The following is a 72,089-nucleotide window of genomic DNA, read 5'->3' as shown; positions in this document are numbered from 1 at the left end:
TGAAATAGGCCTATAGCCTTCTGTATTCATATTTTAATGCAGTCATTTCGATGTTCATATGAAGCATGATTTTAGTCGCTTGTTTGTATCAGTTACAAAGACATGAGCAACTTTTTTCTGAAGTTATCAGCGGTCACAGAGAGACGATAACTCATGTGATTCTATGTATAGCGGAGATCTTCTGTGTATAAGGTGACGCGGGAGGGCAAAAAAAAAAGCATCTTGTCTTGCGACGGCCACACTTAGCTGTTTTACGAGTGATCTGAGGCATGTAGATGACGAGCATTATCAAGTGCCACATTAATAACGACGGTTATGGGAAAGAGCTCAGAGATTTATCGATGCTCCTACCAAGGTTCTAGCTAGTAACGCCCTTCACACTGTGTCCTGTATTAAAGTCCATTAGAAGTCATTTTGCAAGCCAATAACTGGAAGTCTATGGATATCTGCTAGCATGCAATTCAACGTCGCAATTAGGATATGTCTAAAAAAATATATACTTGAATCAGTTCTAGAACCCAACATTGTGAGGTGTTGGGTCTGCTCACCAACCAAGAATTCACAAAATAGGACAAACACTAAATTGAGACTGCATGCAGAATTCTGCAAAACCATCCCCAGGGTACAACGTAAAACACCAAATAATTCACCCAGAGCAGAATTAGGATGATACTCACTAACTATCCGAATCCAGAAAGGAGCCTTCCAATTCTACAACCACCTAATAGGAAGCGATTCCCAAACTTTCATAACAAAGCCATCACCTACAGAGAGATTAACCTAGTGAAGAGTCCCCTATGCAAGCTGGTCCTGGGGCTCTGTTCACAAACACAAATAGGCCCTACAGAGACCCAGGACAGCAACACAATTAGACCAAACCAAATCATGAGAAAACAAAAAGATAATTACTTGACACATTGGAAAGAATTAACAAAAAAACAGAGCAAACTAGAATGCTTTTTGGCCCTAAACTGAGAGTACACAGTGGCAGAATACCTGACCACCTCGACTGACCCAAAATTAAGGAAAGCCTTGACTATGTACAGACTCAGTGAGAATAGCCTTGCTATTGAGAAAGGCCGCCGTAGGCAGACCTGGCTCTCAAGAGAAGACACGCTATGTGCACACTGCCCACAAAATGAGGTGGAAACTGAGCTGCACTTCCTAACCTCCTGCCCAATGTATGACCATATTAGAGACACATATTTCCCTCAGATTACACAAACCCACAAAGAATTTGAAAAAAAATACAATTTTGAGAAACTTCCATATCTACTGGGTGAAATACCACAGTGTGCCATCACAGCAGCAAGATTTGTGACCTGTTGCCACAAGAAAAGGGCAACCAGTGAACAACAAACACCATTGTAAATACAACCCATATTTATGTCTATTTATTTTCCCTTTTGTACTTTAACTATTTGCACATCATTACAACACTGTATATAGACATAATATGACATTTGAAATATCTTTATTCTTTTTGTTTACTGTTAATCTTTTATTGTTTATTTCACTTTGGTTTATTATCTATTTCACTTGCTTTGGCAATGTAAACATATGTTTCCCATGCCAATAAATCCCTTTAATTGGAGAGAGAGAGAGAGAGAGAGAGAGAGAGAGAGAGAGAGAGAGAGAAGTGGGGGGGGTTGTCTCTTCCCACAGCCACAATAGGGGTGGAGGCAATTGTTGTGTTCTCTGTTGCCATGGAAGATCCATGGACCATTTTAAACACCATTATGGAACATTTTCCTTTCTTATATTGCCATCTAGTGGACGATTGGAGATAGTGGACATATTTATCATAACATTAGGGAAAGGGAAAAGGGGATACCTAGTCAGTTGCACAACTGAATGCATTCAACTGAAAAGTGTCTAATGCATTTAACCCAACCCGATGGAGTCATAATTTCATTATGGAACTTATTTTCCCTAGTTGGTGGTGTGTAATAGTGGTATATAGATGGTGGTGTGTAATAGTGGTATATAGGTGGTGGTGTGTAATAGTGGTATATAGATGGTAGTTGGTGGTGTGTAATAGTGGTATATAGATGGTGGTATGTAATAGTGGTATATAGATGGTGGTATGTAATAGTGGTATATAGATGGTAGTTGGTGGTGTGTAATAGTGGTATATAGGTGGTGGTGTGTAATAGTGGTATATAGATGGTGTGTAATAGTGGTATATAGATGGTGGTGTGTAATAGTGGTATATAGATGGTGGTGTGTAATAGTGGTATATAGATGGTGGTGTGTAATAGTGGTATATAGATGGTGGTATGTAATAGTGGTATATAGATGGTGGTGTGTAATAGTGGTATATAGATGGTGGTGTGTAATAGTGGTATATAGATGGTGGTGTGTAATAGTGGTATATAGATGGTGGTGTGTAATAGTGGTATATAGTTGGTGGTGTGTAATAGTGGTATATAGATGGTGGTGTGTAATAGTGGTATATAGATGGTGGTGTGTAATAGTGGTATATAGATGGTGGTGTGTAATAGTGGTATATAGATGGTGGTGTGTAATAGTGGTGTATAGGTGGTGGTGTGTAATAGTGGTATATAGATGGTGGTGTGTAATAGTGGTATATAGATGGTGGTATGTAATAGTGGTATATAGATGGTGGTGTGTAATAGTGGTATATAGATGGTGGTGTGTAATAGTGGTATATAGATGGTAGTGTGTAATAGTGGTATATAGATGGTGGTGTGTAATAGTGGTATATAGTTGGTGGTGTGTAATAGTGGTGTATAGATGGTAGTTGGTGGTGTATAATAGTGGTATATAGATGGTGGTGTATATATGGTGGTGTGTAATAGTGGTATATAGATGGTAGTATGTAATAGTGGTATATAGATGGTGGTGTGTAATAGTGGTATATAGATGGTGGTGTGTAATAGTGGTATATAGATGGTGGTGTGTAATAGTGGTATATAGATGGTAGTATGTAATAGTGGTATATAGATGTTAGGTGGTGGTATGTAATAGTGGTATATAGATGGTAGTGTATATATGGTGGTGTGTAATAGTGGTATATAGATGGTAGTATGTAATAGTGGTATATAGATGTTAGGTGGTGGTATGTAATAGTGGTATATAGACGGTGGTATGTAATAGTGGTATATAGATGGTGGTGTGTAATAGTGGTATATAGATGGTGGTGTGTAATAGTGGTGTATAGATGGTGGTGTGTAATAGTGGTATATAGATGGTGGTGTGTAATAGTGGTATATAGATGGTGGTGTGTAATAGTAGTATATAGATGGTGGTATGTAATAGTGGTATATAGATGGTGGTGTGTAATAGTGGTATATAGTTGGTGGTGTGTAATAGTGGTATATAGATGGAGGGTTAGTTGGTGGTGTGTAATAGTGGTGTATAGATGGTGGTGTGTAATAGTGGTATATAGATGGTGGTGTGTAATAGTGGTATATAGATGGTGGTGTGTAATAGTGGTATATAGATGGTGGTGTGTAATAGTGGTATATAGATGGTGGTATGTAATAGTGGTATATAGATGGTGGTGTGTAATAGTGGTATATAGGTGGTGGTGTGTATTAGTGGTATATAGATGGTGGTGTGTAATAGTGATATATAGATGGTGGTGTGTAATAGTGGTATATAGATGGTGGTGTGTAATAGTGGTATATAGATGGTGGTGTGTAATAGTGGTATATAGATGGTGGTATGTAATAGTGGTATATAGATGGTAGTGTGTAATAGTGGTATATAGATGGTGGTGTGTAATAGTGGTATATAGATGGTGGTGTGTAGTAGTGGTATATAGATGGTGGTGTGTAATAGTGGTATATAGACGGTGGTGTGTAATAGTGGTATATAGATGGTGGTATGTAATAGTGGTATATAGATGGTGGTGTGTAGTAGTGGTGTATAGATGGTGGTGTGTAGTAGTGGTATATAGATGGTGTTGTGTAATAGTGGTATATAGATGGTGGTGTGTAATAGTGGTATATAGATGGTGGTGTAGTGGTATATAGACGGTGGTGTGTAATAGTGGTATATAGATGGTGGTATGTAATAGTGGTATATAGATGGTGGTGTGTAATAGTGGTATATAGTTGGTGGTGTGTAATAGTGGTATATAGATGGAGGGTTAGTTGGTGGTGTGTAATAGTGGTGTATAGATGGTGGTATGTAATAGTGGTATATAGATGGTGTTGTGTAATAGTGGTATATAGATGGTGGTGTGTAATAGTGGTATATAGATGGTGGTGTGTAATAGTGGTATATTGATGGTGGTGTGTAATAGTGGTATATAGATGGTGGTATGTAATAGTGGTATATAGATGGTGGTGTGTAATAGTGGTATATAGTTGGTGGTGTGTAATAGTGGTATATAGATGGAGGGTTAGTTGGTGGTGTGTAATAGTGGTGTATAGATGGTGGTGTGTAATAGTGGTATATAGATGGTGGTGTGTAATAGTGGTATATAGGTGGTGTGTAATAGTGGTATATAGATGGTGGTGTGTAATAGTGGTATATAGGTGGTGGTGTGTAATAGTGGTATATAGATGGTGGTGTGTAATAGTGGTATATAGTTGGTGGTGTGTAATAGTGGTATATAGATGGTTGTGTGTAATAGTGGTATATAGATGGTGGTGTGTAATAGTGGTATATAGATGGTGGTGTGTAATAGTGGTATATAGATGGTGGTATGTAATAGTGGTATATAGGTGGTGGTGTGTAATAGTGGTATATAGATGGTGGTGTGTAGTAGTAGTATATAGATGGTGGTGTGTAGTAGTGGTGTATAGATGGTGGTGTGTAATAGTGGTATATAGATGTTAGGTGGTGGTATGTAATAGTGGTATATAGATGGTGGTGTGTAATAGTGGTATATAGATGGTGGTATGTAATAGTGGTATATAGGTGGTGGTGTGTAATAGTGGTATATAGATGGTGGTGTGTAATAGTGGTATATAGATGGTGGTGTGTAATAGTGGTATATAGATGGTGGTGTGTAATAGTGGTATATAGATGGTGTGTAATAGTGGTATATAGATGGAGGGTTAGGTGGTGGTGTGTAATAGTGGTATATAGATGGTAGTTGGTGGTGTGTAATAGTGGTATATAGATGGTGGTGTGTAATAGTGGTATATAGATGGTGGTGTGTAATAGTGGTATATAGATGGTGGTATGTAATAGTGGTATATAGGTGGAGGGTTAGGTGGTGGTGTGTAATAGTGGTATATAGATGGTGGTATATAATAGTGGTATATAGATGGTGGTGTGTAATAGTGGTATATAGATGGTGGTATGTAATAGTGGTATATAGATGGTGGTATGTAATAGTGGTATATAGGTGGTGGTGTGTAATAGTGGCATATAGATGGTGGTGTGCAATAGTGGTATATAGATGGTGGTGTGTAATAGTGGTATATAGATGGTGGTATGTAATAGTGGTATATAGATGTTAGGTGGTGGTATGTAATAGTGGTATATAGATGGTAGTGTGTAATAGTGGTATATAGATGTTAGGTGGTGGTATGTAATAGTGGTATATAGATGGTGGTATGTAATAGTGGTATATAGATGGTGGTGTGTAATAGTGGTATATAGATGGTGGTGTGTAATAGTGGTGTATAGATGGTGGTGTGTAATAGTGGTATATAGATGGTGGTGTGTAATAGTGGTATATAGATGGTGGTATGTAATAGTGGTATATAGATGGTGGTATGTAATAGTGGTATATAGGTGGTGGTGTGTAATAGTGGTATATAGATGGTGGTATGTAATAGTGGTATATAGATGGTAGTTGGTGGTGTGTAATAGTGGTATATAGATGGTGGTATGTAATAGTGGTATATAGATGGTGGTGTGTAATAGTGGTATATAGATGGTGGTATGTAATAGTGGTATATAGATGGTAGTTGGTGGTGTGTAATAGTGGTATATAGATGGTGGTATGTAATAGTGGTATATAGATGGTGGTGTGTAATAGTGGTATATAGATGGTAGTTGGTGGTGTGTAATAGTGGTATATAGATGGTGGTATGTAATAGTGGTATATAGATGGTGGTGTGTAATAGTGGTATATAGATGGTGGTGTGTAATAGTGGTATATAGGTGGTGGTGTCTAATAGTGGTATATAGATGGTGGTGTGTAATAGTGGTATATAGATGGTGGTGTGTAATAGTGGTATATAGGTGGTGGTGTGTAATAGTGGTATATAGATGTTAGGTGGTGGTATGTAATAGTGGTATATAGATGGTAGTGTGTAATAGTGGTATATAGATGTTAGGTGGTGGTATGTAATAGTGGTATATAGATGGTGGTGTGTAATAGTGGTATATAGTTGGTGGTGTGTAATAGTGGTATATAGATGGTGGTGTGTAATAGTGGTATATAGATGGTGGTATGTAATAGTGGTATATAGGTAGTGGTGTGTAATAGTGGTATATAGATGGTGGTGTGTAGTAGTGGTATATAGATGGTGGTGTGTAGTAGTGGTGTATAGATGGTGGTGTGTAATAGTGGTATATAGATGTTAGGTTGTGGTATGTAATAGTGGTATATCAATGGTGGTGTGTAATAGTGGTATATAGATGGTGGTATGTAATAGTGGTATATAGGTGGTGGTGTGTAATAGTGGTATATAGATGGTGGTGTGTAATAGTGGTATATAGATGGTGGTGTGTAATAGTGGTATATAGATGGTGGTATGTAATAGTGGTATATAGATGTTAGGTGGTGGTATGTAATAGTGGTATATAGATGGTAGTGTGTAATAGTGGTATATAGATGTTAGGTGGTGGTATGTAATAGTGGTATATAGGTGGTGGTGTGTAATAGTGGTATATAGATGGTGGTGTGTAATAGTGGTATATAGATGGTGGTGTGTAATAGTGGTGTATAGATGGTGGTGTGTAATAGTGGTATATAGATGGTGGTGTGTAATAGTGGTATATAGATGGTGGTATGTAATAGTGGTATATAGATGGTGGTATGTAATAGTGGTATATAGGTGGTGGTGTGTATTAGTGGTATATAGATGGTGGTGTGTAATAGTGGTATATAGATGGTGGTGTGTAATAGTGGTATATAGATGGTGGTGTGTAATAGTGGTATATAGATGGTGGTGTGTAATAGTGGTATATAGATGGTGGTGTGTAGTAGTGGTATATAGATGGTGGTGTGTAATAGTGGTATATAGACGGTGGTGTGTAATAGTGGTATATAGATGGTGGTATGTAATAGTGGTATATAGATGGTGGTGTGTAGTAGTGGTATAGATGGTGGTGTGTAGTAGTGGTATATAGATGGTGTTGTGTAATAGTGGTATATAGATGGTGGTGTGTAATAGTGGTATATAGATGGTGGTGTGTAATAGTGGTATATAGACGGTGGTGTGTAATAGTGGTATATAGATGGTGGTATGTAATAGTGGTATATAGATGGTGGTGTGTAATAGTGGTATATAGTTGGTGGTGTGTAATAGTGGTATATAGATGGAGGGTTAGTTGGTGGTGTGTAATAGTGGTGTATAGATGGTGGTATGTAATAGTGGTATATAGATGGTGTTGTGTAATAGTGGTATATAGATGGTGGTGTGTAGTAGTGGTGTATAGATGGTGGTGTGTAGTAGTGGTATATAGATGGTGTTGTGTAATAGTGGTATATAGATGGTGGTGTGTAATAGTGGTATATAGATGGTGGTGTGTAATAGTGGTATATAGACGGTGGTGTGTAATAGTGGTATATAGATGGTGGTATGTAATAGTGGTATATAGATGGTGGTGTGTAATAGTGGTATATAGTTGGTGGTGTGTAATAGTGGTATATAGATGGAGGTTAGTTGGTGGTGTGTAATAGTGGTGTATAGATGGTGGTATGTAATAGTGGTATATAGATGGTGTTGTGTAATAGTGGTATATAGATGGTGGTGTGTAATAGTGGTATATAGATGGTGGTGTGTAATAGTGGTATATAGATGGTGGTGTGTAATAGTGGTATATAGATGGTGGTATGTAATAGTGGTATATAGATGGTGGTGTGTAATAGTGGTATATAGTTGGTGGTGTGTAATAGTGGTATATAGATGGAGGGTTAGTTGGTGGTGTGTAATAGTGGTGTATAGATGGTGGTGTGTAATAGTGGTATATAGATGGTGGTGTGTAATAGTGGTATATAGGTGGTGTGTAATAGTGGTATATAGATGGTGGTGTGTAATAGTGGTATATAGGTGGTGGTGTGTAATAGTGGTATATAGATGGTGGTGTGTAATAGTGGTATATAGTTGGTGGTGTGTAATAGTGGTACATAGATGGTTGTGTGTAATAGTGGTATATAGATGGTGGTGTGTAATAGTGGTATATAGATGGTGGTGTGTAATAGTGGTATATAGATGGTGGTATGTAATAGTGGTATATAGGTGGTGGTGTGTAATAGTGGTATATAGATGGTGGTGTGTAGTAGTAGTATATAGATGGTGATGTGTAGTAGTGGTGTATAGATGGTGGTGTGTAATAGTGGTATATAGATGTTAGGTGGTGGTATGTAATAGTGGTATATAGATGGTGGTGTGTAATAGTGGTATATAGATGGTGGTATGTAATAGTGGTATATAGGTGGTGGTGTGTAATAGTGGTATATAGATGGTGGTGTGTAATAGTGGTATATAGATGGTGGTGTGTAATAGTGGTATATAGATGGTGGTGTGTAATAGTGGTATATAGATGGTGGTGTGTAATAGTGGTATATAGATGGTGGTGTGTAATAGTGGTATATAGATGGTGGTGTGTAATAGTGGTATATAGATGGTGGTGTGTAGTAGTGGTATATAGATGGTGTTGTGTAATAGTGGTATATAGATGGTGGTGTGTAATAGTGGTATATAGATGGTGGTGTGTAATAGTGGTATATAGATGGTGTGTAATAGTGGTATATAGATGGAGGGTTAGGTGGTGGTGTGTAATAGTGGTATATAGATGGTAGTTGGTGGTGTGTAATAGTGGTATATAGATGGTGGTGTGTAATAGTGGTATATAGATGGTGGTGTGTAATAGTGGTATATAGATGGTGGTATGTAATAGTGGTATATAGGTGGAGGTTAGGTGGTGGTGTGTAATAGTGGTATATAGATGGTGGTATATAATAGTGGTATATAGATGGTGGTGTGTAATAGTGGTATATAGATGGTGGTATGTAATAGTGGTATATAGATGGTGGTATGTAATAGTGGTATATAGGTGGTGGTGTGTAATAGTGGCATATAGATGGTGGTGTGCAATAGTGGTATATAGATGGTGGTGTGTAATAGTGGTATATAGATGGTGGTATGTAATAGTGGTATATAGATGTTAGGTGGTGGTATGTAATAGTGGTATATAGATGGTAGTGTGTAATAGTGGTATATAGATGTTAGGTGGTGGTATGTAATAGTGGTATATAGATGGTGGTATGTAATAGTGGTATATAGATGGTGGTGTGTAATAGTGGTATATAGATGGTGGTGTGTAATAGTGGTGTATAGATGGTGGTGTGTAATAGTGGTATATAGATGGTGGTGTGTAATAGTGGTATATAGATGGTGGTATGTAATAGTGGTATATAGATGGTGGTATGTAATAGTGGTATATAGGTGGTGGTGTGTAATAGTGGTATATAGATGGTGGTATGTAATAGTGGTATATAGATGGTAGTTGGTGGTGTGTAATAGTGGTATATAGATGGTGGTATGTAATAGTGGTATATAGATGGTGGTGTGTAATAGTGGTATATAGATGGTGGTATGTAATAGTGGTATATAGATGGTAGTTGGTGGTGTGTAATAGTGGTATATAGATGGTGGTATGTAATAGTGGTATATAGATGGTGGTGTGTAATAGTGGTATATAGATGGTAGTTGGTGGTGTGTAATAGTGGTATATAGATGGTGGTATGTAATAGTGGTATATAGATGGTGGTGTGTAATAGTGGTATATAGATGGTGGTGTGTAATAGTGGTATATAGGTGGTGGTGTCTAATAGTGGTATATAGATGGTGGTGTGTAATAGTGGTATATAGATGGTGGTGTGTAATAGTGGTATATAGGTGGTGGTGTGTAATAGTGGTATATAGATGTTAGGTGGTGGTATGTAATAGTGGTATATAGATGGTAGTGTGTAATAGTGGTATATAGATGTTAGGTGGTGGTATGTAATAGTGGTATATAGATGGTGGTGTGTAATAGTGGTATATAGTTGGTGGTGTGTAATAGTGGTATATAGATGGTGGTGTGTAATAGTGGTATATAGATGGTGGTATGTAATAGTGGTATATAGGTAGTGGTGTGTAATAGTGGTATATAGATGGTGGTGTGTAGTAGTGGTATATAGATGGTGGTGTGTAGTAGTGGTGTATAGATGGTGGTGTGTAATAGTGGTATATAGATGTTAGGTTGTGGTATGTAATAGTGGTATATCAATGGTGGTGTGTAATAGTGGTATATAGATGGTGGTATGTAATAGTGGTATATAGGTGGTGGTGTGTAATAGTGGTATATAGATGGTGGTGTGTAATAGTGGTATATAGATGGTGGTGTGTAATAGTGGTATATAGATGGTGGTATGTAATAGTGGTATATAGATGTTAGGTGGTGGTATGTAATAGTGGTATATAGATGGTAGTGTGTAATAGTGGTATATAGATGTTAGGTGGTGGTATGTAATAGTGGTATATAGGTGGTGGTGTGTAATAGTGGTATATAAATGGTGGTGTGTAATAGTGGTATATAGATGGTGGTGTGTAATAGTGGTGTATAGATGGTGGTGTGTAATAGTGGTATATAGATGGTGGTGTGTAATAGTGGTATATAGATGGTGGTATGTAATAGTGGTATATAGATGGTGGTATGTAATAGTGGTATATAGGTGGTGGTGTGTATTAGTGGTATATAGATGGTGGTGTGTAATAGTGGTATATAGATGGTGGTGTGTAATAGTGGTATATAGATGGTGGTGTGTAATAGTGGTATATAGATGGTGGTGTGTAATAGTGGTATATAGATGGTGGTGTGTAGTAGTGGTATATAGATGGTGGTGTGTAATAGTGGTATATATAGATGGTGGTGTGTAATAGTGGTATATAGATGGTGGTATGTAATAGTGGTATATAGATGGTGGTGTGTAGTAGTGGTGTATAGATGGTGGTGTGTAGTAGTGGTATATAGATGGTGTTGTGTAATAGTGGTATATAGATGGTGGTGTGTAATAGTGGTATATAGATGGTGGTGTGTAATAGTGGTATATAGACGGTGGTGTGTAATAGTGGTATATAGATGGTGGTATGTAATAGTGGTATATAGATGGTGGTGTGTAATAGTGGTATATAGTTGGTGGTGTGTAATAGTGGTATATAGATGGAGGGTTAGTTGGTGGTGTGTAATAGTGGTGTATAGATGGTGGTATGTAATAGTGGTATATAGATGGTGTTGTGTAATAGTGGTATATAGATGGTGGTGTGTAGTAGTGGTGTATAGATGGTGGTGTGTAGTAGTGGTATATAGATGGTGTTGTGTAATAGTGGTATATAGATGGTGGTGTGTAATAGTGGTATATAGATGGTGGTGTGTAATAGTGGTATATAGACGGTGGTGTGTAATAGTGGTATATAGATGGTGGTATGTAATAGTGGTATATAGATGGTGGTGTGTAATAGTGGTATATAGTTGGTGGTGTGTAATAGTGGTATATAGATGGAGGGTTAGTTGGTGGTGTGTAATAGTGGTGTATAGATGGTGGTATGTAATAGTGGTATATAGATGGTGTTGTGTAATAGTGGTATATAGATGGTGGTGTGTAATAGTGGTATATAGATGGTGGTGTGTAATAGTGGTATATAGATGGTGGTGTGTAATAGTGGTATATAGATGGTGGTATGTAATAGTGGTATATAGATGGTGGTGTGTAATAGTGGTATATAGTTGGTGGTGTGTAATAGTGGTATATAGATGGAGGGTTAGTTGGTGGTGTGTAATAGTGGTGTATAGATGGTGGTGTGTAATAGTGGTATATAGATGGTGGTGTGTAATAGTGGTATATAGGTGGTGTGTAATAGTGGTATATAGATGGTGGTGTGTAATAGTGGTATATAGGTGGTGGTGTGTAATAGTGGTATATAGTTGGTGGTGTGTAATAGTGGTATATAGATGGTTGTGTGTAATAGTGGTATATAGATGGTGGTGTGTAATAGTGGTATATAGATGGTGGTGTGTAATAGTGGTATATAGATGGTGGTATGTAATAGTGGTATATAGGTGGTGGTGTGTAATAGTGGTATATAGATGGTGGTGTGTAGTAGTAGTATATAGATGGTGATGTGTAGTAGTGGTGTATAGATGGTGGTGTGTAATAGTGGTATATAGATGTTAGGTGGTGGTATGTAATAGTGGTATATAGATGGTGGTGTGTAATAGTGGTATATAGATGGTGGTATGTAATAGTGGTATATAGGTGGTGGTGTGTAATAGTGGTATATAGATGGTGGTGTGTAATAGTGGTATATAGATGGTGGTGTGTAATAGTGGTATATAGATGGTGGTGTGTAATAGTGGTATATAGATGGTGTGTAATAGTGGTATATAGATGGAGGGTTAGGTGGTGGTGTGTAATAGTGGTATATAGATGGTAGTTGGTGGTGTGTAATAGTGGTATATAGATGGTGGTGTGTAATAGTGGTATATAGATGGTGGTGTGTAATAGTGGTATATAGATGGTGGTATGTAATAGTGGTATATAGGTGGAGGGTTAGGTGGTGGTGTGTAATAGTGGTATATAGATGGTGGTATATAATAGTGGTATATAGATGGTGGTGTGTAATAGTGGTATATAGATGGTGGTATGTAATAGTGGTATATAGATGGTGGTATGTAATAGTGGTATATAGGTGGTGGTGTGTAATAGTGGTATATAGATGGTGGTGTGCAATAGTGGTATATAGATGGTGGTGTGTAATAGTGGTATATAGATGGTGGTATGTAATAGTGGTATATAGATGTTAGGTGGTGGTATGTAATAGTGGTATATAGATGGTGGTGTGTAATAGTGGTATATAGATGTTAGGTGGTGGTATGTAATAGTGGTATATAGATGGTGGTATGTAATAGTGGTATATAGATGGTGGTGTGTAATAGTGGTATATAGATGGTGGTGTGTAATAGTGGTGTATAGATGGTGGTGTGTAATAGTGGTATATAGATGGTGGTGTGTAATAGTGGTATATAGATGGTGGTATGTAATAGTGGTATATAGGTGGTGGTGTGTAATAGTGGTATATAGATGGTGGTGTGTAATAGTGGTATATAGATGGTGGTGTGTAATAGTGGTATATAGATGGTGGTGTGTAATAGTGGTATATAGATGGTGGTGTGTAATAGTGGTATATAGATGTTAGGTGGTGGTATGTAATAGTGGTATATAGATGGTGGTGTGTAATAGTGGTATATAGATGGTGGTATGTAATAGTGGTATATAGGTGGTGGTGTGTAATAGTGGTATATAGATGGTGGTGTGTAATAGTGGTATATAGATGGTGGTGTGTAATAGTGGTATATAGATGGTGGTGTGTAATAGTGGTATATAGATGGTGTGTAATAGTGGTATATAGATGGAGGGTTAGGTGGTGGTGTGTAATAGTGGTATATAGATGGTAGTTGGTGGTGTGTAATAGTGGTATATAGATGGTGGTGTGTAATAGTGGTATATAGATGGTGGTGTGTAATAGTGGTATATAGATGGTGGTATGTAATAGTGGTATATAGGTGGAGGGTTAGGTGGTGGTGTGTAATAGTGGTATATAGATGGTGGTATATAATAGTGGTATATAGATGGTGGTGTGTAATAGTGGTATATAGATGGTGGTATGTAATAGTGGTATATAGATGGTGGTATGTAATAGTGGTATATAGGTGGTGGTGTGTAATAGTGGTATATAGATGGTGGTGTGCAATAGTGGTATATAGATGGTGGTGTGTAATAGTGGTATATAGATGGTGGTATGTAATAGTGGTATATAGATGTTAGGTGGTGGTATGTAATAGTGGTATATAGATGGTAGTGTGTAATAGTGGTATATAGATGTTAGGTGGTGGTATGTAATAGTGGTATATAGATGGTGGTATGTAATAGTGGTATATAGATGGTGGTGTGTAATAGTGGTATATAGATGGTGGTGTGTAATAGTGGTGTATAGATGGTGGTGTGTAATAGTGGTATATAGATGGTGGTGTGTAATAGTGGTATATAGATGGTGGTATGTAATAGTGGTATATAGATGGTGGTATGTAATAGTGGTATATAGGTGGTGGTGTGTAATAGTGGTATATAGATGGTGGTGTGTAATAGTGGTATATAGATGGTGGTGTGTAATAGTGGTATATAGATGGTGGTGTGTAATAGTGGTATATAGATGGTGGTGTGTAATAGTGGTATATAGATGGTGGTGTGTAGTAGTGGTATATAGATGGTGTTGTGTAATAGTGGTATATAGATGGTGGTGTGTAATAGTGGTATATAGATGGTGGTATGTAATAGTGGTATATAGATGGTGGTGTGTAATAGTGGTATATAGTTGGTGGTGTGTAATAGTGGTATATAGATGGAGGTTAGTTGGTGGTGTGTAATAGTGGTGTATAGATGGTGGTGTGTAATAGTGGTATATAGATGGTGGTGTGTAATAGTGGTATATAGATGGTGGTGTGTAATAGTGGTATATAGATGGTGGTGTGTAATAGTGGTATATAGATGGTGTGTAATAGTGGTATATAGATGGAGGGTTAGGTGGTGGTGTGTAATAGTGGTATATAGATGGTAGTTGGTGGTGTGTAATAGTGGTATATAGATGGTGGTGTGTAATAGTGGTATATAGATGGTGGTGTGTAATAGTGGTATATAGATGGTGGTATGTAATAGTGGTATATAGGTGGAGGGGTTAGGTGGTGGTGTGTAATAGTGGTATATAGATGGTGGTATATAATAGTGGTATATAGATGGTGGTGTGTAATAGTGGTATATAGATGGTGGTATGTAATAGTGGTATATAGATGGTGGTATGTAATAGTGGTATATAGGTGGTGGTGTGTAATAGTGGCATATAGATGGTGGTGTGCAATAGTGGTATATAGATGGTGGTGTGTAATAGTGGTATATAGATGGTGGTATGTAATAGTGGTATATAGATGTTAGGTGGTGGTATGTAATAGTGGTATATAGATGGTAGTGTGTAATAGTGGTATATAGATGTTAGGTGGTGGTATGTAATAGTGGTATATAGATGGTGGTATGTAATAGTGGTATATAGATGGTGGTGTGTAATAGTGGTATATAGATGGTGGTGTGTAATAGTGGTGTATAGATGGTGGTGTGTAATAGTGGTATATAGATGGTGGTGTGTAATAGTGGTATATAGATGGTGGTATGTAATAGTGGTATATAGATGGTGGTATGTAATAGTGGTATATAGGTGGTGGTGTGTAATAGTGGTATATAGATGGTGGTATGTAATAGTGGTATATAGATGGTAGTTGGTGGTGTGTAATAGTGGTATATAGATGGTGGTATGTAATAGTGGTATATAGATGGTGGTGTGTAATAGTGGTATATAGATGGTGGTATGTAATAGTGGTATATAGATGGTAGTTGGTGGTGTGTAATAGTGGTATATAGATGGTGGTATGTAATAGTGGTATATAGATGGTGGTGTGTAATAGTGGTATATAGATGGTAGTTGGTGGTGTGTAATAGTGGTATATAGATGGTGGTATGTAATAGTGGTATATAGATGGTGGTGTGTAATAGTGGTATATAGATGGTGGTGTGTAATAGTGGTATATAGGTGGTGGTGTCTAATAGTGGTATATAGATGGTGGTGTGTAATAGTGGTATATAGATGGTGGTGTGTAATAGTGGTATATAGGTGGTGGTGTGTAATAGTGGTATATAGATGTTAGGTGGTGGTATGTAATAGTGGTATATAGATGGTAGTGTGTAATAGTGGTATATAGATGTTAGGTGGTGGTATGTAATAGTGGTATATAGATGGTGGTGTGTAATAGTGGTATATAGTTGGTGGTGTGTAATAGTGGTATATAGATGGTGGTGTGTAATAGTGGTATATAGATGGTGGTATGTAATAGTGGTATATAGGTAGTGGTGTGTAATAGTGGTATATAGATGGTGGTGTGTAGTAGTGGTATATAGATGGTGGTGTGTAAGTAGTGGTGTATAGATGGTGGTGTGTAATAGTGGTATATAGATGTTAGGTTGTGGTATGTAATAGTGGTATATCAATGGTGGTGTGTAATAGTGGTATATAGATGGTGGTATGTAATAGTGGTATATAGGTGGTGGTGTGTAATAGTGGTATATAGATGGTGGTGTGTAATAGTGGTATATAGATGGTGGTGTGTAATAGTGGTATATAGATGGTGGTATGTAATAGTGGTATATAGATGTTAGGTGGTGGTATGTAATAGTGGTATATAGATGGTAGTGTGTAATAGTGGTATATAGATGTTAGGTGGTGGTATGTAATAGTGGTATATAGGTGGTGGTGTGTAATAGTGGTATATAGATGGTGGTGTGTAATAGTGGTATATAGATGGTGGTGTGTAATAGTGGTGTATAGATGGTGGTGTGTAATAGTGGTATATAGATGGTGGTGTGTAATAGTGGTATATAGATGGTGGTATGTAATAGTGGTATATAGATGGTGGTATGTAATAGTGGTATATAGGTGGTGGTGTGTAATAGTGGTATATAGATGGTGGTGTGTAATAGTGGTATATAGATGGTGTGTAATAGTGGTATATAGATGGAGGGTTAGGTGGTGGTGTGTAATAGTGGTATATAGATGGTAGTTGGTGGTGTGTAATAGTGGTATATAGATGGTGGTGTGTAATAGTGGTATATAGATGGTGGTGTGTAATAGTGGTATATAGATGGTGGTATGTAATAGTGGTATATAGGTGGAGGGTTAGGTGGTGGTGTGTAATAGTGGTATATAGATGGTGGTATATAATAGTGGTATATAGATGGTGGTGTGTAATAGTGGTATATAGATGGTGGTATGTAATAGTGGTATATAGATGGTGGTATGTAATAGTGGTATATAGGTGGTGGTGTGTAATAGTGGCATATAGATGGTGGTGTGCAATAGTGGTATATAGATGGTGGTGTGTAATAGTGGTATATAGATGGTGGTATGTAATAGTGGTATATAGATGTTAGGTGGTGGTATGTAATAGTGGTATATAGATGGTAGTGTGTAATAGTGGTATATAGATGTTAGGTGGTGGTATGTAATAGTGGTATATAGATGGTGGTATGTAATAGTGGTATATAGATGGTGGTGTGTAATAGTGGTATATAGATGGTGGTGTGTAATAGTGGTGTATAGATGGTGGTGTGTAATAGTGGTATATAGATGGTGGTGTGTAATAGTGGTATATAGATGGTGGTATGTAATAGTGGTATATAGATGGTGGTATGTAATAGTGGTATATAGGTGGTGGTGTGTAATAGTGGTATATAGATGGTGGTATGTAATAGTGGTATATAGATGGTAGTTGGTGGTGTGTAATAGTGGTATATAGATGGTGGTATGTAATAGTGGTATATAGATGGTGGTGTGTAATAGTGGTATATAGATGGTGGTATGTAATAGTGGTATATAGATGGTAGTTGGTGGTGTGTAATAGTGGTATATAGATGGTGGTATGTAATAGTGGTATATAGATGGTGGTGTGTAATAGTGGTATATAGATGGTAGTTGGTGGTGTGTAATAGTGGTATATAGATGGTGGTATGTAATAGTGGTATATAGATGGTGGTGTGTAATAGTGGTATATAGATGGTGGTGTGTAATAGTGGTATATAGGTGGTGGTGTCTAATAGTGGTATATAGATGGTGGTGTGTAATAGTGGTATATAGATGGTGGTGTGTAATAGTGGTATAGGTGGTGGTGTGTAATAGTGGTATATAGATGTTAGGTGGTGGTATGTAATAGTGGTATATAGATGGTAGTGTGTAATAGTGGTATATAGATGTTAGGTGGTGGTATGTAATAGTGGTATATAGATGGTGGTGTGTAATAGTGGTATATAGTTGGTGGTGTGTAATAGTGGTATATAGATGGTGGTGTGTAATAGTGGTATATAGATGGTGGTATGTAATAGTGGTATATAGGTAGTGGTGTGTAATAGTGGTATATAGATGGTGGTGTGTAGTAGTGGTATATAGATGGTGGTGTGTAGTAGTGGTGTATAGATGGTGGTGTGTAATAGTGGTATATAGATGTTAGGTTGTGGTATGTAATAGTGGTATATCAATGGTGGTGTGTAATAGTGGTATATAGATGGTGGTATGTAATAGTGGTATATAGGTGGTGGTGTGTAATAGTGGTATATAGATGGTGGTGTGTAATAGTGGTATATAGATGGTGGTGTGTAATAGTGGTATATAGATGGTGGTATGTAATAGTGGTATATAGATGTTAGGTGGTGGTATGTAATAGTGGTATATAGATGGTAGTGTGTAATAGTGGTATATAGATGTTAGGTGGTGGTATGTAATAGTGGTATATAGGTGGTGGTGTGTAATAGTGGTATATAGATGGTGGTGTGTAATAGTGGTATATAGATGGTGGTGTGTAATAGTGGTGTATAGATGGTGGTGTGTAATAGTGGTATATAGATGGTGGTGTGTAATAGTGGTATATAGATGGTGGTATGTAATAGTGGTATATAGATGGTGGTATGTAATAGTGGTATATAGGTGGTGGTGTGTATTAGTGGTATATAGATGGTGGTGTGTAATAGTGGTATATAGATGGTGGTGTGTAATAGTGGTATATAGATGGTGGTGTGTAATAGTGGTATATAGATGGTGGTGTGTAATAGTGGTATATAGATGGTGGTGTGTAGTAGTGGTATATAGATGGTGGTGTGTAATAGTGGTATATAGACGGTGGTGTGTAATAGTGGTATATAGATGGTGGTATGTAATAGTGGTATATAGATGGTGGTGTGTAGTAGTGGTGTATAGATGGTGGTGTGTAGTAGTGGTATATAGATGGTGTTGTGTAATAGTGGTATATAGATGGTGGTGTGTAATAGTGGTATATAGATGGTGGTGTGTAATAGTGGTATATAGACGGTGGTGTGTAATAGTGGTATATAGATGGTGGTATGTAATAGTGGTATATAGATGGTGGTGTGTAATAGTGGTATATAGTTGGTGGTGTGTAATAGTGGTATATAGATGGAGGGTTAGTTGGTGGTGTGTAATAGTGGTGTATAGATGGTGGTATGTAATAGTGGTATATAGATGGTGTTGTGTAATAGTGGTATATAGATGGTGGTGTGTAGTAGTGGTGTATAGATGGTGGTGTGTAGTAGTGGTATATAGATGGTGTTGTGTAATAGTGGTATATAGATGGTGGTGTGTAATAGTGGTATATAGATGGTGGTGTGTAATAGTGGTATATAGACGGTGGTGTGTAATAGTGGTATATAGATGGTGGTATGTAATAGTGGTATATAGATGGTGGTGTGTAATAGTGGTATATAGTTGGTGGTGTGTAATAGTGGTATATAGATGGAGGGTTAGTTGGTGGTGTGTAATAGTGGTGTATAGATGGTGGTATGTAATAGTGGTATATAGATGGTGTTGTGTAATAGTGGTATATAGATGGTGGTGTGTAATAGTGGTATATAGATGGTGGTATGTAATAGTGGTATATAGATGGTGGTGTGTAATAGTGGTATATAGTTGGTGGTGTGTAATAGTGGTATATAGATGGAGGGTTAGTTGGTGGTGTGTAATAGTGGTGTATAGATGGTGGTGTGTAATAGTGGTATATAGATGGTGGTGTGTAATAGTGGTATATAGGTGGTGTGTAATAGTGGTATATAGATGGTGGTGTGTAATAGTGGTATATAGGTGGTGGTGTGTAATAGTGGTATATAGATGGTGGTGTGTAATAGTGGTATATAGTTGGTGGTGTGTAATAGTGGTATATAGATGGTTGTGTGTAATAGTGGTATATAGATGGTGGTGTGTAATAGTGGTATATAGATGGTGGTGTGTAATAGTGGTATATAGATGGTGGTATGTAATAGTGGTATATAGGTGGTGGTGTGTAATAGTGGTATATAGATGGTGGTGTGTAGTAGTAGTATATAGATGGTGATGTGTAGTAGTGGTGTATAGATGGTGGTGTGTAATAGTGGTATATAGATGTTAGGTGGTGGTATGTAATAGTGGTATATAGATGGTGGTGTGTAATAGTGGTATATAGATGGTGGTATGTAATAGTGGTATATAGGTGGTGGTGTGTAATAGTGGTATATAGATGGTGGTGTGTAATAGTGGTATATAGATGGTGGTGTGTAATAGTGGTATATAGATGGTGGTGTGTAATAGTGGTATATAGATGGTGTGTAATAGTGGTATATAGATGGAGGGTTAGGTGGTGGTGTGTAATAGTGGTATATAGATGGTAGTTGGTGGTGTGTAATAGTGGTATATAGATGGTGGTGTGTAATAGTGGTATATAGATGGTGGTGTGTAATAGTGGTATATAGATGGTGGTATGTAATAGTGGTATATAGGTGGAGGGGTTAGGTGGTGGTGTGTAATAGTGGTATATAGATGGTGGTATATAATAGTGGTATATAGATGGTGGTGTGTAATAGTGGTATATAGATGGTGGTATGTAATAGTGGTATATAGATGGTGGTATGTAATAGTGGTATATAGGTGGTGGTGTGTAATAGTGGTATATAGATGGTGGTGTGCAATAGTGGTATATAGATGGTGGTGTGTAATAGTGGTATATAGATGGTGGTATGTAATAGTGGTATATAGATGTTAGGTGGTGGTATGTAATAGTGGTATATAGATGGTAGTGTGTAATAGTGGTATATAGATGTTAGGTGGTGGTATGTAATATGGTATATAGATGGTGGTATGTAATAGTGGTATATAGATGGTGGTGTGTAATAGTGGTATATAGATGGTGGTGTGTAATAGTGGTGTATAGATGGTGGTGTGTAATAGTGGTATATAGATGGTGGTGTGTAATAGTGGTATATAGATGGTGGTATGTAATAGTGGTATATAGATGGTGGTATGTAATAGTGGTATATAGGTGGTGGTGTGTAATAGTGGTATATAGATGGTGGTGTGTAATAGTGGTATATAGATGGTGGTGTGTAATAGTGGTATATAGATGGTGGTGTGTAATAGTGGTATATAGATGGTGGTGTGTAATAGTGGTATATAGATGGTGGTGTGTAGTAGTGGTATATAGATGGTGTTGTGTAATAGTGGTATATAGATGGTGGTGTGTAATAGTGGTATATAGATGGTGGTATGTAATAGTGGTATATAGATGGTGGTGTGTAATAGTGGTATATAGTTGGTGGTGTGTAATAGTGGTATATAGATGGAGGGTTAGTTGGTGGTGTGTAATAGTGGTGTATAGATGGTGGTGTGTAATAGTGGTATATAGATGGTGGTGTGTAATAGTGGTATATAGGTGGTGGTGTGTAATAGTGGTATATAGATGGTGGTGTGTAATAATGGTATATAGTTGGTGGTGTGTAATAGTGGTATATAGATGGTGGTGTGTAATAGTGGTATATAGATGGTGGTGTGTAATAGTGGTATATAGATGGTGGTGTGTAATAGTGGTATGTAATAGTGGTATATAGGTGGTGGTGTGTAATAGTGGTATATAGATGGTGGTGTGTAGTAGTGGTATATAGATGGTGGTGTGTAGTAGTGGTGTATAGATGGTGGTGTGTAGTAGTGGTATATAGTTGGTGGTGTGTAATAGTGGTATATAGATGGAGGGTTAGTTGGTGGTGTGTAATAGTGGTGTATAGATGGTGGTGTGTAATAGTGGTATATAGATGGTGGTGTGTAATAGTGGTATATAGGTGGTGGTGTGTAATAGTGGTATATAGATGGTGGTGTGTAATAGTGGTATATAGATGGTGGTATGTAATAGTGGTATATAGGTGGTGGTGTGTAATAGTGGTATATAGATGGTGGTGTGTAGTAGTGGTATATAGATGGTGGTGTGTAGTAGTGGTGTATAGATGGTGGTGTGTAGTAGTGGTATAGATGGTGTTGTGTAATAGTGGTATATAGATGGTGGTGTGTAGTAGTGGTGTATAGATGGTGGTGTGTAGTAGTGGTATAGATGGTGTTGTGTAATAGTGGTATATAGATGGTGGTGTGTAGTAGTGGTATATAGATGGTGGTGTGTAATAGTGGTATATAGTTGGTGGTGTGTAATAGTGGTATATAGATGGTGGTATGTAATAGTGGTATATAGGTGGTGGTGTGTAATAGTGGTCTATAGATGGTGGTGTGTAGTAGTGGTATATAGATGGTGGTGTGTAGTAGTGGCGTGTATAGATGGTGGTGTGTAATAGTGGTATATAGATGTTAGGTGGTGGTATGTAATAGTGGTATATAGATGGTGGTGTGTAATAGTGGTATATAGATGGTGGTATGTAATAGTGGTATATAGGTGGTGGTGTGTAATAGTGGTATATAGATGGTGGTGTGTAATAGTGGTATATAGATGGTGGTGTGTAATAGTGGTATATAGATCATGTGTAATAGTGGTATATAGATGGAGGGTTAGGTGGTGGTGTGTAATAGTGGTATATAGATGGTAGTTGGTGGTGTGTAATAGTGGTATATAGATGGTGGTGTGTAATAGTGGTATATAGATGGTGGTGTGTAATAGTGGTATATAGATGGTGGTGTGTAATAGTGGTATATAGGTGGTGGTATGTAATAGTGGTATATAGGTGGTGGTGTGTAATAGTGGTATATAGATGGTGGTGTGTAATAGTGGTATATAGATGGTGGTGTGTAATAGTGGTATATAGATGGTGGTATGTAATAGTGGTATATAGGTGGAGGGTTAGGTGGTGGTGTGTAATAGTGGTATATAGATGGTGGTATATAATAGTGGTATATAGATGGTGGTGTGTAATAGTGGTATATAGATGGTGGTATGTAATAGTGGTATATAGATGGTGGTATGTAATAGTGGTATATAGGTGGAGTTAGGTGGTGGTATATAATAATGGTATATAGATGGTATTGTAATAGTGGTATATAGATGGTGGTATGTAATAGTGGTATATAGATGGTGGTGTGTAATAGTGGTATATAGGTGGTGGTGTGTAATAGTGGTATATAGATGGTGGTGTGTAATAGTGGTATATAGGTGGTGGTGTGTAATAGTGGTATATAGGTGGTGGTGTGTAATAGTGGTATATAGATGGTGGTGTGTAATAGTGGTATATAGGTGGTGGTGTGTAATAGTGGTATATAGATGGTGTGTAATAGTGGTATATAGATGGTGGTGTGAAATAGTGGTATATAGATGGTGGTGTGTAATAGTGGTATATAGATGGTGGTGTGTAATAGTGGTATATAGGTGGTGGTGTGTAATAGTGGTATATAGATGGTGGTGTGTAATAGTGGTATATAGGTGGTGGTATGTAATAGTGGTATATAGATGGTGGTGGTGTGTAATAGTGGTATATAGGTGGTGGTGTGTAATAGTGGTATATAGATGGTAGTGTGTAATAGTGGTATATAGATGGTGGTGTGTAATAGTGGTATATAGGTGGTGGTGTGTAATAGTGGTATATAGGTGGTGGTGTGTAATAGTGGTATATAGATGGTGTGTAATAGTGGTATATAGATGGTGGTGTGTAATAGTGGTATATAGATGGTGGTGTGTAATAGTGGTATATAGATGGTGGTGTGTAATAGTGGTATATAGGTGGTGGTGTGTAATAGTGGTATATAGATGGTGGTGTGTAGTAGTGGTATATAGATGGTGGTGTGTAATAGTGGTATATAGGTGGTATGTAATAGTGGTATATAGGTGGTGGTGTGTAATAGTGGTATATAGATGGTGGTGTGTAATAGTGGTATATAGATGGTGGTGTGTAGTAGTGGTGTATAGATGGTGGTGTGTAGTAGTGGTATATAGTTGGTGGTGTGTAATAGTGGTATATAGATGGAGGGTTAGTTGGTGGTGTGTAATAGTGGTGTATAGATGGTGGTGTGTAATAGTGGTATATAGATGGTGGTGTGTAATAGTGGTATATAGGTGGTGGTGTGTAATAGTGGTATATAGATGGTGGTGTGTAATAGTGGTATATAGATGGTGGTATGTAATAGTGGTATATAGGTGGTGGTGTGTAATAGTGGTATATAGATGGTGGTGTGTAGTAGTGGTATATAGATGGTGGTGTGTAGTAGTGGTGTATAGATGGTGGTGTGTAGTAGTGGTATAGATGGTGTTGTGTAATAGTGGTATATAGATGGTGGTGTGTAGTAGTGGTGTATAGATGGTGGTGTGTAGTAGTGGTATAGATGGTGTTGTGTAATAGTGGTATATAGATGGTGGTGTGTAGTAGTGGTATATAGATGGTGGTGTGTAATAGTGGTATATAGTTGGTGGTGTGTAATAGTGGTATATAGATGGTGGTATGTAATAGTGGTATATAGGTGGTGGTGTGTAATAGTGGTCTATAGATGGTGGTGTGTAGTAGTGGTATATAGATGGTGGTGTGTAGTAGTGGTGTATAGATGGTGGTGTGTAATAGTGGTATATAGATGTTAGGTGGTGGTATGTAATAGTGGTATATAGATGGTGGTGTGTAATAGTGGTATATAGATGGTGGTATGTAATAGTGGTATATAGGTGGTGGTGTGTAATAGTGGTATATAGATGGTGGTGTGTAATAGTGGTATATAGATGGTGGTGTGTAATAGTGGTATATAGATCATGTGTAATAGTGGTATATAGATGGAGGGTTAGGTGGTGGTGTGTAATAGTGGTATATAGATGGTAGTTGGTGGTGTGTAATAGTGGTATATAGATGGTGGTGTGTAATAGTGGTATATAGATGGTGGTGTGTAATAGTGGTATATAGATGGTGGTGTGTAATAGTGGTATATAGGTGGTGGTATGTAATAGTGGTATATAGGTGGTGGTGTGTAATAGTGGTATATAGATGGTGGTGTGTAATAGTGGTATATAGATGGTGGTATGTAATAGTGGTATATAGGTGGAGGGTTAGGTGGTGGTGTGTAATAGTGGTATATAGATGGTGGTATATAATAGTGGTATATAGATGGTTGTGTGTAATAGTGGTATATAGATGGTGGTATGTAATAGTGGTATATAGATGGTGGTATGTAATAGTGGTATATAGGTGGAGGGTTAGGTGGTGGTATATAATAATGGTATATAGATGGTTGTGTGTAATAGTGGTATATAGATGGTGGTATGTAATAGTGGTATATAGATGGTGGTGTGTAATAGTGGTATATAGGTGGTGGTGTGTAATAGTGGTATATAGATGGTGGTGTGTAATAGTGGTATATAGGTGGTGGTGTGTAATAGTGGTATATAGGTGGTGGTGTGTAATAGTGGTATATAGATGGTGGTGTGTAATAGTGGTATATAGGTGGTGGTGTGTAATAGTGGTATATAGATGGTGTGTAATAGTGGTATATAGATGGTGGTGTGTAATAGTGGTATATAGATGGTGGTGTGTAATAGTGGTATATAGATGGTGGTGTGTAATAGTGGTATATAGGTGGTGGTGTGTAATAGTGGTATATAGATGGTGGTGTGTAATAGTGGTATATAGGTGGTGGTATGTAATAGTGGTATATAGATGGTAGGTGGTGGTGTGTAATAGTGGTATATAGGTGGTGGTGTGTAATAGTGGTATATAGATGGTAGTGTGTAATAGTGGTATATAGATGGTGGTGTGTAATAGTGGTATATAGGTGGTGGTGTGTAATAGTGGTATATAGGTGGTGGTGTGTAATAGTGGTATATAGATGGTGTGTAATAGTGGTATATAGATGGTGGTGTGTAATAGTGGTATATAGATGGTGGTGTGTAATAGTGGTATATAGATGGTGGTGTGTAATAGTGGTATATAGGTGGTGGTGTGTAATAGTGGTATATAGATGGTGGTGTGTAGTAGTGGTATATAGATGGTGGTGTGTAATAGTGGTATATAGGTGGTATGTAATAGTGGTATATAGGTGGTGGTGTGTAATAGTGGTATATAGATGGTGGTGTGTAATAGTGGTATATAGGTGGTGGTATGTAATAGTGGTATATAGATGGTAGGTGGTGGTGTGTAATAGTGGTATATAGGTGGTGGTGTGTAATAGTGGTATATAGATGGTAGTGTGTAATAGTGGTATATAGATGGTGGTGTGTAATAGTGGTATATAGGTGGTGGTGTGTAATAGTGGTATATAGATGGTGGTGTGTAGTAGTGGTATATAGATGGTGGTGTGTAGTAGTGGTGTATAGATGGTGGTATGTAATAGTGGTATATAGGTGGTGGTGTGTAATAATGGTATATAGATGGTGGTATGTAATAGTGGTATATAGGTGGAGGGTTAGGTGGTGGTGTGTAATAGTGGTATATAGATGGTGGTATATAATAGTGGTATATAGATGGTTGTGTGTAATAGTGGTATATAGATGGTGGTATGTAATAGTGGTATATAGGTGGTGGTGTGTAATAGTGGTATATAGGTGGTGGTGTGTAATAGTGGTATATAGGTGGTGGTGTGTAATAGTGGTATATAGGTGGTGGTGTGTAATAGTGGTATATAGATGGTGGTATGTAATAGTGGTATATAGGTGGTGGTGTGTAATAGTGGTATATAGATGGTGGTGTGTAATAGTGGTATAGATGGTGGTGTGTAATAGTGGTATATAGATGGTGGTATGTAATAGTGGTATATAGGTGGTGGTGTGTAATAGTGGTGTATAGATGGTGGTGTGTAATAGTGGTATATAGATGGTGGTGTGTAATAGTGGTATATAGATGGTGGTGTGTAATAGTGGTATATAGATGGTGGTATGTAATAGTGGTATATAGGTGGTGGTGTGTAATAGTGGTATATAGATGGTGGTGTGTAATAGTGGTATATAGATGGTGGTGTGTAATAGTGGTATATAGATGGTGGTGTGTAATAGTGGTATATAGATCATGTGTAATAGTGGTATATAGATGGAGGGTTAGGTGGTGGTGTGTAATAGTGGTATATAGATGGTGGTGTGTAATAGTGGTATATAGATGGTGGTGTGTAATAGTGGTATATAGGTGGTGGTGTGTAATAGTGGTATATAGGTGGTGGTGTGTAATAGTGGTATATAGGTGGTGGTGTGTAATAGTGGTATATAGGTGGTGGTGTGTAATAGTGGTATATAGATGGTGGTGTGTAATAGTGGTATATAGGTGGTGGTGTGTAATAGTGGTATATAGATGGTGGTGTGTAATAGTGGTATATAGGTGGTGGTGTGTAATAGTGGTATATAGATGGTGTGTAATAGTGGTATATAGATGGTGGTGTGTAATAGTGGTATATAGGTGGTGGTGTGTAATAGTGGTATATAAATGGTGGTGTGTAATAGTGGTATATAGGTGGTGGTGTGTAATAGTGGTATATAGATGGTGGTGTGTAATAGTGGTATATAGATGGTGGTGTGTAATAGTGGTATATAGGTGGTATGTAATAGTGGTATATAGGTGGTGGTGTGTAATAGTGGTATATAGATGGTGGTGTGTAATAGTGGTATATAGGTGGTGGTGTGTAATAGTGGTATATAGATGGTGGTATGTAATAGTGGTATATAGATGGTAGGTGGTGGTGTGTAATAGTGGTATATAGGTGGTGGTGTGTAATAGTGGTATATAGATGGTAGTGTGTAATAGTGGTATATAGATGGTGGTGTGTAATAGTGGTATATAGGTGGTGGTGTGTAATAGTGGTATATAGATGTTAGTTGGTGGTGCAATTATTTCCTTTCCCCCTTCGTGGTTAGAGTGTCGGGCCAGTAACCGAAAGGTTGCTGGGTCGAATCCCAGAGCTGACAAGCTAAAAATCTGTCGTTCTGTCCCAGAGCAAGGCAGTTAACCCACTGTTCCCCTGGCACCAAAGATGTGGATGTCGATTAAGGCAGCCCCCCTTTCTGATTCAGACGGGTTGGGTTAAATGCGGAAAAACACATTTCAGTTGAAGGCACTCAGTTGTACAACTGACTAGGTATCCCCATTTCCCTTTCCTTTTTCATTTTTGTATCACATAATGTAACGTGATTGAATTTACAAGCCGACTGACAGTAGGTGGCGACATGCACAAACAAAATGTGCAAACGCCTTGATACCAAAACAGAAGAAGAACCTTACCGCTCTTTTTTTCTAAAGGGGGCACGGCGTGCGTCACGTTGCGTGGGACAGTCAGGAACACATTCACAACAATGTGGCAGAATCTTTGGAATTGGAAGTAACAGTCCTGTGAGTCCAAATGTTTACACTCTTGTGTTGCTAAATTTTATTGGAAATGCAACACACATGACAGAATTGCAATGCAGCGTTCAGTAAGCTTGCTATAGCTAACGTTAGTTGTCTTGATTTAGCTAACGTGGCCCATTCGACACTTTGCAAGGTAATTAAATGCACAGGTCGCTGTTGACTAACCTGACGTATTCGTTTAATTTGCTGTTCCGCTTGACTTGTCCATGTCCATGTCTAACGTAACGTTACGTAGCTGAAGTGATACAGTTTTTGTCTTTGTGCAACACTATGTATAACGTTCGCTGGCTGGTCAACCTCCAAAAGGGCTTGTTAATGTCAAAATGAGTTAAACTCTCAGTTAATTTATCTGATCCAAAAAAAGAACCCTTATGCCGTGACATTGTGTATCGCAATGCCGTGACCCGGATTCGAACCGGGGTTGCTGCGGCCACAACGCAGAGTACTAACCACTATACGATCACGGCGAGCTACCAGGGCTGTGTGGAAGGAGGGGATTCTTAGCTACTCAAACGTGCACATATTTCTACGCAGTGACGTAACACGCCTGCTAAGCGGTTTCTCTTTTTTTTCTTCTTCAAAAGCCCGTTCACGGATGTTTAGGAACAGGTGTAATTTGCTTGTTTGCTAATCAGCCAGTTCAAATCAATCAATGGAATTTTGAAAGATTAGGATGAACAGTGTCGGAGTCCGCAGTATGTATGAGATGGGATGTATAATCATTATGGACAGTAACGTTTTGTGTATACAGTGTATCTGAAGAATACGTGGATATAATAGTATATGTAACGTTACAGCAATAGTTGAATAGGATGACCTTAACCAGAATACAGTGTATATTCATGTGAAACGGGTGCAACAATATGTAAACATTATTACATTGACCAGTGGTCCATGTACAAAGGGCAGCAGCCACTACGGCGCAGGTTTGAGTAAACGGCTAGTGACAGTGATTAAGTTTAGCTAAACAAACATTTTTGGTTTTAGCCAGACTATATTTATCCAGGGAGGGAAAAAGAGCCCATTTGCCGTGACATTGTGTATCGCAATGCCGTGACCCGGATTCGAACCGGGGTTGCTGCGGCCACAACGCAGAGTACTAACCACTATACGATCACGGCGAGTTACCAGGGCTGTGCGCTAAGAAGGAGGAAATAGATTTTTAACTGAAGCCTGTAGTGACGTGGACAAGCGCAACCATTTCATTTGCATGCAAGTATTCACATTGTTAATTGTCCAAGCCGTTGTAATATTTCACTCAATGTAATTGATTTAGTTTTGAGATATATATAATCTGCTACTAGGCAAACAGTATAGTTTATTTGCATAGCTAACGTTAGCTAGTACTAGCGAAATATATATTTACATTTTATTTGTTTATTTAATGTGGGTTTTTTTTATGTGTTTTTCCGCTATTTTATCATGGAGTCATACTGAGACCAATATCTATTTCACAGATTAGCGCTAAATTACAGAAATACACAACACATCAGAATACAAATGAAACGCAACCAGAAAGAAAAACATGCTCATAAATGAACATATTCATCAGTAATAAGGTCCTCAATCAGCTTTCTGAATTGACCTACCAAAACATCCAATTGAAGAACCATTAACAACTAAAAGGAGTTTTACCTAACTCAATAGAGACTGAAGGAATTTCCAATTAGCCATCCCTGAGACTGGGGTGTGGTTTTACATGCAGCCTGGTCGAGACCAGTTGAAGAAAGCCTCTGAATTAGCAGTGAGTGATCAACACTATCGAAGTCTTTTGACAGGTCAATTAGAGGGCAGTGGCCTTTATCCATACAATTAACACACAATTGACATATTTCATATCAACACTAACGTATGGTGTGTGTGTGTATATATATATATATATATATATAATTACCCATGTTGTATGCCAAGTATATATATACCAATGTTTGTTGTTTGTGTGTATATATAATTACCCATGTTGTATGCCAAGTATATATATACCAATGTTTGTTGTTTGTGTGTATATATAATTACCCATGTTGTATGCCAAGTATATATATACCAATGTTTGTTGTTTGTGTGTATATATAATTACCCATGTTTGTTGTATGCCAAATAGTAGTTTGAATGGCTAACCGTGGCTTTTTCTCAGGAGTATACTCCAGAGCTGTGATAATGAATGGAAAAGTCATCCCCCATACTCCAGAGCTGTGATAATGAATGGAAAAGTCATCCCCCATACTCCAGAGCTGTGATAATGAATGGAAAAGTCATCCCCCATACTCCACTGGCTGTGGACTTCTGGCAGGTCAGGAAGTGTCCGCATGTCCGCCTGTTCTTCCTGTCCCATATGCACAGTGACCATACCGTGAGCCTGACCTCGACCTGGGCCAACAGACCAATCTACTGTTCACCGGTTACTGCCACGCTGCTCAAACTCAAACTACAGGTGTGAAAGACAAATGATCAATTATATTCTACATTAAACACACGGCAACATGAGGAATGTAGATATGGGATAATTGTTTAAACTATTCTTGCTTGCCATTACCAATTCTTGAGCTAGCTATTGAAATATGAATGACTGTATACACCATAGCGTCAGTGGAGTCTGGTGAAGGGAGGACGGCTCATAGTAATAGCTGGAATGGAGCGATGGAATGGAGCGACGGAGACCATGTATTTGATGTATTTGATCCCATTCCACCAATTCCGCTCCATCCATTACCATGAGCCCGTCCTCCCCAATTAAGGTGCCACCAACCACCCTGTGCGTAGCATCTACTTTTTTTTATTTGCAAAAGTGTTGATTAGCTTTTAGGTGCTCTATACTTCAGAGTGTCTCATCTTCCCTGTGTTCAGGTCAGAGAGAGATGGATCCATCCTCTAGAGGTGGGAGAACCCAACATGTTGCCTCTGGATGATATAGGCAAGGAGAGGTTGACCGTCACTCTCATGGATGCTAACCACTGTCCAGGGGCGGTCATGTTCCTGTTCCAAGGATACTTTGGCACCATACTCTACACTGGTGACTATTCTACACACCATACTGTAGACTGGTGACTATTCTACACACCATACTCTACACTGGTGACTATTCTACACACCATACTCTACACTGGTGACTATTCTACACACCATACTCTACACTGGTGACTATTCTACACACCATACTCTACACTGGTGACTCTTCTACACACCATACTCTACACTGGTGACTATTCTACACACCATACTCTACACGGGTGACTATTCTACACACCATACTGTAGACTGGTGACTATTCTACACACCATACTCTACACTGGTGACTATTCTACACACCATACTCTACACAGGTGACTATTCTACACACCATACTCTATACTGGTGACTATTCTACACACCATATACTATCTACACTGGTGACTATTCTACACACCATACTCTACACTGGTGACTATTCTACACACCATACTCTACACTGGTGACTATTCTACACACCATACTCTACACTGGTGACTCTTCTACACACCATACTCTACACTGGTGACTATTCTACACACCATACTCTATACTGGTGACTATTCTACACACCATACTCTACACTGGTGACTATTCTACACACCATACTCTACACTGGTGACTATTCTACACACCATACTCTACACTGGTGACTATTCTACACACCATACTCTACACTGGTGACTATTCTACACACCATACTCTACACTGGTGACTATTCTACACACCATACTCTACACTGGTGACTATTCTACACACCATACTGCACATACTGCACTGTATTTCAGTCTCTCTCTCTAACTAGTCAACTTTGGCATTTAGCCAGCCAATGAAGTGACACACATTGTAAAATATTAGGAGGCAATATACACTGTTTATATATATATATATATAATCTCAGCAAAAAAAGAAATGTCCTCTCACTGTCAGCTGTGTTTATTTTCAGCAAACTTAACATGTGTAAATATTTGTATGAACATAACAAGATTCAACAACTGAGACATAAACTGAACAAGTTCCACAGACATGTGACTAACAGAAATGTAATAATGTGTCCCTGAACAAGGGGGGGCAAAATCAAAAGTAACAGTCAGTATCTGATGTGGCCACCAGCTGCATTAAGTACTGCAGTGCATCTCCTCCTCATGGACTGCACCACATTTGCCAGTTCTTGCTGTGATATGTCACCCCACTCTTCCGCCAAGGCACCTGCAAGTTCCCAGACATTTCTGGGGGGGAATAGCCCTAGCCCCCACCCTCCGATCCAACAGGTCCCAGACGTGCTCAATGAGATTGAGATCTGGGCTCTTTGCTGGCCATGGAGGAACACTGACATTCCTGTCTTGCAGGAAATCACACACAGAACAAGCAGTATGGCTGGTGGCATTGTCATGCTGGAGGGTCATGTCAGGATGAGCCTGCAGGAAGGGTACCACATGAGGGTGGAGGATGTCTTCCCTGTAACGCACAGCGTTGAGATTGCCTGCAATGACAACAAGCTCAGTCCGATGATGCTGTGACACACCGCCCCAGACCATGACGGACCCTCCACCTCCAAATCGATCCTGCTCCAGAGTACAGTCCTCGGTGAAATGCTCGTTCCTTCGACGAGAAATGCGAATCCGACCATCACCCCTGGTGAGATAAAACCAGGACGCGTCAGTGAAGGGCACTTTTTGCCAGTCCTGTCTGGTCCAGCGATGGTGGGTTTGTGCCCATAGGCGACGTTGTTGCTGGTGATTTCTGGTGAGGACCTGCCTTACAACAGGCCTACAAGCCCTCAGTCCAGCCTCTCTCAGCCTATTGAGGACAGTCTGAGCACTGATAGAGGGATTGTGCGTTCCTGGTGGAACTCGGGCAGTTGTTGTTGCCATCCTCTACCTGTCCCGCAGGTGTGATGTTCGGATGTACCGATCCTGTGCAGGTGTTGTTACACGTGGTCTGCCACTGCGAGGACGATCAGCTGTCCACCCTGTCTCCCTGTTGTGCTGTCTTAGGCGTCTCACAGTATAGACAATGCAATTTATTGCCCTGGCCACATCTGCAGTCCTCATGCCTTCTTGCAGCATGCCTAAGGCAAGTTCACGCAGATGAGCAGGGACCCTGGTAATCTTTCTTTTGGTGTAGAAAGGCCTCTTTAGTGTCCTAAGTTTTCATAACTGTGACCTTAATTGCCTAACGTCTGTAAGCTGTTAGTGTCTTAACGACCGTTCCACAGGTGCATGTTCATTAATTGTTTATGGTTCATTAACAAGCATGGGAAACAGTGTTTAAACCCTTTACAATGAAGATCTGTGAAGTTATTTGGATTTTTACCAATTTTCTTTGAAAGACAGGGTCCTGAAAAAGGGATGTTTTTTGCTGAGTTTATATATACATACATACATACAGTTGAAGTCGGAAGTTTACATACAATTAGGTTGGAGTCATTAAAACTCGTTTTTCAACCACTCCACACATTTCTTGTTAACAAGCTATAGTTTTGGCAAGTCGTTTAGGACATCTACTTTGTACATGACACAAGTCATTTTCCAACAATTGTTTACAGACAGATTATTTCACTTATAATTTACTGTGTCACAATACCAGTGGGTCAGAAGTTTACATACACTAAGTTGACTGTGCCTTTAAACAGCTTGGAAAATTCCAGAAAATGATGTCATGGCTTTAGAAGCTTCTGATAGGCTAATTGACATAATTTGATTCAATTGGAGGTTTACCTGTGGATGTATTTCAAGGCCTACCTTCAAACTCAGTGCCTCTTTGCTTGACATGATGGTAAAATCAAAAGAAATCAGCCAAGACTTCAGAAAAAAATAGTTGACCTAGTCTGGTTCATCCTTGGGAGCAATTTCCAAACGCCTGAAGGTACCACATCCATCTGTACAAACAATATTACGCAAGTATAAACACCATGGGACCACGCAGCCGTCATACCGCTCAGGAAGGAGACAAATGTACTTTGGTGCGAAAAGTGCAAATCAATCCCAGAACAACAGCAAAGGACCTCGTGAAGATGCTGGAGGAAACGGGTGCAAAATTATCTGTATCCTCAGCAAAACGAGTCTTATATCGACATAACCTGAAAGGCCACTCAGCAAGAAAGAAGCCACTGCTCCAAAACCGCCATTAAAAAAAGCCAGACTACGGTTTGCAACTGCACATGGTGACAAAGATTGTACTTTTTGGAGAAATGTCCTCTGGTCTGATGAAACAAAAATAGAACTGTTTGGCCATAATGACCATCATTATGTTTGGAGGAAAAAGGGGGAGGCTTGCACGCCCAAGAACACCATCCCAACCGTGAAGCACGGGGGTGGCAGCATCATGCTGTGGGGGTGCTTTGCTGCAGGAGGGACTGGTGCACTTCACAAAATAGATGGCGTCATGAGGGAGGAAAATTGTGGATATATTGAAGCAACATCTCAAGACATCAGTCAGTCAAGTTTAAGGCTTGGTCGCAAATGGGTCTTCAAATGGACAATGACCCCAAGTATACTTCCAACGTTGTGGCATAATGGCTTAAGGACAACAAAGTCAAGGTATTGGAGTGGCCATCACAAAGCCTTGACCTCAATCCTATAGAAAATGTGTGGGCAGAACTGAAAAAGCGTGTGCGAGCAAGGAGACTTACAAACCTGACTCAGTTACACCAGCTCTATCAGGAGGAATGGGCCAAAATTCACCCAACTTATTGTGGGAAGGTTGTGGAAGGGTACCCGAAACGTTTGACCCAAGTTAAACAATTTAAAGGCAATGCTACCAAATACTAATTGAATGTATGTAAAATTCTGACCCACTGGGAATGTGATGAAAGAAATAAAAGCTCAAATAAATCATTCTCTCTTTAATATTATTCAGACATTTCACATTCTTAAAATAAAGTGGTGATCCTAACTGACCTAAGACTATAATTTTTACTAGGATTAAATGTCAGGAATTGTGAAAACTTGAGTTTAAATGTATTTGGCTAAAGGTGTATGTAATCTTTTGACTTCAACTGTGTGCGTATATATATATATATATCTCAGTAGCTACTAAATAACATTTCCCGTGGCACACTGACTCACCTAATGATGAAGATGAAGCCATCAGCTAGTCACTGTGATGGCTGATGAGCTACATTGAAAAACAGTGCTGGTGTTTGCTCCAAACTGGGACTTGTTGAGAAAATGTGTTTCTATTGGTTCCACAGACAGATTATCGTCAGTAGGCGTTTTGCTTTCCAAACTGTACGTCCCCCCCCCCCCCGTGATTGTATTTTGAAATCTGCAAAAGAAAAAACAGAAATATAATCCAATAGATGGCAGTTCCCATTTTAAGTCAGGACTGGCATTCATTACTAGTGTACCCCAAGATGTTAACATTCAAATTGTATGAGTAAGAGGTTACAAACCCCTTCTATGGATTTATGTCTATGGCCACAACTCAACAAGCTGTAGCCCATATTTGACGCACATGCTGCCCAAACTGCTGTGTTCCCTACTGTAGATATACCTGTAACTGCCAAAATGAAGGAAACACTTTAGTAAACCAGGAATTAAAAAGTGTATGTTATGGTGTGGCACGGTTTAGGTCCACTTGTAAAGTCTATGCCAAGGAGCATTGAAGATGTTCTGGCAGCTCGTTCAACACCCTTTATGAACCTTCATGTTGGTGTTTCCTTCATTTTGGCAGATACCTGTATGTGCTTGTGATAAAACTTAATCCTCAGTGATTTTTTTTTAAATAAACAAATTATCTAATTATGTGGTTGGATAAAATAATTTTTAAATGTTTTATTATAATAACTTTTTAGTTACTTTTTTTGTCTCTTGGGCCGAGCCTCTGACATAATTAACCTTTTGATTTATTATGCATTTTAATTTGATTTTTTATTAATCTGTTACCCAATCAAGGCAGGGCCCCCCCAATTACCCACATGGGCCCCTAACCTCCTCTTCTCCCCCATCTGATGATTAGCAGAGCGGCAGGAGGCAGTAGCAGGCTGTCTACACTCTTTGAGAGCGGGTTCCTGAGTCTTCCTGTAGTTGACAGTTGCAGTAAAAAAAAACTCTTAAATATATTGTTTACAATATATACACTACACTGCTGCTATAACAGCCTCCACTCTTCTGGGAAGGCTCTCCACTAGATGTAGGAACACTGCTGCTATAACATCCTCCACTCTTCTGGGAAGGCTCTCCACTAGATGTAGGAACACTGCTGCTATAACAGCCTCCACTCTTCTGGGAAGGCTCTCCACTAGATGTTGGAACACTGCTGCTATAACAGCCTCCACTCTTCTGGGAAGGCTCTCCACTAGATGTAGGAACACTGCTGCTATAACAGCCTCCACTCTTCTGGGAAGGCTCTCCACTAGATGTTGGAACACTGCTGCTATAACATCCTCCACTCTTCTGGGAAGGCTTTCCACTAGATGTTGGAACACTGCTGCTATAACATCCTCCACTCTTCTGGGAAGGCTTTCCACTAGATGTTGGAACACTGCTGCTATAACAGCCTCCACTCTTCTGGGAAGGCTTCTCCACTAGATGTTGGAACACTTGCCATCCTCCAGAGGCTTTCCACTAGATGTTGGAACACTGCTGCTATAACAGCCTCCACTCTTCTGGGAAGGCTCTCCACTAGATGTTGGAACACTGCTGCTATAACAGCCTCCACTCTTCTGGGAAGGCTTTCCACTAGATGTTGGAACATTGCTGCAGGGACTTGCTCCATTCAGCCACAAGAGCATTAGTGAGGTCGGACACTAATGTTGGGCGATTAGGCCTGGCTCGCAGTCGGTTTTCCAATTCATCTCAAAGGTGTCCGATGGGGTTGAGGTCAGGGCTCTGTGCAGGCCAGTCAAGTTCTTCCACACCCATCTCGACAAACCATTTCTTTTTGGACCTCGCTTTGTGCATGGGAGCATTGTCATGCTGAAACAGGAAAGAGCCTTCCACAAACTGTTGTCAGAAAGTTGGAAGCACGGAATCATCTAGAATGTCATTGTATGTTGTTGCGTTATGATTTCTGTTCACTGGAACTAAGGAGAACAGTTATTGTGCTGACGTTTCTTCCAGGGGCAGTTTGGATCTCGGTAGTGAGTGTTGCAACCGAGGACAGACAATTTTTACGTGCTTCAGCACTCGGCGGTCCTGTTCTGTGAGCTTGTGTGGTCTACCACTTCGCGGCTGAGCCGTTGTTGCTCCTAGACGTTTCCACTTTACAATAACAGCACTTACAGTTGACCAGGGCAGAAATTTGACGAACTGACTTGTTGGAATGTTGGCATCCAACGATTGTGGCACGTTAAAAGTCACTGAGCTCTTAAGGCTATTCTACTGCCAATGTTTGTCTATGGAGATCGCATGGCTGCGTGCTCGATTTTTATAAACCTGACAGCAATGGGTGTGTAGCTGAAATTCTGAAGAGTATGTACCTTCTCTGTCTTTCCAGGAGATTTTCGCTACACTCCGTCCATGCTGCGTGAGCCGTGTCTAAGGACCAACACCACTATAGATGTCCTGTACCTGGATAACACTAACTGTGACCCCACACGCACCCTGCCCTCCAGACAACGAGCCACTCAGCAGATCAAAGAGATCATCCGTAGCCAGCCCAAGCACAATGTTGTCATTGGTGAGACAGAGGCTTTTAACTGAAGCTACTCGTTTTTGTGTAGTGTGTGTGTGTGTGGGTATTATATATACTGACCCCCCCATACCCTAGGTTTATCTAAACTGACCCCACTCCTGGTGGTATAGAGATGCAGTAGATCATGTTATATATATCAAATCAAGTCAAATCACATTGTTATTTGTCACATACACATGGTTAGCAGATGTTAGTGCGAGTGTAGCGAAATGCTTGTGAAATGCGAAATGTGCATGTGTGTTGTGTGTTGTCTGCAGGCCTCTATACTCTGGGTAAGGAGTCTCTATTGGTTCAGCTGGCCATGGAGTTTAAGACCTGGATTGAAGTGTCCATCGAGAGACTAAAGACTCTCAGAGCCCTGGAGCTACCAGATGTCTTCACCACTGAGCCAGGAGCGGGTCGGATCAGGGCCGTGGACCAGTCAGAGATCCGCTCCACCAACCTCCTCCGTTGGAACAGGGAACACCCCACCCTGGCCATCCTGCCCACCAGCAGACCCCTGGTCTCCTTCCACCCTAATGTCCACGTGGTGCCTTACTCTGACCACTCCTCCTACCAGGTAGGGATGAGTTCAACATTGACCACTCCTCTTACCAGGTGGGGATGAGGTCAACATTGACCACTCCTCTTACCAGGTGGGGATGAGTTCAACATTGACCACTCCTCTTACCAGGTGGGGATGAGGTCAACATTGACCACTCCTCTTACCAGGTGGGGATGAGGTCAACATTGACCACTCCTCTTACCAGGTGGGGATGAGGTCAACATTGACCACTCCTCTTACCAGGTGGGGATGAGGTCAACATTGACCACTCCTCCTACCAGGTGGGGATGAGGTCAACATTGACCACTCCTCTTACCAGGTGGGGATGAGGTCAACATTGACCACTCCTCCTATCAGGTGGGGATGAGGTCAACATTGACCACTCCTCTTATCAGGTGGGGATGAGGTCAACATTGACCACTCCTTTTATCAGGTGGGGATGAGGTCAACATTGTAGTAAAATAATAAGTAAATGCTGCACACATGATTTCACCTCTGCACATTATAACATTATCATTACTTTTCTGTACATTGTTCGGTATGATAGCTTTTGAAAAAGGTGCTGTAATTTTTGTACAACCTAGTTAAGGAGTACCGTCTAGTCCAGCTGGCCATGGAGTTTAAGACCCGTCCCAAAATTACAGCACCAAAAGGTGTCATACCGAAACTATGACAACAGATGTTCAGAGGTCAAATCGTGTATACAGGAGTTATCGTAATTTTTCATACAGTGTTGAACTCCACACCAGATACGAGAAACCAGAGAATAGTTCAGAAGAGCAATTACCATCCCAGAGAGGTAGGTGGTTAGAGTGTAGGGGCGGCAGGTAGCCTAGTGGTTAGAGTGTAGGGGCGGCAGGTAGCCTAGTGGTTAGAGTGTAGAGGTGGCAGGTAGCCTAGTGGTTAGAGTGTAGGGGTGGCAGGTAGCCTAGTGGTTAGAGTGTAGAGGTGGCAGGTAGCCTAGTGGTTAGAGTGTAGAGGTGGCAGGTAGCCTAGTGGGTGGCAGGTAGCCTAGTGGTTAGAGTGTAGGGGTGGCAGGTAGCCTAGTGGTTAGAGTGTAGGGGTGGCAGGTAGCCTAGTGGTTAGAGTGTAGAGGTGGCAGGTAGCCTAGTGGTTAGAGTGTAGGGGTGGCAGGTAGCCTAGTGGTTAGAGTGTAGGGGTGGCAGGTAGCCTAGTGGTTAGAGTGTAGGGGTGGCAGGTAGCCTAGTGGTTAGAGTGTAGGGGTGGCAGGTAGCCTAGTGGTTAGAGTGTAGGGGTGGCAGGTAGCCTAGTGGTTAGAGTGTAGAGGTGGCAGGTAGCCTAGTGGTTAGAGTGTAGGGGTGGCAGGTAGCCTAGTGGTTAGAGTGTAGAGGTGGCAGGTAGCCTAGTGGTTAGAGTGTAGGGGCGGTTGTTGAAGTTCAGACCCAGGGCCCCGAGCTTAATGATGAGTTTGGAGGGTACTATGGGATTGAAGGCTGAGCTGTAGTCAATGAACAGATGGGATAGGGCAGTGTACAGTGCGATGGCGTACAATTTGTGCCATGCAATGAGGATAGCTGGACCACCTACTGAAATGTGCTATGTCATGTGAATCAGGTGAAAAGGAGCCTGGAGTACCACTATAATGTTTTATTTTATTTTTTAGTTTCTTAACTAATAAATTAGTTTCCCATAAAAAATATAGTAAGAGGTATGTATACTTCCATCAAACGAAAATCAATGTTTGTGTCATATTGATTTCGGACACTCGATTTGACTAAGCGATTTCGGACACTCGATTTGACTAAGCGATTTCGGACACTCGATTGACTAAGCGACTTCGGACACTCGATTTGACTAAGCGATTTCGGACACTCGATTTGACTAAGCGATTTAATGGATTAATCCAAATCATACCTTCTAGCAGGACCGGAGCCCTATACTACTATACTAGAATTGCAGTAAATTAGCTGTAAAATTGCACATTTTTCTCTTCGCTGCATGGCAAAATGTGTACAATTGCATAACATTTCTCATAAAATTGCTAAATCTTCTCTCTGCCTCATTGCAAAATGTGTAGAATTGCAGTAAATAAAACTTTAAAGCAGATTTTCTCAGTCTTCGCTGTCACGAAAAGGCCCCTCATGAGTTCTGTGTTGTTGTGGCCCCCCCACCCCCCATCAAAGTTGCCCATCCCTGGATTACACAGTCAAGTTGCAATTCATTCAAAAAATAACCCTTATGCTATGACATTGCAATGCCTTGACCCAGATTCGAACTAGAGTTTCTGCGGCCACAATGCAGAGTATTAACCACTAAACGATCGCAACAAGCTACCAGGATATTCGGTTTAATAGCACAAGCCTGCAGTGGTTTAACCCTTTGTATGGCTCTGCATGCAAGGAGCGGTCCAAGACCATTTAAGATATTAAACTGGTTCTGTCTTGATGTCCCATCGAGAAACTAGTGTACTGACACCCTTGATTTAATTTAAATGTATTTATGTAACTCATCCCTCCTTCCTACCAGGAACTGGAGGACTTTGTCTCGGCCCTGCAGCCCACCTCCCTGGTCCCCATCGTGGGCAGGCTTACCTCTGGCATCCCCTCCTTCTCTGCCCTGCTGCCTAGGAGAAAACACCACGAAGTTCTGGTTCCCGAGTCAGTCCGGCACTATATGAAGGGCCGGCCTGAGTTGCAGGTTCAAGACCCTGGTCAGTCCAGCTTCCTGGGTTACAGTAACCTGCTGCGGAGGCCTATCCGACCCCCTCCACCCAGAGGGGTGGTGTTTGAGTCCCCCCCTAAGGCCCCCTCCAGGCCTGGGTCGGTGGCGGACGAAGCCTGGGAGACAGGGTCCATGGAGCATCCTCATCAGGAGGAAGAGATGGACACAGAGATGGATGCAGATAAAGATGGAGAAGATTCAGACTGTATACTGATGTATCTGAGTAAAGAACACAGCCCTACCACAGACATAGGGCCCAGCTCCAACCCCAGCCTGACCGGAGACCCTAACCCCAGCCTGACCAGAGACCCCAACCCCAGCCTGACCAGAGACCCCAACCCCAGCCTGACCAGAGACCCCAGCCTGACCAGAGTCCCCAACCCCAGCCTCAGCAGAGCCCCATGGAGCCTGAATCTGGTCCACAGGGTCTCAGAGAACCTGGATTTGGAGGAGAGTCTCCCTTTCAGTCTATTCACCCAGAGTAACTTTACACTCATGGAGGTCCTGAGAAACACTGCCGTTTCACTGAGACCCAGAGCTGTGAGAGAGGAGACCCATCCTCAGCATTTGCCTCGTGACAACGACAATATGGCCGCCGAAAACTGTAACTTAAATGCAGTATCAGTTAACATAACCAGTTCCCACAATGGACAGCCAGACCAGGAGATAGAATATCTTCCATTACCACTTCTTAGCCTGAGCCCCTGTTCCAGTGACAGTACCTGTGTGAACACTAGTGACACCACTGAAACACATACACAACCTGAACCTCCAGAAGACTGTGAGATGTCTCTTCTGCTGTCCCTCCCTTTCTCCGAGGAGGACGTGTCTGTCTCTGGTTGCTATAGGAACACTCTTGTTGACCGGAGCTTTTTGGAAAAGTTCAGCCTCTCTCCTTCAGATTTGAAGTAGGGTGAAGTTGGCCAAGCCTAGACACTGATCTCGGGTCAGTTTTTCGATTTTCCTCCACTAATGGTTAAGGGTATGATTGGGAGAGGTGAAGCTGATCCTAGATCTGTACCTATAGCAGTCTTCAGTTCCACTCTGCTGTGGAGAGGTACCTTAGCTGCTGACGCCAGACAGAGACAGAGGACAATGTGAATACTAACGTGTCAACGGTCTTTCCTCCACTTGTACTGTTTTTTAAATTTATTTTTTGCTCTGTCAGATGGAGATTTTCCATTTAATTTTTTTTTTTTTTTGGTTCAGGACTAGGCTTAATCTGTGTCTGGGGAAACTGGCCCGTTATGTTGACTTTAAGAAGTGCATATTTCACTGTGTCATTTAATTTCTGACATGATTGGTGTTTATACAGGTGCAGTATTTACTCAGCTCTCACCTACTCTATGTTATGGCTAGGTTGTAGGTTGCATGGATTCATTTCATTCCCCGTAATGTGCCACAGTGATTGAACCATGTTTTTAAGGATTAATTTCCAGTAATGTGCCACAGTGATTGAACCATGTTTTTAAGGATTAATTTCCAGTAATGTGCCACAGTGATTGAACCATGTTTTAAATGTGACTCGTTGGTGAAAGGCTTCATCCTGTAGCCAATGTACTCTATGCCTTTTAACCCATCTCACAGTTGATTATATATATAATATACACTGAGTATACCCAAACATTAGGAACACCTTCCCCCTTGACTGGTGTCAAGCTCCCTGCCATCCAGGACCTATATGTCAGACCGAGGAAAGCCCGAAAAACCGGCAAAGACTCCAGCGACCAAAGCCTTTGACTGTTCATTCTGGTACCGCCCAGCAAACGGTCCTGGTGCATCGGCTCCCATAACAACAGGCGCTGAGACAGCTTCTACCCCCAAGCCATTAGACTGCTAAATAGTTAATTAAATGGTTACCCAGACTATCTGCACGGACCTTATCTTGTACTGATTCTATGCACACTCACAAGACTATACACTGAGTGTACAAAACATTAGGAACACCTTCCTAATATTGAGTTGTACCCCCTTTTGCCCTCAGAACAGCCTCAATTTGTCAGGGCATGGACTCTACAAGTTGTTGAAAGCGTTCCACAGGGATGCTGGCCCATGTTGACTCCAATGCTTCCCACATCTGTGTCTAGTTGGCTGGATGTTCTCTGGTGGACCATTGTTGATCCACACGGGAAACTGTTGAGTGTGAAAAACCCAGAAGCGTTACAGTTCTTGACACAAACCGGTGCGCCTGGCACCTACTACCACACCCCGTTCAAAGACACTTCAATGTTTAGTCTTGCTCATTCACCCTCTGAATGGCACACGTACACAATCCATGTCTCAATCCATGTCTCAATTGTCTCAAGGCTTAAAAATCCTTCTTTATTCTCCTCCCCTTCATCTACACTGATTGAAAATGATTTAACAAGTGACATCAATAAGGAATCATAGCTTTCACCTGGATTCACCTGGTCAGTCTATGTCATGGAAAGAGAGGGGTTCTTAATTTTTCATATACTCTGTGTAGATTACCACAGTTTACTGTTGATTTAAAATGTGTTACCTTTCTCACAGTCACTGTTCATTTAAAAAAAGTATTGTTACCATGGAATTGAAATATATATATATATATGTAAAATAAAGTTTAAAATGTTGATGTTGGCATTTTAATTGCTGTTTGTGGCTGCTGTACAAAGTTACTCAGTCAAATACTGTCGTTTCCAGTGTTGATGGAAAGCGTCTCCCAGTAGCTTGTAATTGCAACATGTGGCCAGAAGGTGGCAGTAGATTGCCGATAGATTTCATATGTTCTGGTGTTTCCCATAGAGAATGATAGAGGACTCCAGTTACAGAGCCCCAAACATTGACTCTAGCTAATTGAAAATGAATAGGGTTCAGATAGAGTTTCCATGGGTGAATATATAAAGAATTTAAAGTGAATACATTATATAGATGTCAATAACAATCTAAATTCTAGTTCATACCTACTACCTACAGTATTTTTGTATTTTTCTTCCCCCACCTTTATTTAACCAGGTACACCAGTTGAGAACAAGTTCTCATTTACAACTGTGACCTGGCCAAGATAAAGCAAAGCAGTGCGACAAAAACATCACAGAGTTCCAGAAATAAACAAACCTTCTACCTCAGTTACATGTAAGTATAACCTTCTACCTCAGTTACACAAGTATAACCTTCTACCTCAGTTACACAAGTATAACCTTCTACCTCAGTTACACAAGTATAACCTTCTACCTCAGTTACACAAGTATAACCTTCTACCTCAGTTACACAAGTATAACCTTCTACCTCAGTTACACATAAACAAACCTACCTCAGTTACAAGAGCTGATGATAATCTCATCTGAGATGTGACAATATTGGTGATGGATGTACAGGTTTATGAGATGTGGGTGGGGTTCCACGTCCATCCATATACTGACGCAAACCTGGGATCAAAATCGCTTGTCTTTTTCTTTCAACTAATCTCTGTATCTGTATGTAATGTACCTGACAGGAAACAAATACTATTTGAACCCAGGTCTGTTACACTACAGAGCTGTGGCTCTTATCTCATCCACAGCAGGTTTACCATATAGGTGGGAATCGAGTGCTATTTGGGATGCAGGCTATGCTTCTCTGTGCCCTTTCCATTGCCCCAGGGCGCCACACAGAGAGCAGCTCATCCTCCAACCGCTAATGGAACATGTGACCTTTGACTTTTACACTGTCAGCTGCACTGAGCAAGAGGGGCTGGGCTGGTGAGGAGCCAGAAAGAGGTGGACTAGAGAATTAGAACCAGATTCAGAGAGACCAGGAAGTAACATGAATTCTGTGTATCTATGGATTTTAAATGTATGATCATTATTTATTACGCACTATGTTTATTATGCTATATAAATGGTTGAGATGCTGACAAATGTGCTCCAATTGGCAGGAGGAGGTGTACTGGAGAGCAGGAACCAGAGAGGTGCCAGAGAGAAACAGGTATCTGCTGTATATCTCTCTGTGGACGTATTGGGGGGAAATGATGATTAATTTATTCTGGAATATTTACATTTTGGTCCTTTTTAGGCACTGAGCAAGAGGACCTGGTTAGGAGGAGGAGGTGAACTGAGGAAGTGAGACCAGAGAGACCAGGAAGGAACAGTTATACTGTATGATATGATATTCTTACCAACCCGGTCTATACGTACTATATACTTTAGTTGACTTTCTGTTGGTGTCTGTGTGAATCATATGATTGAGAACAACAGATGGTCCTAGGCTCTCGGGAAGACTGTACCAAGTGCTGTATCCATTCATTCTGTCATCTGTGGGATTCAACTGTCAGAGAACTGACAAGCTGAGGCTGGCTAGAGCTGTCTTCCTCCTGCCTTCCCAATACCAGTTCCACTAATCTAGACAGCTTCACATCTCTACTGTATTGATTATATACAGTCTAAGGTTATACTTTTCAATGTTCCTTTTGTTCTGTGGGATTCAAATGCTATCAGGGAAATTACCAACTGAAGCTAGTTTGTCTTCCTCCTACATTCCTTCTCTCTTCCTCCTCCTGCATTCCTTCTCTCTTCCTCCTCCTGCATTCCTTCTCTCTTCCTCCTCCTGCATTCCTTCTCTCTTCCTCCTGCATTCCTTCTCTCTTCCTCCTGCATTCCTTCTCTCTTCCTCCTCCTGCATTCCTTCTCTCTTCCTCCTGCATTCCTTCTCTCTTCCTCCTCCTGCATTCCTTCTCTCTTCCTCCTGCATTCCTTCTCTCTTCCTCCTCCTGCATTCCTTCTCCCTTCCTCCTGCATTCCTTCTCTCTTCCTCTTCCTGCATTCCTTCTCCCTTCCTCCTGCCTTCCAAGCTCCATCTAGACAGTCATGCAGTGAAATCACAGTATTGTCAGAACGTTGTCAGAGATATGTTTAATTCCAGTAGAAGCCTCTTTAGGAGCCTCTGAGAGATCTCTCTCTGTCTCTGTTGTCTCCATACTAGATGAAGACAGGACTGGCTCCACCACTCTGGGGGACGGAGACTGGGCTGTGTCTCTCTCTGGGGGACGGACCCTGAGGGATGAGACTGAGAGATGCATGAGGGATGAGACTGAGAGATGAGATTGAGAAATGCATGAGGGATATGAGACTGAGGGATGGGACTGAGAAATGCCTGAGAGATGAGACTGAGGGATGACACTGAGGGATGAGCCTGAGAAATGAAACTGCAGGATGAGACACTGAGGGATGAGACAGAGATGACACTGAGGGATGACACTGCGGGATGACACTGAGGGATGACACTGCAGGGATGAGACTGAGAAATGCCTGAGGGATGAGAATGAGGCAGGACTAACAACCAGCCAGGGGTTCGGTGACTCCATTCCTCCAGAACCCACTCAGGGAATGCTGATCGCGTCTCCTCAGTCCTCACAACCAGATGGTTGACAGGAATCCAAACTTCACATGATTCCACAAATGTTATTTCTCACGTAATACAATATTGTTTTAACGCTGACTAATCTGTGTAAGGTACAAGTCCATGTAGGAAAGTTAAAACAAGGTAAATCATGTGTTTTCCTGTAAATGTAGCAGCATCCTTGTTGTCACTTCTGGATGTGTCAGTCATTGTTGTCCATCCAAACAACAGGTTCACACACCACCTTCATCCTACGCCAGGTTTAAACAGAGAACCGCCGACCGAGCCTTACTCAGTCCTGCTTAGTGTAGCCACGGGTGTATTAGGCTTTAGATCATGTGCCAAAGCCATAGGCTAAGTGGCTGTTAGTTCTCTAATTGACAGAATAGAATCGGCCCAAACCAATAAATAGAGGTCCAGACACTGGCTTTCTCCCCAATGACACCCTATCCCCTATATAGTGCACTGCTTCCCTATGGGCTCTGGTAAAAAAAAAGTTGTGCACTAAATAGGGAATAGTATTCCAGACTGTTATTCCTTTTGTGTTGGGCCCAGTGGAGGTCTCCCATCAGTCACATTGATCCTTGCTTCTTGTTAGGGAACAGAATTATATTCCACTTGACATTCAGTTCAGTCAGCCATCCCCTGTCAGTATGATGAGGTGTTTTATCATGGGGCTAGTGCCTAGCTCTGTCAGTATGATGAGGTGTTTTATCATGGGGCTAGTGCCTAGCTCTGTCAGTATGATGAGGTGTTTTATAATGGAGCTAGTGCCTAGTTCTGTCAGTATGATGAGGTGTTTTATCATGGGGCAAGTGCCTAGCTCTGTCAGTATGATGAGGTGTTTTATCATGGGGCTAGTGCCTAGTTCTGTCATTATGATGAGGTGTTTTATCATGGGGTTAGTGCCTAGCTCTGTCAGTATGATGAGGTGTTTTAACATGGGTCTAGCTGCCCAGTCTTGTCAGTATGATGAGGTGTTTTAACATGGGGCTAGCTGCCTAGTTCTATAAAAAAATGATGAGGTGTTTTAAAATGGGGCTAGTGCCTAGCTCTGTCAGTATGATGAAGTGTTTTAACATGGGTCTTGCTGCCTAGTTCTGTCAGTATGATGAGGTGATTTAACATGGGGCTAGTGCCTACCTCTGTCAGTATGATGAGGTGTTTTAACATGGGTCTAGCTGCCTAGTTCTGTCATTATGATGAGGTGATTTAACATGGGGCTAGTGCCTAGCTCTGTCATTATGATGAGGTGTTTTATCATGGGGCTAGTGCCTAGCTCTGTCAGTATGATGAGGTGTTTTATCATGGGGCTAGTGCCTAGCTCTGTCAGTATGATGAGGTGTTTTATCATGGGGCTAGTGCCTAGCTCTGTCATTATGATGAGGTGTTTTATCATGGGGCTAGCTTCCTAGTGCCTAGCTCTGTCAATATGATGAGGTGTTGTATCATGGGGCTAGCTTCCTAGTGCCTAGCTTTGTCAGTATGATGAGGTGTTTTATAATGGGGCTAGTGCCTAGCTCTGTCATTATGATGAGGTGTTTTATCATGGGGCTAGTGCCTAGCTCTGTCAGTATGATGAGGTGTTTTATCATGGGGCTAGTGCCTAGCTCTGTCAGTATGATGAGGTGTTTTATCATGGGGCTAGTGTCTAGCTCTGTCAGTATGATGAGGTGTTTTATCATGGGGCTAGTGCCTAGCTCTGTCAGTATGATGAGGTGTTTTATCATGGGGCTAGTGTCTAGCTCTGTCAGTATGATGAGGTGTTTTATCATGGGGCTAGTGCCTAGCTCTGTCAGTATGATGAGGTGTTTTATCATGGGGCTAGTGCCTAGCTCTGTCAGTATGATGAGGTGTTTTATCATGGGGCTAGTGCCTAGCTCTGTCAGTATGATGAGGTGTTTTATCATGGGGCTAGTGCCTAGCTCTGTCAGTATGATGAGGTGTTTTATCATGGGGCTAGTGCCTAGCTCTGTCAGTATGATGAGGTGTTTTATCATGGGGCTAGTGCCTAGCTCTGTCAGTATGATGAGGTGTTTTATCATGGGGCTAGTGCCTAGCTCTGTCAGTATGATGAGGTGTTTTATCATGGGGCTAGTGCCTAGCTCTGTCAGTATGATGAGGTGTTTTATCATAGCTCTGTCACATTATATCCCACACACTCTAACCCTTATATATCCCAGGCCATTATTTATCCTGTATAGTCGACCCCCTGAGCCAAAGATCAATACGGACACTGTAATGAGCTAAACGCCTCTGCTTTAAACCAATAACCTTCAAGTTATTAGTATCTTTATTTATTATCTGTGTTTACTCCAGTTGCATTAACGTTAACGATTAAAATAATAAGGACTGTGTGTTTGATTACCATAGGCCTGTGTGAGTCCCAAAGGACACCCTAGTTATTAAACCGTGGACTACTGGTCAACAGTAAGGTACTAAAAGTAGTGCACTACATAGGGAATAGAGTGGCATTTGGGACGCAGCCTCAGTAGTGGGTACTCTGCCAGACCTTGGGTTTGGCTGACCAATCAGAAAAAAGTAGGCAGACACTGGTGTCTCATTAAAACCCTTGTGGTGTGGAGAGAGAGTCTCTTCTTAGATCAATGGCCTCCTCTCTCTCTCTCTCTCTCCTCTCCCCTCTCTCCTCCTATCCACCCCAGTCTTCATCTTCTCTAACCCCCAGAACATGGATTTATCTCCATCATTACAGCTTCAAAGTTAGTCAGCATGCGGTGTGTGTGTGTGTGTTTGCCCTGAGATCAATTTACTTTCATCCCATTTCTGTCTCTGTCAGGCTTTTCCTGTCTTCCAGTGAGGGAAGAGGTTGCTATTTGGGAAGCAGACCCGGACAGCAGGCACTTTCAGACTTTCCTTATTCTGGATCCAAAAAGAAAGGTGATACGTTTTCCCTCATGGGCTCTGCAGAAACACCTAGTTGGGCCTGAAGCATCAAGCGCTGCAGTAGAGGGGATGGGTGATTGAATAGTTTGTCTGGGTTTGTTAGGGTTTGTGTGGCAATGTAGGGTTCGTAACCTACAGTATTTGATATTTGGCAGTGAGATAGATATAAGAAGACGATTCCACAGTTTAGTCAGGGTCTAGTTCTTAAGAAACACCCATTTTTTGTTTTTCAACACAAAATCTTTTCTAACTTTTTTTTTTCAGTTGCATGCCCTAATTAAAATGACTCCATTCCATATGGAGAGGTGTCCTGTGTGGTGAACATGTCATTACCCATGCTTCTCCAGAAGGGGGCACTGTGCCATTTGAAATGTAATGGGTGAAACGGATAGCGAGCTAGGTTTATTAGAGGGCACGAAGAAGATGGATTTAGAATGTATTGCAGTCATCTTAGCTCACTGAAAGAAACACTTAGCAAAGAGGTAGAATATCTATATTCATCCATAGTTGTAGTAAAAACAATTACTTCATTGGTTAATACAGTGTAGGGGCGGCAGGGTAGCCTAGTGGTTAGAGTGTTGGACTAGTAACCGAAAAGTTGCAAGTTCAAATCCCCGAGCTGACAAGGTACAAATCATTCAGGCAGTTAGCCTAGGAACAGTAGGTTGTCATTGAAAATAAGAATTTGTTCTTAACTGACTTGCCTAGTTAAATAAAGGTAAAATAAATAAAAATTAATTGACTATGTCATTTCTTAGTAAATGCCTGGTCATTTCTGTACCATGAAATGAAGTGCTACCACTCTCTCTCCTGTTGTGAAGGTGTCTGAGTGGCTGGCTGAGTCTTCTCCCTGTTGTCTGAGTGGCTGGCTGAGTCTTCTCTCTGTTGTCTGAGTGACTTTCTGGCCCAGCGTCGTCCGGTTTTGGCCAGGGATAGGCCTTCATTGTAAAATAAGAATTTGTTCTAAGAAGACGCTCTTTTTTTATTTTACCTTTATTTTAACTAGAAAAAAGAGCGTCTAGTAAAATGTAAATGTCTCTAGACACTGAAGTCTTCTAAAATAGCAGCCTCATGTCAGGGCTGCTTGGGAGCAAGCTGTCCCGTAGCATGTTAAATTAAGCCCCGGGGCTCGAAGGTTGTGATTGCATCCTTGTGATCTAAGGTTTGATGACTTGAGATTTACCTCTCATTAAACCGCCACTGTGTGCCATTCAATTACCTCAGAGGCACAAATCCCTCTAATTATGAGCGTTCTGCCCTTTTGAAATGCCATTGTTGTACTTCGTCCATCATCGCTTCTGCATGTACAGTAAAAGTGTATCGTGACGATACTGTAGATACACTTATGGTTGTTTTACAGTAAACTGTCTCCCGTGAACAATATTAGTGTGAGATATGTCTGTTCTGCCTTGTGCGTCTGTAGGGTAGATTGTTATTGCAAAGGTGTGTGTGTGGGTTTTTCTGTGTATCCTCGTCATGCAGAAGTAGGATGGTCCCCTGACAGCCAATGAGGGGGTTACTACAGTAGGAATCTGTTAATTGGATGGTGAAAGGAATATTCCTAGTCAGCCTATTCTACACTCCCCCCCCACCTCACTGTTGTTCACACCTATTGTAAGTCCATTGGTTCACTCCTTTGTTTAAGCCATCATACACACGCATGCACATGTATGAACACAGACACACACACACACACACACGCATGCACATGTATGAACACAGACACACACACACACACGTATGCACACTTAAACAAACACAGGCATGCATGCAGTGCACACACACACATACAGATGTAGGATCTTAATTTGAGCCAGATTGCTACAGGAGAAAATAATGCTGCAGCAACTGGAAATGTGAATTATTATGCAGGTTATAATTAACTGATGTTTTTGTAGGGGTTGATACATTTTTGTAAGGGAAATTTCTATGTGGAAATGACTAACTTCAGAAGCCTTTTTAAACATTATCCTGTAACAGTGTGATCAAATGAAGATCCTACATCTTCACACACACACACACGTGTGCAGGCTCATAGAAGACCATAGCTTACACACATGCGCACACACACACTCACATCAAGCATGTGATTGATGATAATGCCATGTCATACAAGCCCACAGTGAATTTAGAACGGACAGAGTGTGATGAAAAGGCAACATCAGAGCGAGAGGGGGGAGGGGGTGAAGAGATAGCGTGAGAGAATGAAGGACAGAGACAGAGTGAGAGATTGTGATGGAGAGAAAGAGGGAGGGGAGAGAGGTAATGAAAAAGATAAATAGGAAGAGAATGTAAGATAAACAATAGAGTATATTTATCACCTACTGAATGATAATATTGAGGAATGGAAAGGAGGAGAAATATACCTTGTTTAAAATTTAAAACACTAGACATTAATTTCCTGTATTTTACCTGCAGTGGAAGTGGTAAGGCACTTCTTCACCTGGCCAGCAGCACCGTAGCTGTATAGATGGAGCTGTATAGCTGGAGATGTATAGATGGAGCTGCATAGATGGAGCTGTATAGATGGAGCTGTTTAGCTGGAGCTGTTTAGCTGGAGATGTTTAGCTGGAGATGTTTAGCTGGAGATGTTTAGATGGAGCTGTATAGATGGAGATGTATAGATGGAGATGTATAGATGGAGCTGTATTGCTGGAGATGTATAGGTGGAGCTGTATAGGTGGAGCTGTATAGATGGAGCTGTAGAGATGGAGATGTATAGATGGAGATGTTTAGCTGGAGCTGTATAGATGGAGCTGTTTAGATGGAGATGTATAGATGGAGCTGTATAGCTGGAGATGTTTAGCTGGAGATGTTTAGCTGGAGCTGTATATATTTATAGTTGTATAGGTGGAGCTGTATAGATGGAGATGTATAGATGGAGCTGTAGAGATGGAGATGTATAGATGGAGATGTATAGATGGAGGTGTATAGCTGGAGATGTATAGATGGAGCTGTAGAAATGGAGACGTATAGATGGAGCTGTATATATTTATAGTTGTATAGGTGGAGCTGTAGAGATGGAGATGTATAGATGGAGGTGTATAGATGGAGATGTATAGATGGAGATGTATAGATGGAGCTGTATAGCTGGAGATGTATAGATGGAGATGTATAGATGGAGGTGTATAGCTGGAGATGTTTAGCTGGAGCTGTATAGATGGAGCTGTACATATTTATAGTTGTATAGGTGGAGCTGTATAGCTGGAACTGGAGCTGTAGAGATGGAGCTGTATAGATGGAGGTGTTAGGCTGGAGCTGTATAGATGGAGCTGTATAGGTGGAGCTGTATAGGTGTTTAGCTGAAAAGCTGGAGCTATTTAGCTGGAGCTGTGTAGCTGGAGCTGTATAGCTGGAGCTGTATAGCTGTTTAGCTGGAGCTGTATAGCTGTATAGCTGTATAGGTGGAGCTGTATAGATGGAGCTGTATAGTTAGTGTCTGTCTGTCTGTGTTAGACACTAACACTGACAGACAGACACTAACACTGACAGACAGACACTGTCAGTGTTGGTGTCTGTCTGTCTGTCAGTGTTAGTGTCTGTCTGTCAGTGTTGGTGTCTGTCTGTGTTAGTGTCTGTCAGTGTTGGTGTCTGTCAGTGTTGGTGTCTGTCAGTGTTGGTGTCTGTCTGTGTTGGTGTCTGTCTGTGTTGGTGTCTGTCAGTGTTGGTGTCTGTCAGTGTTGGTGTCTGTCTGTGTTGGTGTCTGTCAGTGTTGGTGTCTGTCTGTGTTGGTGTCTGTCAGTGTTAGTGTCTGTCAGTGTTAGTGTCTGTCAGTATTAGTGTCTGTCAGTATTAGTGTCTGTCAGTGTTGGTGTCTGTCTGTGTTGGTGTCTGTCAGCGTTGGTGTCTGTCTGTGTTGGTGTCTGTCAGTGTTGGTGTCTGTCTGTGTTGGTGTCTGTCAGTATTAGTGTCTGTCTGTGTTGGTGTCTGTCTGTGTTGGTGTCTGTCTGTGTTAGTGTCTGTCAGTGTTGGTGTCTGTCTGTGTTGGTGTCTGTCAGTGTTGGTGTCTGTCAGTGTTGGTGTCTGTCTGTGTTGGTGTCTGTCAGTGTTGGTGTCTGTCTGTGTTGGTGTCTGTCAGTGTTAGTGTCTGTCAGTGTTAGTGTCTGTCAGTATTAGTGTCTGTCAGTATTAGTGTCTGTCAGTGTTGGTGTCTGTCTGTGTTGGTGTCTGTCAGCGTTGGTGTCTGTCTGTGTTGGTGTCTGTCAGTGTTGGTGTCTGTCTGTGTTGGTGTCTGTCTGTGTTGGTGTCTGTCAGTGTTGGTGTCTGTCAGTGTTGGTGTCTGTCTGTGTTGGTGTCTGTCAGTGTTGGTGTCTGTCTGTGTTGGTGTCTGTCAGTATTAGTGTCTGTCAGTATTAGTGTCTGTCTGTGTTGGTGTCTGTCTGTGTTGGTGTCTGTCAGTGTTGGTGTCTGTCTGTGTTGGTGTCTGTCAGTATTAGTGTCTGTCAGTATTAGTGTCTGTCTGTGTTGGTGTCTGTCTGTGTTGGTGTCTGTCAGTGTTGGTGTCTGTCTGTGTTAGTGTCTGTCAGTGTTGGTGTCTGTCTGTGTTGGTGTCTGTCTGTGTTAGTGTCTGTCAGTGTTCGTGTCTGTCTGTATTAGTGTCTGTCAGTGTTCGTGTCTGTCTGTGTTAGTGTCTGTCTGTCAGTGTTAGTGTCTGTCAGTGTTAGTGTCTGTCGGTCAGTGTTAGTGTCTGTCGGTCTGTGTTAGTGTCTGTCAGTGTTGGTGTCTGTCTGTCAGTATTAGTGTCTGTCAGTATTATTGTCTGTCAGTGTTGGTGTCTGTCTTTCAGTGTTAGTGTCCATCTGTCAGTGTTCGTGTCTGTCTGTGTTCGTGTCTGTCTGTCTGTCTGTCTGTTAGTGTCTATCTGCGTTAGTGTCTATCTGCGTTAGTGTCTGTCAGTGTTAGTGTCCGTCTGTCAGTGTTCCTGTCTGTCTGTGTTCGTGTCTGTGTATGTCTGTCTGTCTGTCAGTGTTAGTGTCTGTCTGTCAGTATTAATGTCTGTCTGTCTGTCTTCGTGTCTGTCTGTCTGTCTGTCTGTCAGCGTTAGTGTCTATCTGCATTAGTGTCTATCTGCGTTAGTCTGTCTGCGTTAGTGTCTGTCTGCGTTAGTGTCTGTCTGCGTTAGTGTCTGTCAGTGTTAGTGTCTGTCAGTAATGTCAAATGTCAAAAACATGTCATGAATATGCATATGTGAGTGGATGAGGTGTCTCCATTAGCAAGCAGCACCATAGTGTACAAAACATTAGGAACACCTGCTCTTTCCATGACAGACTGACCAGGTGAATCCAGGTGAAAACTATGATCCCTTATTGATGTCACTTGTTAAATCCACTTCAATCAGTGTAGATGAAGGGGAGGAGACAGGTTAAATAAGGATTTTTAATCCTTGAGACAATTGAGACATGGATTGTTTATGTGTGAATGGGAGGGTGAATGGGAAAAACAGAGGATTTAAGTGCCTTTTGAACAGGGTATGGTAGTAGGTGCCAGGCACACCTGTTAGAGTGTGTCAAGAACTGCAATGCTTCTGGGATTTTCACACTCAACAGTTTCTCGTGTGGATCAAAAGTCGCCCACCCCCCAAAGGACATCCAGCCAACTTGACACAAATGTGGGAAGCATTGGAGTCAACATGGGCCAGCATCCCTGTGGAATGCTTTCGACACCTTGTAGAGTTCATGCCCCGACGAATTGAGGCTTGTCTCGAGGGCAACTCAGTGTATAGTCTTGTGAGTGTGCATATAATCAGTACAAGATAAGGTCAGTGCAGATAGTCTTGGTAACCATTTAATTGACTATTTAGCAGTCTAATGGCTTGGGGGTAGAAGCTGTCTCAGCGCCTATTGTTATGGGAGCCGATGCACCAGGCGGTACTGGGTGGTACCAGAATGAACAGTCTAAGGCTTTGGTCGCTGGAGTCTTAGGCAGTTTTTCAGTCCTTCCTTCCATAGAGGTCCTGTATGGCAGGGAGCTCGACACCAGTGATGTACTGGGCTGTCCGCGCCACCTTCTGTAGCATTGCTTTGCGGTCGTAGGTGGTGGATTTGCAATACAAAGCAGTGATGCAGCCAGTCAAGATGCTCTCGACGGTGTAGCTGTAGAACCTTGAGGATCTCAGGGCCAATGCCAATGTAACGTGTGGGATATGAACTCTGGTCTCCCACGGGAGTAACCAGTGTCTCAGCCTCCCTAAACTTAACGCTAACCATTCTGAATGCCTAAACATAACCCTAACCATTCTGAATGCCTAAACGTAACCCTAACCATTCTGAATGCCTAAACTTAACCCTAACCATTCTGAATGCCTAAACTTAACCCTAACCATTCTGAATGCCTAAACGTAACCCTAACCATTCTGAATGCCTAAACGTAACCCTAACCATTCTGAATGCCTAAACGTAACCCTAACCATTCTGAATGCCTAAACGTAACCCTAACCATTCTGAATGCCTAAACTTAACCCTAACCATTCTGAATGCCTAAACTTAACCCTAACCATTCTGAATGCCTAAACTTAACCCTAACCATTCTGAATGCCTAAACTTAACCCTAACCATTCTGAATGCCTAAACGTAACCCTAACCATTCTGAATGCCTAAACTTAACCCTAACCATTCTGAATGCCTAAACTTAACCCTAACCATTCTGAATGCCTAAACTTAACCCTAACCATTCTGAATGCCTAAACTTAAGTTTTAGATTCACTTTTGCAGAATTTGACTGACCACACGGTGTAATTAAAACATCAAGCCATGGCTTAATTCTGTTGCTGCAGTTACGCCACATTTTATTTGGAGATTGAGTTGGCCGCAACACACAGTGATTATCTCCATTCCCATCAGCGGCTGGCTGCTATTCCTGGTGTGGTAATGAGGAAAGCCATAATGACATGCTGTGTGGAGTGGAGCTATATAGCTCTCAGTGTGAGGAGAACTGGAGGGTATGACGATGGGTACTGTGCTGTGGGAAGGCTTCAGCTGCTGTGTTGAATAGGCCCCCACCTCACGGGCAAAACATTTTGTGGCTCCCCTCTTGACGGTGGAGAGATATTTTTTAAACATTTTTTTTAAGAGTTCATCTTTTGTTGGTTGCCATGAGGCATAGAGAAAACTTCAAACCAAGTTTGCTGCAATTATACACATTTTGACATGGGGTGGAGAGAATATTTTTCAATTTTGAATTTCCTGCAATTGTACACATTTTGCTATAAGGTGGAGAGACATTTTTGCAGTTTTATAGCAATTGTACACATTTTGTCATGACTTATGCCATGTTACTATGATATAGTCTGAGTCGAAATCCGCGTAATGATAAGGAATTCCCCTCGACCACACCCACAAATTTGGGGAAAACAAACATTCTTTCCAACTTTGTCGTCCATTTTTGATAATACAGAAAAAACAAAACATGGCAAAAAGCTGCTGTGTTGTTCAGTGTACATGTAACCAGGTGAAAAATCCAGACCTACGGTTGGCAATGCTCCCACAAAGGGAAATATTGGCTGCGAGAAGAGCTCCGTGGCTTCAGGCTATTTGCCGTGGGAAATGTGGGGACCCGGTGTACAAGTAGGCTACACGTAGCTATGTCTGTGGAAAACATTTAAACACAGGTAAGACATTTAACTTGTTTAGTATAGTCTGTTAGTAACTCCACTCACTACTTGTAGCTGTATAGTCTGTTAGTAACCCCACTCACTACTTGTAGTTGTATAGTCTGTTAGTAACCCCACTCACTACTTGTAGTTGTATAGTCTGTTAGTAACCCCACTCACTACTTGTAGTTGTATAGTCTGTTAGTAACTCCACTCACTACTTGTAGTTGTATAGTCTGTTAGTAACTCCACTCACTACTTGTAGCTGTATAGTCTGTTAGTAACTCCACTCACTACTTGTAGCTGTATAGTCTGTTAGTAACTCCACTCACTACTTGTAGCTGTATAGTCTGTTAGTAACTCCACTCACTACTTGTAGTTGTATAGTCTGTTAGTAACTCCACTCACTACTTGTAGTTGTATAGTCTGTTAGTAACCCCACTCACTACTTGTAGTTGTATAGTCTGTTAGTAACTCCACTCACTACTTGTAGCTGTATAGTCTGTTAGTAACTCCACTCACTACTTGTAGCTGTATAGTCTGTTAGTAACTCCACTCACTACTTGTAGCTGTATAGTCTGTTAGTAACTCCACTCACTACTTGTAGCTGTATAATCCGTTTGTTTGTGTTGTTGGTCTTGGCTAGCTTAATATCTCTCTAGGGTATTAATGGATGTTGGCCAGGCGGCTAGCGTCCCACCTGGCCAACATCCAGTGAGATTGCAGAGCGCCAAATTCAAATACAGAAATACTCATAACTTTAGAGTGTTTTCTATCCAAATCTACCAGTTATATGTGTATCATATCTTCTGGGCCCGAGTAGCAGGCCGTTTAATTTGGGCATGCTTTTCATCCAAAATTCCGAATGCTGCCCCCTACCCTAGAGAAGTTACTGTTCCGGTAGGTAGCTAGCTAGCACTCACTCACGTGGCTGCTAGGACCGTAATGAAAATGGGCATAAGGGAAGCGCTATTTTGTTTTTGTATGTAGAACCCGGGAGCAGCCAATGTTGAAAAGTAATCTTGAGACATTTTGTAATTGATTAAAGCAAGCCGATAACAAGAAAACACATTTGCTGTGATCCAATGGAGTAACCTAGGTAACAGAGGATTGTTTTCCCCACAGGCGGGCAGGGCCGCGACGTTCTATCTAATACCGACTGGGACTATCTGAGTGAGAGTGACTTACAAAATCAATGGGGGACCCTAGAGATCAGGGCCCCTGGGAACGTGCCCTGCATGCCCAGTCGGTAATTCGACCATGATTACTACAACGTTTGATAACTGGCTAACTGGTCAGTGACTGACATACTGTATCAAGAGAGAAACTGCCGATGCACAACCTAAATTCAAAATTTAACCTTGTATATTCTATTATTTTACGTTGAGACCCTTGACTGAGTTCCTAAAAACCTAGCGGCTGCGGGGCCCTAAGCGGTCACTTAGTGGCTAGGGCCGGCCCTGGAGGGAGAGCAAGAGAAAGAGATGGGAGAGAGAGCGAGAGTTTTTTGTTTCTTTTCACTTTTGTTTATTGTTTATTTCACTTGCTTTGGCAATGTAAACATATGTTTCCCATGCCAAATAAAGCCCATTTTGATATGAATTTAATTTAAGAAAGAGAGGGGATTAATATCGGCGAATAGCACTTAAGGACTTACATTATTAATCAACCTGTCATACATATGTACAGTCCACCTGGAAGACCAGGGGTTCACAGGATTGGATAACAGTATCATGGAAATCTTGTCTGTTTTGGTCCATCACCTAAAGTAGAAACTACCTAGCCCAGGAGCTGTTATTCTGCATTACACAGAATGTTGACAATATCCTGGTAAGTCTATGATTATGATTACGGCTACCTATATGATTGTCTCCCTTTGCAGCTGAGCCTTGTTTTCGAAGCATTCACCAACACATGCATCTTTCATGTTGAAGCTGGTGGATTTGTCCTCTGTGAGCTGTAGGTTGGCTATCCCTCCTTCCTTGCCATCTGCATCACGCATACGGCAACAGGAGCTTCAATCTTCAATGTAATCATTTGCATGAATATAGCTTTGGGAGATACTGTAATGAAAGTCCCTTGCCTCTCTCCTCCTTCCTGTCTTTCTCCCGTGATGAAACCAATCCTAGCTTCTGATCAGAACGAGAGAGAGAGAGAGAGAGAAGGTATCCCAAATAACACCATATTCCATATCCACCAACATTTTCGAACGTTTTTAAAACTCCGAAGCCAAACGCGGAAACTATTGATACAACTTTCTCTGCGCTCGTACATTATCATAATTCATATGCGCGCCACTAGAAATCCCTGCATTAGCATGTTTCTGTTAGCTGATACATCCTGATAAAAATACACCATAATACTAAAGATGGTTCTATCTGTGATATTACTGTCCTGCTAATGTGCCTGGACCTTGTAGAAAAAAAACCTGAACTGATCAAAATGTTTGCCCAATCAGGCAGGCTAGATGCAGTTATTTCGAAAGGAACATGCAGAAAAACCGGCAAGCTTTTGAGGTGTTATTCAAGCAACTTCGGCTATTCACCGCAGTTTTCACCCTAGAGTTTTGTACTCACTTGAAAACAATAACATTCTTTATTACGCTGTGTTGTAGTCTAGGTAGGATACATTTATTGTCCCTAAAAAACAGATCGGGTAGGTTTACGAACTTCATACCCGGAGATTGGGAGGGAGCGCACATAGTGTTGGCTACCTATGATCAACTTATTTTTCTTTCACTGTGTACATTGACGGGATATATTCACAGCAGTATGAAGCCTAACATTGAGCTTATGAATTATGGGTTAATATGCATATGCTTCTAACATAGACATACTTGAGATGTAGCCCATAGCCTGTCTTCATTGTTCTGTAGTGTAATTACGCACCTGGCCTCTCCGCTACCGCGGCTATTCCTTTTAAATCCAGTCCCAGGAAAAGCCCGACTACAAAAACGTGTTGTACACTTGTTACGACTTATTTTCTTTAGCCCACTAATAGCCTAGAGGAGGATAGATGCGCGCATGGTCTTTCTTGCTGAATGTAAAATAAGCTACAGCATTAACGAGTGGAGAGGAAAGGAGAAGCCCATATTTTCTTATAGTAGGCTTATCTTAACACCGGGCTACATCCTTACAAAATAGGCCTACACCATATTTTGGCCTGCTAATGTACCTTTCTGGACCTTCTAAACTGTCGAGAATAGACCCAAACTGATCCAAATGGTTGTTTCTTAACCAAGCCTAGACTACAGTAGGCCTATGCAGTAATTTCATGAAACAAACCAGGAACGTGTGAGCGGTTATTCAAATTAGCCTAGGCCTATATATCACTGCAGTTTACAGCCTATGGACAATACTTGTGTATTCACTTGAACACAATAATAAATGCCTCATTGCACTGTGTTGTTGTAGCCCAGGTAGATTAATGTTCTTGTGTTTAAACGTAGGCCTAATCAATAGTGGAGCTTTGCGTGCCCGGGGATCACAGTGCGCAGCCTGGAGGAATGCACTACGGAACTGCCATTTCATAATTTGTTAATACATTTGTCTTGCACTTTGACAGGTAAATATTTAGCCTATAGTCCTAATATTTAGCTAATGAATGGCCTAATATCTAGCTTCATGTTGAACTTCTTACTTCGGCTACACATCACTAGCCTCTCTCTTCCAGCTGTTTCCGTGCGCACTCAGGCTATCACTCTAAAAAGAAACGGTTCCCGAAGTACCCTTTAGGGGTTCTTCAAACTGAAACCATGGGGGAACCCCTATAAGTTCTTTGAAGAACCCTTTAAAATGGTTCTTCAAAGGACTCACGTTAATGGATCCTCGAAGAACCCTTTGAATAACTTTTTGGGGTTCGTTTTTGAATTACTCCTCCTGACCCTTTTATTATTATTAGTAATACGCACAACAACAATAACACAATATTTCAGTTGTCAGTGCTTATTATGATTTTAGTGGCAAAGCAGAATGAAAACATCGAAAGATAAGGAAAACTCCCACCGAGCCCCATGTCTAATGGATATATCCTCTGGCGTGTGGATGTTAATGTGTTGTTCTCCGTATCCATAGCCAGAATGGTTTTGCAGTGCATGGTGATTTAACAGGTTCCCTGTTGTATTCATCAGAGGTGCAGAGAGGATGAAGACTGAATCCCAAAAAATAGTAATTATACAGATGATTAACAAAGGAGGGTGGTAAATGTAATCTGTATAACATACCAATAGACATATCTTTGTATACCTCCTCCTCTGTGTACCTGCAGACACAGACACAAAGTGAGCAGTTCAGTCATCTGCACCCCTACAGCTAGCCTTCAACATATTCTTATAGCCTACATATTCTCACCTCTTTGTTGATTATATATCCATTAAATTGTAAATGTTCTGTGTAAGAAAGATTTGCACAAATATGAAAAGATAGATGCTTTCATCATCCAACAATGTAAATGTAGATAATACAAGGGGAAAACATTATCTTTAAATTGAGGAGATCTTTACATTTTTTCAGTTAAGTGCCTGCACCTGCTGTCCTTTCACATCCAAACGTTTCAGTTGGACAGTTAGGTTCCTGCAAGAACCCCCACCAACTAAGGAGGTTCCTCGATGAACCACACCTCCCATGGGGTTCTTGGAAGAATCTTTTTGTAGGGCCATTTTCAGTGCCAAGAACCCTACGTTTCTTCGAAAGAACTTTGAGGATCTTAGGAGAACCCTTGTTGAACCCATATTTTTTTTGCTATAGGCTACAGTACACAAGCTATAGGATATTTATTTAGATCATTTTAATACTATGCCTAATAGTATATTCGAAGGAAAGAAGCAGGCTTGCTCTTGCTAATTACTTCATGTAAAACAGGTCTACAGCATAGGAAATGCATGTTGGGGAATGTGGATGAGAGAGAGAGAGAGAGAGTGCATTGATTGGTGTGATCACTGTAGGCCGGTTTTAACATTGTTGCACTAATGCATTGGAAATAGTTGCACAGGACATACAGAAATGCGCACAGTGGAAAAATAAGAACCTAAGGAATTGACAACCCATTAGAAAAATGGAAATCACTTGCAAACCGCTTGAGCAATGAGGCAACAACTTGCTTTAAAAGATGCACAGCTTAAAGGGCGTTTGTTGTTGAATTGCGACGTTTAAATACGAGTTACTGTATTATTTTTCATTCGGCCTACATCTACATTGAAGTATTATTTGCAGTTGTCACCATGACAACGAAAACACCCTGAAAGCACTGAACGGTCTGAACCAGTATCTGTGTGTTAAGAGACCTCGTGAATGATCTTGTGTTACCACTTTATCATTATAGGTAGCGTGCAGTCGGATGTGTTGATCGACGACAAAACAATTTTACATTTTAATCATTTATCAGACGCTCTTATCCAGAGTGACTTATAGGAGCAATTAGGATTAAGTGACTTGCTCAAGGGCACATCATCCGATTTCACCTAGTCAGCTCAGGGATTCGAACCAGCAACCAGAACTAGCCTACTACTAGGTCTAGCTAACATTATTATCACAACAGAACTACTCTACTAGTAGGTCTAGCTAACATTATTATCTCAACAGAACTAGCCTACTACTAGGTCTAGCTAACATTATTATCACAACAGAACTACTCTACTAGTAGGTCTAGCTAACATTATTATCACAACAGAACTACTCTACTAGTAGGTCTAGCTAACATTATTATCACAACAGAACTAGCCTACTAGTAGGTCTAGCTAACATTATTATCACAACAGAACTAGCCTACTAGTAGGTCTAGCTAACATTATTATCACAACAGAACTAGCCTACTAGTAGGTCTAGCTAACATTATTATCACAACAGAACTACCCTACTAGTAGGTCTAGCTAACATTATTATCACAACAGAACTAGCCTACTAGTAGGTCTAGCTAACATTATTATCACAACAGAACTAGCCTACTAGTAGGTCTAGCTAACATTATTATCACAACAGAACTAGCCTACTAGTAGGTCTAGCTAACATTATTATCACAACAGAACTAGCCTACTAGTAGGTCTAGCTAACATTATTATCACAACAGAACTAGCCTACTAGTAGGTCTAGCTAACATTATTATCACAACAGAACTAGCCTACTAGTAGGTTCTAGCTAACATTATTATCACAACAGAACTACCCTACTAGTAGGTCTAGCTAACATTATTATCACAACAGAACTAGCCTACTAGTAGGTTCTAGCTAACATTAGCGAACTTGAATGAAGAAAAAAAAATATATACACTTACACTTATACTTACTTACTTGACTTATTTACTCTATAAATTGACTCTTTCAAATAATTGACTCTGGAAAGTTTGCCACCAGCGCGCTGCAGTAGGGGAGTAAAGCGGAAGTCGAATCCATCACCGCCATTGTTTGGCCGTGCCCATAGCAACGTTGGAAAATGAGGTGAATACAGTAAAACAAAGGGAAGAGGCGCCGTTTGGGATGCAGACAGAGATGACTGAGCTATCTGACTCCGTCTTCCCTTCCTGGACAGCAAGCTCTATAGGGCATACATGCAGTTACAGACAGCTCTTGCACTGAGGTGTGTGTGTGTGTGTGTGTATATTTGTGCATGTGTGTGTGTGTGTATATTTGTGCGTGTGTGTGTGTGTGTATATTTGTGTGTGTATATTTGTGTGTGTGTATATTTGTGTGTGTGTGTATATTTGTGCATGTGTGTGTGTGTTTATATATAGTGTAACCATGTATATCCTGGAGCATTGTCAGATCAGAACCTCTGCACCCTCCCAAAACCTTCAACTCGATAATTAAACCAAGGATGTATCTCTGTGGGATACAATAGGTTTTAAAACTAGGTCAGCGTCACAAATGTCTCCCTAGTCCCAATACAGTACACGGTCAAAAGTAGTGCACTAGGAAGGGAATAGGTGCCACTTGTGACACAGTCCTAGTTCTTGTTTCTGTTCCCTCATAAATCATTTTACTTTCCTCCCAGAAGAGAAACACTTTTAGCTTCAGTCTGTGTGGTTAGAGTCAACAATACACAATACGTTGGGTTGGTTCACATCCTGAGGTGAAATGATTAGCTAGCTGTGATATAGCCACTAAACGCACCGCAACAGAGAATTAAAGTCTGTGTCTCAAATATCAATCTGTTCCAGAACTATGGGCCCTGGTCAAAAGTAGTGCACTATAATAGGGAATAGGGGTCCATATGACTCTGGTCAAAATTAGTGCACTATAAATAGGGAATAGGGTGCCATATGACTGGTCAAAAGTAGTGCACTATATAGGGAATAGGGGTCCATAGGACTCTGGTCAAAAGTAGTGCACTATATAGGGGATAGGGGTCCATAGGACTCTGGTCAAAAGTAGTGCACTATATATAGGGAATAGGGGTCCATAGGACTCTGGTCAGAAGTAGTGCACTATATATAGGGGATAGGGTGCCAACGTTAGCCAGCACCATACGTTAGCCAGCACCATACCGCCCTGCATCCCACTCCTGGCTTTCTTCTGAAGCAACGCAGGGTTGGTCCTGGTCAGTTCCTGGATGGGAGACCAGATGCTGCTGGAAGTGGTGTTGAAGGGCCAGTAGGAGGCACTCTTTCCTCTGATCTCAAACAGCAATATCCCAATGCCCCAGGGCAGTGATTGGGGATGTTGCCCTGTGTCGTCTTTTGGATGGGATGTTAAACGTGTGTCCTGACTCTCTGTGGTCACTAAAGATCCTATGGTACTTATTGTAGGGGTGTTAACCCTGGTGTCCTGGCTAAATTCCCAATCTGGACCTCATACCATCATGGTCACCAAATCATCTTACAATTGGCTCATTCAACCCCCCTCCTCTCCCCTGTAACTATTCCCCAGGTTGTTGCTGTAAATGAGAATGTTCTCCTTCATCCCCCCTCCTCTCCCCTGTAACTATTCCCCAGGTTGTTGCTGTAAATGAGAATGTTCTCCTTCATCCCCCCTTCTCTCCCCTGTAACTATTCCCCAGGTTGTTGCTGTAAATGAGAATGTTCTCCTTCACCCCCTCTCCCCTGTAACTATTCCCCAGGTTGTTGCTGTAAATGAGAATGTTCTCCTTAACCCCCCTCTCCCCTGTAACTATTCCCCAGGTTGTTGCTGTAAATGAGAATGTTCTCCTTCACCCCCCCTCTCCCCTGTAACTATTCCCCAGGTTGTTGCTGTAAATGAGAATGTTCTCCTTCATCCCCCTTCTCTCCCCTGTAACTATTCCCCAGGTTGTTGCTCTAAATGAGAATGTTCTCCTTCATCCCCCTCCTCTCCCCTGTAACTATTCCCCAGGTTGTTGCTGTAAATGAGAATGTTCTCCTTCATCCCCCCTTCTCTCCCCTGTAACTATTCCCCAGGTTGTTGCTGTAAATGAGAATGTGTTCTCCTTCATTCCCCCTTTTCTCCCCTGTAACTATTCCCCAGGTTGTTGCTGTAAATGAGAATGTTCTCCTTCATCCCCCTCCTCTCCCCTGTAACTATTCCCCAGGTTGTTGCTGTAAATGAGAATGTGTTCTCCTTCACCCCCCTCCTCTCCCCTGTAACTATTCCCCAGGTTGTTGCTGTAAATGAGAACGTTCTCCTTCATCCCCCCTCCTCTCCCCTGTAACTATTCCCCAGGTTGTTGCTGTAAATGAGAACGTTCTCCTTCATCCCCCTCCTCTCCCCTGTAACTATTCCCCAGGTTGTTGCTGTAAATGAGAATGTTCTCCTTCACCCCCCCTCTCCCCTGTAACTATTCCCCAGGTTGTTGCTGTAAATGAGAATGTTCTCCTTCATCCCCCTCCTCTCCCCTGTAACTATTCCCCAGGTTGTTGCTGTAAATGAGAATGTTCTCCTTCATCCCCCCCTCTCCCCTGTAACTATTCCCAGGTTGTTGCTGTAAATGAGAATGTTCTCCTTCATCCCCCTTCTCTCCCCTGTAACTATTCCCCAGGTTGTTGCTGTAAATGAGAATGTTCTCCTTCATCCCCCTCCTCTCCCCTGTAACTATTCCCCAGGTTGTTGCTGTAAATGAGAATGTTCTCCTTCATCCCCCCTTCTCTCCCCTGTAACTATTCCCCAGGTTGTTGCTGTAAATGAGAATGTTCTCCTTCATCCCCCTCCTCTCCCCTGTAACTATTCCCCAGGTTGTTGCTGTAAATGAGAATGTTCTCCTTCATCCCCCTTCTCTCCCCTGTAACTATTCCCCAGGTTGTTGCTGTAAATGAGAATGTTCTCCTTCATCCCCCCTCTCTCCCCTGTAACTATTCCCCAGGTTGTTGCTGTAAATGAGAACGTTCTCCTTCATCCCCCTCCTCTCCCCTGTAACTATTCCCCAGGTTGTTGCTGTAAATGAGAATGTTCTCCTTCATCCCCCTCCTCTCCCCTGTAACTATTCCCCAGGTTGTTGCTGTAAATGAGAATGTTCTCCTTCATCCCCCTTCTCTCCCCTGTAACTATTCCCCAGGTTGTTGCTCTAAATGAGAATGTTCTCCTTCATCCCCCTCCTCTCCCCTGTAACTATTCCCCAGGTTGTTGCTGTAAATGAGAATGTTCTCCTTCATCCCCCTTCTCTCCCCTGTAACTATTCCCCAGGTTGTTGCTGTAAATGAGAATGTTCTCCTTCATCCCCCTTCTCTCCCCTGTAACTATTCCCCAGGTTGTTGCTGTAAATGAGAATGTTCTCTTCATCCCCCTTCTCTCCCCTGTAACTATTCCCCAGGTTGTTGCTGTAAATGAGAATGTTCTCCTTCATCCCCCTTCTCTCCCCTGTAACTATTCCCCAGGTTGTTGCTGTAAATGAGAATGAATGTTCTCCTTCATCCCCCTCCTCTCCCCTGTAACTATTCCCCAGGTTGTTGCTGTAAATGAGAATGTTCTCCTTCATCCCCCTCCTCTCCCCTGTAACTATTCCCCAGGTTGTTGCTGTAAATGAGAACGTTCTCCTTCATCCCCCTCCTCTCCCTGTAACTATTCCCCAGGTTGTTGCTGTAAATGAGAACGTTCTCCTTCATCCCCCTCCTCTCCCCTGTAACTATTCCCCAGGTTGTTGCTGTAAATGAGAACGTTCTCCTTCATCCCCCTCTCTCCCCTGTAACTATTCCCCAGGTTGTTGCTGTAAATGAGAATGTTCTCCTTCACCCCCTCTCTCCCCTGTAACTATTCCCCAGGTTGTTGCTGTAAATGAGAATGTTCTCCTTCATCCCCCTCCTCTCCCCTGTAACTATTCCCCAGGTTGTTGCTGTAAATGAGAATGTTCTCCTTCACCCCCTCTCCCCTGTAACTATTCCCCAGGTTGTTGCTGTAAATGAGAATGTTCTCCTTCATCCCCCTTCTCTCCCCTGTAACTATTCCCCAGGTTGTTGCTGTAAATGAGAACGTTCTCCTTCATCCCCCTCCTCTCCCCTGTAACTATTCCCCAGGTTGTTGCTGTAAATGAGAATGTTCTCCTTCATCCCCCCCTTCTCTCCCCTGTAACTATTCCCCAGGTTGTTGCTGTAAATGAGAATGTGTTCTCCTTCAACCCCCCTCCTCTCCCCTGTAACTATTCCCCAGGTTGTTGCTGTAAATGAGAATGTTCTCCTTCATCCCCCTTCTCTCCCCTGTAACTATTCCCCAGGTTGTTGCTGTAAATGAGAACGTTCTCCTTCATCCCCCCTTCTCTCCCCTGTAACTATTCCCCAGGTTGTTGCTGTAAATGAGAATGTTCTCCTTCATCCCCCTCCTCTCCCCTGTAACTATTCCCCAGGTTGTTGCTGTAAATGAGAATGTTCTCCTTCATCCCCCTCCTCTCCCCTGTAACTATTCCCAGGTTGTTGCTGTAAATGAGAATGTTCTCCTTCATCCCCCCTTCTCTCCCCTGTAACTATTCCCCAGGTTGTTGCTCTAAATGAGAATGTTCTCCTTCATCCCCCCTCCTCTCCCCTGTAACTATTCCCCAGGTTGTTGTTGTAAATGAGAATGTTCTCCTTCATCCCCCCTTCTCTCCCCTGTAACTATTCCCCAGGTTGTTGCTGTAAATGAGAATGTTCTCCTTCATCCCCCCTTCTCTCCCCTGTAACTATTCCCCAGGTTGTTGCTGTAAATGAGAATGTTCTCCTTCATCCCCCCTTCTCTCCCCTGTAACTATTCCCCAGGTTGTTGCTGTAACTGAGAATGTTCTCCTTCATTCCCCCTTCTCTCCCCTGTAACTATTCCCCAGGTTGTTGCTGTAAATGAGAATGTTCTCCTTCATCCCCCCTTCTCTCCCCTGTAACTATTCCCCAGGTTGTTGCTGTAAATGAGAATGTGTTCTCCTTCAACCCCCCTCCTCTCCCCTGTAACTATTCCCCAGGTTGTTGCTGTAAATGAGAACGTTCTCCTTCATCCCCCCTCCTCTCCCCTGTAACTATTCCCCAGGTTGTTGCTGTAAATGAGAACGTTCTCCTTCATCCCCCCTCCTCTCCCCTGTAAATATTCCCCAGGTTGTTGCTGTAAATGAGAACGTTCTCCTTCATCCCCCCTTCTCTCCCCTGTAACTATTCCCCAGGTTGTTGCTGTAAATGAGAACGTTCTCCTTCATCCCCCCTCCTCTCCCCTGTAACTATTCCCCAGGTGTTGTTACATTACATTACATTTAAGTCATTTTACTCTTAAATGAGAAGTTCTCCTTCATCCCCCTTCTCCCCTGTAACTATTCCCCAGGTTGTTGCTGTAAATGAGAACGTTCTCCTTCATCCCCCTCCTCTCCCCTGTAACTATTCCCCAGGTTGTTGCTGTAAATGAGAATGTTCTCCTTCATCCCCCTCCTCTCCCCTGTAACTATTCCCCAGGTTGTTGCTGTAAATGAGAATGTTCTCCTTCATCCCCCTCCTCTCCCCTGTAACTATTCCCCAGGTTGTTGCTGTAAATGAGAATGTTCTCCTTCATCCCCCTCCTCTCCCCTGTAACTATTCCCCAGGTTGTTGCTGTAAATGAGAATGTTCTCCTTCATCCCCCCCCCTTCTCTCCCCTGTAACTATTCCCCAGGTTGTTGCTGTAAATGAGAATGTTCTCCTTCATCCCCCTTCTCTCCCCTGTAACTATTCCCCAGGTTGTTGCTGTAAATGAGAATGTTCTCCTTCATCCCCCCTCTCTCCCCTGTAACTATTCCCCAGGTTGTTGCTGTAAATGTTCTCCTTCATCCCCCTCCTCTCCCCCTGTAACTATTCCCCAGGTTGTTGCTGTAAATGAGAACGTTCTCCTTCATCCCCCTCCTCTCCCCTGTAACTATTCCCCAGGTTGTTGCTGTAAATGAGAACGTTCTCCTTCATCCCCCTCCTCTCCCCTGTAACTATTCCCCAGGTTGTTGCTGTAAATGAGAACGTTCTCCTTCATCCCCCCTCCTCTCCCCTGTAACTATTCCCCAGGTTGTTGCTGTAAATGAGAACGTTCTCCTTCATCCCCCCTCCTCTCCCCTGTAACTATTCCCCAGGTTGTTACATTACATTACATTACATTTAAGTCATTTAGCAGACGCTCTGTAAATGAGAACGTTCTCCTTCATCCCCCCTCCTCTCCCCTGTAACTATTCCCCAGGTTGTTGCTGTAAATGAGAACGTTCTCCTTCATCCCCCTCCTCTCCCCTGTAACTATTCCCCAGGTTGTTGCTGTAAATGAGAATGTTCTCCTTCATCCCCCCTCTCCCCTGTAACTATTCCCCAGGTTGTTGCTGTAAATGAGAACGTTCTCCTTCATCCCCCTCCTCTCCCCTGTAACTATTCCCAGGTTGTTGCTGTAAATGAGAATGTTCTCCTTCATCCCCCTTCTCTCCCTGTAACTATTCCCCAGGTTGTTGCTGTAAATGAGAATGTTCTCCTTCATCCCCCTCCTCTCCCCTGTAACTATTCCCCAGGTTGTTGCTGTAAATGAGAATGTTCTCCTTCATCCCCCTCCTCTCCCCTGTAACTATTCCCCAGGTTGTTGCTGTAAATGAGAACGTTCTCCTTCATCCCCCTCCTCTCCCCTGTAACTATTCCCCAGGTTGTTGCTGTAAATGAGAATGTTCTCCTTCATCCCCCCTCCTCTCCCCTGTAACTATTCCCCAGGTTGTTGCTGTAAATGAGAATGTTCTCCTTCATCCCCCCTTCTCTCCCCTTTAACTATTCCCCAGGTTGTTGCTGTAAATGAGAACGTTCTCCTTCATCCCCCCTCCTCTCCCCTGTAACTATTCCCCAGGTTGTTGCTGTAAATGAGAATGTTCTCCTTCATCCCCCCTCCTCTCCCCTGTAACTATTCCCCAGGTTGTTGCTGTAAATGAGAATGTTCTCCTTCATCCCCCTTCTCTCCCCTGTAACTATTCCCAGGTTGTTGCTGTAAATGAGAATGTTCTCCTTCATCCCCCTCCTCCCCCTGTAACTATTCCCCAGGTTGTTGCTGTAAATGAGAACGTTCTCCTTCATCCCCCTCCCTCTCCCCTGTAACTATTCCCCAGGTTGTTGCTGTAAATGAGAATGTTCTCCTTCATCCCCCTCCTCTCCCTGTAACTATTCCCAGGTTGTTGCTGTAAATGAGAATGTTCTCCTTCATCCCCCTCCTCTCCCCTGTAACTATTCCCCAGGTTGTTGCTGTAAATGAGAACGTTCTCCTTCATCCCCCTCCTCTCCCCTGTAACTATTCCCCAGGTTGTTGCTGTAAATGAGAATGTTCTCCTTCATCCCCCTCCTCTCCCCTGTAACTATTCCCCAGGTTGTTGCTGTAAATGAGAATGTTCTCCTTCATCCCCCTCCTCTCCCCTGTAACTATTCCCCAGGTTGTTGCTGTAAATGAGAATGTTCTCCTTCATCCCCCTCCTCTCCCCTGTAACTATTCCCCAGGTTGTTGCTGTAAATGAGAATGTTCTCCTTCATCCCCCCTCCTCTCCCCTGTAACTATTCCCCAGGTTGTTGCTGTAAATGAGAATGTTCTCCTTCATCCCCCTCTCTCCCCTGTAACTATTCCCCAGGTTGTTGCTGTAAATGAGAATGTTCTCCTTCATCCCCCTTCTCCCTGTAACTATTCCCCAGGTTGTTGCTGTAAATGAGAATGTTCTCCTTCATCCCCTTCTCTCCCTGTAACTATTCCCCAGGTTGTTGCTGTAAATGAGAATGTTCTCCTTCATCCCCCTCCTCTCCCTGTAACTATTCCCCAGGTTGTTGCTGTAAATGAGAATGTTCTCCTTCATCCCCCTCCTCTCCCCTGTAACTATTCCCCAGGTTGTTGCTGTAAATGAGAATGTTCTCCTTCATCCCCCCTCCTCTCCCCTGTAACTATTCCCCAGGTTGTTGCTGTAAATGAGAACGTTCTCCTTCATCCCCCCTCCTCTCCCCTGTAACTATTCCCCAGGTTGTTGCTGTAAATGAGAACGTTCTCCTTCATCCCCCTCCTCTCCCCTGTAACTATTCCCCAGGTTGTTGCTGTAAATGAGAACGTTCTCCTTCATCCCCCTCCTTCCCCTGTAACTATTCCCCAGGTTGTTGCTGTAAATGAGAACGTTCTCCTTCATCCCCCCTCCTCTCCCCTGTAACTATTCCCCAGGGTGTTACATTACATTACATTACATTTAAGTCATTTAGCAGACGCTCTGTAAATGAGAACGTTCTCCTTCATCCCCCTCCTCTCCCCTGTAACTATTCCCCAGGTTGTTGCTGTAAATGAGAACGTTCTCCTTCATCCCCCCTCCTCTCCCGTGTAACTATTCCCCAGGTTGTTACATTACATTACATTACATTTAAGTCATTTAAATGTAAAGAGAACGTTCTCCTTCATCCCCTCCTCTCCCCTGTAACTATTCCCCAGGTTGTTGCTGTAAATGAGAATGTTCTCCTTCATCCCCCTTCTCTCCCCTGTAACTATTCCCCAGGTTGTTGCTGTAAATGAGAACGTTCTCCTTCATCCCCCCTCCTCTCCCCTGTAACTATTCCCCAGGTTGTTGCTGTAAATGAGAATGTTCTCCTTCTCTCCCCTGTAACTATTCCCCAGGTTGTTGCTGTAAATGAGAATGTTCTCCTTCATCCCCCTCCTC

At 41.6% G+C, this 72,089-nt stretch overlaps 1 protein-coding gene and 2 non-coding genes across 5 annotated transcripts; 1 reads left to right on the top strand and 2 right to left on the bottom strand.

The window, feature by feature from the left end:
• Positions 1-28,300: 28,300 nt before the first annotated feature.
• dclre1b (DNA cross-link repair 1B) lies at positions 28,301-43,846 on the top strand. Of its 3 annotated transcripts, none has more exons than XM_065020941.1 (6): positions 28,301-28,384; positions 30,537-30,833; positions 31,247-31,412; positions 37,829-38,011; positions 38,284-38,585; positions 41,058-43,846. In XM_065020941.1, exons 2-6 carry the CDS (start codon positions 30,564-30,566, stop codon positions 42,162-42,164), a joined length of 2,028 nt encoding a protein of 675 aa, XP_064877013.1. In that variant the 5' UTR covers positions 28,301-28,384; positions 30,537-30,563; the 3' UTR covers positions 42,165-43,846. The 3 variants fall into 3 exon arrangements, with proteins under 3 accessions (XP_064877013.1, XP_064877014.1, XP_064877015.1); XM_065020942.1 differs by lacking the exon at positions 28,301-28,384 and adding an exon at positions 28,413-28,535; XM_065020943.1 differs by lacking the exon at positions 28,301-28,384 and adding an exon at positions 28,856-30,146.
• On the bottom strand, positions 28,798-28,869 carry trnah-gug (transfer RNA histidin (anticodon GUG)). The gene has a single exon. It is a non-coding gene; the product is annotated as a tRNA-His (tRNA).
• On the bottom strand, positions 29,452-29,523 carry trnah-gug (transfer RNA histidin (anticodon GUG)). The gene has a single exon. It is a non-coding gene; the product is annotated as a tRNA-His (tRNA).
• Positions 43,847-72,089: the final 28,243 nt, after the last annotated feature.

Source organism: Oncorhynchus nerka, linkage group LG7 (assembly GCF_034236695.1).
Source record: "Oncorhynchus nerka isolate Pitt River linkage group LG7, Oner_Uvic_2.0, whole genome shotgun sequence".
Classification (NCBI taxonomy): Eukaryota; Metazoa; Chordata; class Actinopteri; order Salmoniformes; family Salmonidae; genus Oncorhynchus; species Oncorhynchus nerka.
The sequence above is the reverse complement of the archived record's forward strand: the minus strand, read 5'-3'. Positions and strand labels throughout refer to the sequence as shown.

Coding starts and splice junctions, on each gene's coding strand:
- dclre1b (XM_065020941.1), top strand. CDS start 30,564: ATGGAAAAGTCATCCCCCATACTCCAGAGCTGTGATAATGAATGGAAA. Junction 31,413..37,828: donor TGGCACCATACTCTACACTG/GTGACTATTCTA, acceptor CTGTCTTTCCAG/GAGATTTTCGCTACACTCCG. Junction 38,586..41,057: donor CTGACCACTCCTCCTACCAG/GTAGGGATGAGT, acceptor CCTTCCTACCAG/GAACTGGAGGACTTTGTCTC.